The sequence below is a fragment of the Oncorhynchus masou genome, chromosome 6 (genome assembly GCF_036934945.1).
Source record: "Oncorhynchus masou masou isolate Uvic2021 chromosome 6, UVic_Omas_1.1, whole genome shotgun sequence".
NCBI classification, from domain to species: domain Eukaryota; kingdom Metazoa; phylum Chordata; class Actinopteri; order Salmoniformes; family Salmonidae; genus Oncorhynchus; species Oncorhynchus masou.
In genome coordinates this window covers 12597214-12669302 of record NC_088217.1, presented here as the reverse complement: position 1 = coordinate 12669302, position 72089 = coordinate 12597214, and the positions used below count along the sequence as shown (strand labels likewise).

At 42.3% G+C, this 72089-nt stretch overlaps 3 protein-coding genes across 5 annotated transcripts; 1 reads left to right on the top strand and 2 right to left on the bottom strand.

Moving 5' to 3' along the window:
* Positions 1-31344: 31344 nt before the first annotated feature.
* nat8l2 (N-acetyltransferase 8-like 2) lies at positions 31345-34077 on the top strand. 2 transcript variants are annotated; one of them, XM_064967559.1, is made up of 3 exons: positions 31345-31431; positions 31661-31746; positions 32845-34077. In XM_064967559.1, coding segments are annotated over exons 2-3 (690 nt in total). In that variant the 5' UTR covers positions 31345-31431; positions 31661-31745; the 3' UTR covers positions 33534-34077. The 2 variants fall into 2 exon arrangements, with proteins under 2 accessions (XP_064823631.1, XP_064823630.1); XM_064967558.1 differs by having other exon boundaries at positions 31363-31746.
* A 3320-nt stretch (positions 34078-37397) lies between these two features.
* On the bottom strand, positions 37398-42271 carry LOC135540996 (docking protein 5-like). The gene is made up of 7 exons (XM_064967145.1): positions 42119-42271; positions 41921-42028; positions 41372-41486; positions 41106-41225; positions 40562-40751; positions 39720-39837; positions 37398-38215 (listed from the first exon to the last, which is right to left on the bottom strand). Exons 1-7 carry the CDS (start codon positions 42182-42184, stop codon positions 38150-38152), a joined length of 783 nt encoding a protein of 260 aa, XP_064823217.1. The 5' UTR covers positions 42185-42271; the 3' UTR covers positions 37398-38149.
* Positions 42272-51915: 9644 nt separating this feature from the next.
* Positions 51916-65926, bottom strand: LOC135540994 (1,25-dihydroxyvitamin D(3) 24-hydroxylase, mitochondrial). 2 transcript variants are annotated; one of them, XM_064967144.1, is made up of 12 exons: positions 65666-65926; positions 65313-65503; positions 65122-65215; positions 64927-65020; positions 64565-64656; positions 62456-62567; positions 56683-56834; positions 55876-56042; positions 55231-55309; positions 54914-55111; positions 53267-53378; positions 51916-52970 (listed from the first exon to the last, which is right to left on the bottom strand). In XM_064967144.1, the coding sequence occupies exons 1-11, from the start codon at positions 65924-65926 to the stop codon at positions 53268-53270; spliced, it is 1551 nt and encodes a 516-aa protein (XP_064823216.1). In that variant the 3' UTR covers positions 51916-52970; position 53267. The 2 variants fall into 2 exon arrangements, with proteins under 2 accessions (XP_064823216.1, XP_064823215.1); XM_064967143.1 differs by lacking the exon at positions 65666-65926 and having other exon boundaries at positions 65313-65497.
* Between the last annotated feature and the right edge of the window lie 6163 nt (positions 65927-72089).

Below are 72089 nucleotides of genomic sequence, written 5' to 3'. Positions count from 1 at the left end.
ATGTCTGTAGCCATGAAACGCTTTGAAAGGCTGGTCATGGCTCACATCAACACCACCATCCCAGAAACCTTAGACCCACTTCAATTTGCAAACCGCCCAAACAGATCCACAGATGATGCCATCTCTATTGCACTCCACACTGCCATTTCCCACCTGGACTAAAGGAACACCTATGTGAGAATGCTGTTCATTGACTACAGCTCAGCTCAACACCATAGTGCCCTCAAAGTTCATCAATAAGTTAAAGACACTGGGACTAAAATACCTCCCTCTGCAAGTGGATCCTGGACTTCCTGACAGGCCGCCCCCCAGGTGGTAAGGGTAGGTAACAACACATTTGCCACGCTGATCCTCAACACAGGGGCCCTTCAGGGGTGCGTGCTCAGTCCCCTCCTGTACTCCCTGTTCACTTATGACTGCACGGCCAGGCACGACTCCATCATTAAATTTGCAGATACTAAACCTGACAACCGCCTGGAACCAGAGAGAGAGCACAGAGCTGAAACCTGACAACCGCCTGGAACCAGAGAGAGAGCACAGAGCTGAAACCGGACAACCGCCTGGAACCAGAGAGAGAGCACAGAGCTGAAACCGGACAACCACCTGGAACCAGAGAGAGCACAGAGCTGAAACCTGACAACCGCCTGGAACCAGAGAGAGAGCACAGAGCTGAAACGTGACAACCACCTGGAACCAGAGAGAGAGCACAGAGCTGAAACCGGACAACCGCCTGGAACCATAGAGAGAGCACAGAGCTGAAACCTGACAACCGACTGGAACCAGAGAGAGCACAGAGCTGAAACCTGACAACCGACTGGAACCAGAGAGAGCACAGAGCTGAAACCTGACAACCGCCTGGAACCAGAGAGAGAGCACAGAGCTGAAACCGGACAACCGCCTGGAACAGAGAGAGAGCACAGAGCTGAAACCTGACAACCGCCTGGAACCAGAGAGAGAGCACAGAGCTGAAACCTGACAACCACCTGGAACCAGAGAGAGCACAGAGCTGAAACCTGACAACCGCCTGGAACCAGAGAGAGAGCACAGAGCTGAAACCTGACAACCACCTGGAACCAGAGAGAGAGCACAGAGCTGAAACCGGACAACCGCCTGGAACCAGAGAGAGAGCACAGAGCTGAAACCTGACAACCGACTGGAACCAGAGAGAGCACAGAGCTGAAACCTGACAACCGACTGGAACCAGAGGGAGCACAGAGCTGAAACCTGACAACCGCCTGGAACCAGAGAGAGCACAGAGCTGAAACCTGACAACCGCCTGGAACCAGAGAGAGAGCACAGAGCTGAAACCTGACAACCGACTGGAACCAGAGAGAGCACAGAGCTGAAACCGGACAACCGCCTGGAACCAGAGAGAGAGCACAGAGCTGAAACCTGACAACCGACTGGAACCAGAGAGAGCACAGAGCTGAAACCTGACAACCGCCTGGAACCAGAGAGAGAGCACAGAGCTGAAACCTGACAACCGACTGGAACCAGAGAGAGCACAGAGCTGAAACCTGACAACCGCCTGGAACCAGAGAGAGCACAGAGCTGAAACCTGACAACCGCCTGGAACCAGAGAGAGCACAGAGCTGAAACCTGACAACCGCCTGGAACCAGAGAGAGCACAGAGCTGAAACCTGACAACCGCCTGGAACCAGAGAGAGAGCACAGAGCTGAAACCGGACAACCGCCTGGAACCAGAGAGAGCACAGAGCTGAAACCTGACAACCGCCTGGAACCAGAGAGAGCACAGAGCTGAAACCTGACAACCGCCTGGAACCAGAGAGAGCACAGAGCTGAAACCTGACAACCGCCTGGAACCAGAGAGAGAGCACAGAGCTGAAACCTGACAACCGCCTGGAACCAGAGAGAGCACAGAGCTGAAACCTGACAACCGCCTGGAACCAGAGAGAGCACAGAGCTGAAACCTGACAACCGCCTGGAACCAGAGAGAGAGCACAGAGCTGAAACCGGACAACCGCCTGGAACCAGAGAGAGAGCACAGAGCTGAAACCTGACAACCGCCTGGAACCAGAGAGAGCACAGAGCTGAAATCTGACAACCACCTGGAACCAGAGAGAGCACAGAGCTGGAATCTGACAACCGCCTGGAACCAGAGAGAGAGCACAGAGCTGAAACCTGACAACCGACTGGAACCAGAGAGAGCACAGAGCTGAAATCTGACAACCACCTGGAACCAGAGAGAGAGCACAGAGCTGAACCCGGACAACCGCCTGGAACCAGAGAGAGAGCACAGAGCTGAAACCGGACAACCGCCTGGAACCAGAGAGAGCACAGAGCTGAACCCGGACAACCGCCTGGAACCAGAGAGAGAGCACAGAGCTGAAACCGGACAACCGCCTGGAACCAGAGAGAGAGCACAGAGCTGAACCCGGACAACCGCCTGGAACCAGAGAGAGCACAGAGCTGAAACCGGACAACCACCTGGAACCAGAGAGAGCACAGAGCTGAAACCTGACAACCGCCTGGAACCAGAGAGAGCACAGAGCTGAAACCTGACAACCGACTGGAACCAGAGAGAGCACAGAGCTGAAACCTGACAACCGACTGGAACCAGAGAGAGCACAGAGCTGAAACCTGACAACCGCCTGGAACCAGAGAGAGAGCACAGAGCTGAAACCTGACAACCGACTGGAACCAGAGAGAGCACAGAGCTGAAACCTGACAACCGCCTGGAACTAGAGAGAGCACAGAGCTGAAACCTGACAACCGCCTGGAACCAGAGAGAGCACAGAGCTGAAACCTGACAACCGCCTGGAACCAGAGAGAGCACAGAGCTGAAACCTGACAACCGCCTGGAACCAGAGAGAGCACAGAGCTGAACCCGGACAACTGCCTGGAACCAGAGAGAGAGCACAGAGCTGAAACCTGACAACCGCCTGGAACCAGAGAGAGAGCACAGAGCTGAACCCGGACAACCGCCTGGAACCAGAGAGAGAGCACAGAGCTGAACCCGGACAACCGCCTGGAACCAGAGAGAGAGCACAGAGCTGAACCCGGACAACCGCCTGGAACCAGAGAGAGAGCACAGAGCTGAACCCGGACAACCGCCTGGAACCAGAGAGAGAGAGCACAGAGCTGAAACGGACAACCGCCTGGAACCAGAGAGAGAGCACAGAGCTGAACCCGGACAACCGCCTGGAACCAGAGAGAGAGCACAGAGCTGAAACGGACAACCGCCTGGAACCAGAGAGAGAGCACAGAGCTGAAACGGACAACCGCCTGGAACCAGAGAGAGAGCACAGAGCTGAACCCGGACAACCGCCTGGAACCAGAGAGAGAGCACAGAGCTGAACCCGGACAACCGCCTGGAACCAGAGAGAGAGAGCACAGAGCTGAAACGGACAACCGCCTGGAACCAGAGAGAGAGCACAGAGCTGAAACGGACAACCGCCTGGAACCAGAGAGAGCACAGAGCTGAAACGGACAACCGCCTGGAACCAGAGAGAGAGCACAGAGCTGAAACGGACAACCGCCTGGAACCAGAGAGAGAGCACAGAGCTGAACCCGGACAACCGCCTGGAACCAGAGAGAGAGCACAGAGCTGAACCCGGACAACCGCCTGGAACCAGAGAGAGAGAGCACAGAGCTGAAACGGACAACCGCCTGGAACCAGAGAGAGAGAGCACAGAGCTGAAACGGACAACCGCCTGGAACCAGAGAGAGCACAGAACCAAAATGATGTGCTATGATGCAGAGATTCTGCTGCAATGCATTCCACTTTCCAGATGGGGATGAATGATTACCAGCTTGAGTGAAACTGAATGATACCGTGAGAATGGCCTACTCCTTACTATGCTTCTCCTCTGTTCAGTATCCATGGAAGTGGCGGGCGGCCAAATACAGGATACATTTTTTTTTTTACATTTATTTAACTAGGCAAGTCAGTTAAGAACAAATTCTTATTTTCATTGATGGCCCAGGAACAGTGGGTTAAAACTGCCATGTTCAGGGGCAAAACAACAGATTTGTACCTTGTCAGCTCGGGGATTCGATCTTGCAACCTTTCGGGTTACTAGTCCAACGCTCTAACCACTAGGCTACCTGCCACCCCATATGCGTGGCAGTCAGGCGGCAGTGGCAATGCCCAAATGGACCGAGAACGCAACAGAGCCACGAATACACTATGCCGCATACCAGGGCGAACAGACTGTTCTGTTTGAATTCTCTGTTGGCCTTATCTTGTACACATATGGTTGGTTTTGTGTTGTATGATGCCCTGAAGTTCTTTATATAAAGAATCACGTTTGAAACAAAAACCTCGTCTCTGTCCTGGCTTGAGACTTTAAAACCAGTTTTTGCCATGCACCTGTACATTACATTATATTCTCCACACATCTATACCTGGACATAACATATTGCAGTTAGTATTTGTTGTAGTATGCCACGAGTAACCTGACTTAAAAAAAACACATTTTGGAGTCTTATGCAGAATGGAAGAATTGACCTGAAAGTAAAGAAGACAACTGACCTTTTGACATTGCGCCAGCTTTGTGGCATCTGTGGTAATTGTGATGGAGAATGTGTAAACCCAGGGCTGTGCACACAGATCATGTTCCTGCTGGAGGTGGAGGAAGTGGGCTGTGGAGGCGCCAGCCCTACAGGGAGGGACACACAAGCCATTTCTCCAAATCTTGCCACCTGCCACCCTCTACTCCATGGACTGAAATGGGGCACGTTGACAAACTGCAGGTGGTTTGATGCTTTTTGCTGATACTTTACCATGCTGGTTGGCTACCTCTGTTAACCTATGCAGTGTTAACGTTGGCTTAACATTTGAGTTAGTTAGGAAATGTAACGTTTAACTGAAAAAGGTCCTATGGGAGAGAGCTTCAATGATTAAAAGATAGATTTGATAAAGCATGTAAAGTATATGGTATACTGCAATATGCTTGATGGGAAACGTTTAAGCCAGTGGTGTATCCAGAGGGGAGGGAACTGTTTACAAACTAATAACCACCATTTCACCATCACGCTTCTATTCAAACTAATAACCACCATTTCACCATCACGCTTCTATTCAAACTAATAACCACCATTTCACTATCAAGCTTCTCTTCAAACTGGTAGTCTCTCTAGAAGGATCAGTAGACTCTCTCTAGAAGGATCAGTAGACTCTCTCTAGAAGGATCAGTAACCTCCCTCTAGAAGGATTAGTAGACTCTCTCTAGAAGGATCAGTAGACCCTCTCTAGAAGGATCAGTAGACTCTCTCTAGAAGGATCAGTAACCTCCCTCTAGAAGGATTAGTAGACTCTCTCTAGAAGGATCAGTAACCTCCCTCTAGAAGGATCAGTAGACTCTCTCTAGAAGGATCAGTAGACTCTCTCTAGAAGGATCAGTAACCTCCCTCTAGAAGGATTAGTAGACTCTCTCTAGAAGGATCAGTAGACTCTCTCTAGAAGGATCAGTAGACTCTCTCTAGAAGGATCAGTAACCTCCCTCTAGAAGGATTAGTAGACTCTCTCTAGAAGGATCAGTAGCCTCCCTCTAGAAGGATTAGTAGACTCTCTCTAGAAGGATCAGTAGCCTCCCTCTAGAAGGATCAGTAGCCACCCTCTAGAAGGATCAGTAACCTCCCTCTAGAAGGATTAGTAGACTCTCTCTAGAAGGATCAGTAGCCTCCCTCTAGAAGGATCAGTAGCCTCTCTCTAGAAAGATCAGTAGCCTCTCTCTAGAATGATCAGTAGTCTCCCTCTAGAAGGATCAGTAGACCCTCTCTAGAAGGACTAGTAGCCTCCCTCTAGAAGGACTAGTAGCCTCCCTCTAGAAGGACTAGTAGCCTCCCTCTAGAAGGACTAGTAGCCTCCCTCTAGAAGGACTAGTAGCCTCCCTCTAGAAGGACTAGTAGCCTCCCTCTAGAAGGACTCGTAGTATCCCTCTAGAAGGATTAGTAGTCTCCCTCTAGAAGGATCAGTAGCCTCTCTAGAAGGATTAGTAGCCTCCCTCTAGAAGGACTAGTAGTCTCCCTCTAGAATGATTAGTAGTCTCCCTCTAGAAGGACTAGTAGTCTCCCTCTAGAAGGATCAGTAGCCTCTCTAGAAGGACTAGTAGTCTCCCTCTAGAAGGATTAGTAGTCTCCCTCTAGAAGGATCAGTAGCCTCCCTCTAGAAGGATCAGTAGCCTCCCTCTAGAAGGATCAGTAGCCTCCCTCTAGAAGGACTTGTAGCCTCCCTCTAGAAGGACTTGTAGCCTCCCTCTAGAAGGACTAGTAGCCTCCCTCTAGAAGGATTAGTAGTCTCCCTCTAGAAGGACTAGTAGTCTCCCTCTAGAAGGATCAGTAGCCTCTCTAGAAGGATTAGTAGTCTCCCTCTAGAAGGATCAGTAGCCTCCCTCTAGAAGGACTAGTAGCCTCCCTCTAGAAGGATTAGTAGCCTCCCTCTAGAAGGACTAGTAGTCTCCCTCTAGAAGGATCAGTAGCCTCTCTAGAAGGATTAGTAGCCTCCCTCTAGAAGGACTAGTAGTCTCCCTCTAGAAGGATCAGTAGTCTCCCTCTAGAAGGACTAGTACTCTCCCTCTAGAAGGATCAGTAGCCTCTCTAGAAGGATTAGTAGCCTCCCTCTAGAAGGACTAGTAGCCTCCCTCTAGAAGGACTAGTAGTCTCCCTCTAGAAGGATCAGTAGCCTCTCTAGAAGGATTAGTAGCCTCCCTCTAGAAGGACTAGTAGCCTCCCTCTAGAAGGACTAGTAGCCTCCCTCTAGAAGGACTAGTAGTCTCCCTCTAGAAGGACTAGTAGTCTCCCTCTAGAAGGATTAGTAGCCTCCCTCTAGAAGGACTAGTAGTCTCCCTCTAGAAGGACTAGTAGTCTCCCTCTAGAAGGATTAGTAGCCTCCCTCTAGAAGGATTAGTAGTCTCCCTCTAGAATGATTAGTAGTCTCCCTCTAGAAGGATTAGTAGTCTCCCTCTAGAAGGATTAGTAGTCTCCCTCTAGAAGGATTAGTAGCCTCCCTCTAGAAGGATTAGTAGCCTCCCTCTAGAAGCATCAGTAGCCTCCCTCTAGAAGCATCAGTAGCCTCCTTTTAGAAGCATCAGTAGCCTCCCTCTAGAAGCATCAGTAGCCTCCCTCTAGAAGCATCAGTAGCCTCTCTAGAAGCATCAGTAGCCTCTCTCTAGAAGGATCAGTAACCTCTCTCTAGAAGCATCACGGTCAGTAGGTTGACAGGAGACAACAGCTCCATCTGATATTGGGGAAGTAGTGACCGAACGTAGACTTTTGCAGTTTGTGTGGGTGCGTGTGTGTGTGTGCGCGTGTGTCTGTGTGTGTGAGGGGGTGGGAGGTACCTTATTCCCCCACCAATAGGTCTGATACCGCATGATGAAACTAAATGTAACACATCGAGCAGGGAGCAGTGAAAACGCACAACAATCTCAGACCAGAAAAGGCAGAGCTCTTCCACAGAAGACAAGGGACAGCTCCACCACAGAAGATAAGGGAGAGCTCCACCACAGAAGATAAGGGAGAGCTCCACCACAGAAGATAAGGGAGAGCTCCACCACAGAAGATAAGGGACAGCTCCACCACAGAAGATAAGGGAGAGCTCCACCACAGAAGATAAGGGAGAGCTCCACCACAGAAGACTAGGGAGAGCTCCACCACAGAAGACAAGGGAGAGCTCCAACACAGAAGACAAGGGAGAGCTCCAACACAGAAGACAAGGGAGAGCTCCACCACAGAAGACTAGGGAGAGCTCCACCACAGAAGACAAGGGAGAGCTCCAACACAGAAGTAGTCTTCTTCACTGGGAAAGAATGGAGCGAAGAAAAGTGACAACATTATTCTCTCCCTCATGATAGGAATCGCTAAATTATGGATAAAAGTCGTGATGACTGTTGTTATTATTCAAATCGATTCCTGCTGCTGTTGTCCCACATTACCATTTGAGACGTCTTGCTGCAACAACAGAGAGGCTCCATGGCCCCAGTTTTGAGCGATTGTTTTCTTTTCATCTCAGTTTACCCTTGTCTGTCTTTTTACTTGCTTTTTGTGTGAAGTGGCATTGGTTTGTCAAGTGATTTCTCATGAGATAAGGCTCCCAATTCAGACTGGGAAGAAGGGGAAGGAGGGTGCAGGGAGTCACACATCACAGCCCAATTCAGTCTGCGAGTTCACCTCACTGAATCTCAGCCTGTCCCAAATGGAACCCTATTCCCTATTTAATGCACTACCAGGCCCATATATTGCTCTGGTCACAAGTAGTGCACCATATAGGGAATAGCCTGCCATTTGGGTCAAAGCCAAAATCATTTCTCCTCCAGTAGTGTGGAGAAACAGTGCCCAGACTCAAAGTGGTGATGACAGACAGGATCATAACCTCTGATACCTATTGGTGATGACAGACAGGATCATAACCTCTGATACCTATTGGTGATGACAGACAGGATCATAACCTCTGATACCTATTGGTGATGACAGACAGGATCATAACCTCTGATACCTATTGGTGATGACAGACAGGATCATAACCTCTGATACCTATTGGTGATGACAGACAGGATCATAACCTCTGATACCTATTGGTGATGACAGACAGGATCATAACCTCTGATACCTATTGGTGATGACAGATAGGATCATAACCTCTGATACCTATTGGTGATGACAGACAGGATCATAACCTCTGATACCTATTGGTGATGACAGACAGGATCATAACCTCTGATACCTATTGGTGATGACAAACAGGATCATAACCTCTGATACCTATTGGTGATGACAGACAGGATCATAACCTCTGATACCTATTGGTGATGACAAACAGGATCATAACCTCTGATACCTATTGGTGGTGATGACAGACAGGATCACAACCTCTGATACCTATTGGTGGTGATGACAGATAGGACGTACCACTATACTTGAATGTACAATGGTACATAGAGGGTACAAGGGTAATAATCTCCATTCCAATGGTTGTCTAAACTGACGTAGACATATAGCCCAGTCACTTCATCAAAACGTATCACTAACGTCTTATTTCAGCCTTATAATAGATGTATTATAATAGATCAGCAATCTAAAGGGAGAAACAGTTTTTTTTATATATATATATATATATATATATATATATATATATATATATATATATATATATATATATATATATATATATATATATATATATTGTAGCTCAGTCAAGTGCCACAATGTTCTCTCACCATCTGGCGTGTCTGTATTAAAACTACACAGAGGTCTTCTCTATGGCCTTCTTGTGAGTGGGATTTTGTCATCTTCTCTTTCCACCAATCCCCCGTTCCCCCTTTCTTTGTGAAGACATCGTTATATAACCAGGATACGAGGGTTTTACTAAATGATTGCATGGCTCCGTCCTGCTGTGTATATATATTTTCCGCTGCCACCTGAGACACACATGCACGTACATTCACAACCTCAAGCACATGCATGACACTCAAACCCACACTAATGCAAAGGGACATCACACAACCCCCCAACAACACACACGTGTAACCTGAACACATGTATGTCTGCATCTCCCTCCCTCCCTCACACACACACACACACACACACACACACACACACACACACACACACACACACACACACACACACACCTTCACGATTTACACACACACACAATGTGACCTTCACGATTTACTAATGAAGCAGAGCAATACTGCCCCTGCTGTTTTAACACAGAACCAGAGCATGTAATAATACTATTAATTTATTAAATATGTTTAAAGCACCAATCCTTATTTAAAACATTAAAAAAAGTTTGCTCCCCACCCCAGTTTCAGTAAAAAGTTGAGGGATGGGGCTGGAGAAATGCAACCACTCTCAAACTCATAGATTACGCTATGGATGCAAGGACTGACCATACAATTATAGTTTTAACCATGTTGAGGCAATACAGTGTTTGTTTACATTTACTTTGTTAAAAACATTGGAGTAAATGTGGAGTTTACTTACATGTGAAACTGCAAATCAAATTTTTTCAAGTCTATGATTTTCACATTTGAACTTGCAATTCCACATGTGAAAGTCATATCTGAAGGTGGAGTTTAAAAAATACATGAAACGACAAATGTGATTTTCACATCTGAATGTTTTGTGAAAATCCAATTGCACATGTGAAAGTTGTTCACGTGTGAAACTGCTTATCAGATTCTCACGTGAACATTTTTAACATGTGAAACTACAAATTTCACAAGTGAAACTGCAATTCACATGTGAGGTGAAAACAACATATTATTCTCTTCACATGTGAAAGGTGGTGTTAATATGTGAACTCTACATTTAATACGTATACCATGTGCCAATCTCTCCTGGTCTATACACTAATTTGAAGGTAAGGACGTGTGCTTGATTTAGGTGAACTATCCTTTTAGGTTAAGTTTCCACACTTTGTCTTTATTTTAGCTTGTTCTTCCTTGAGTTTTATTCCCTGCAAGGACCTTAAAACAGACTACAATTTGTGAGGTTGCTTCCTACTTCATTGTTCTACCCCTCTCTGGTGGTTTAATCCAGGAAATAGGGGGATTACTGAGCAGAGACTGTGGAATTTATTTATATTCAGTTACAGTGCATCCGGGAAAGTATCCAGACCCCTTCACTTTTTATACATTTTGTTACGTTACAGCCTTATTCAAAAATGTATGTGTGTTGTATGTTTTTTCCCCTTATCAATCCACACACAATACCCCTTAATTGACAAAGCGAAAGCAGGGCTTTAGAAATGTTTGCTAATTTATTACAAATAAAAACAGAAATACCTTATTTACATAAGTATTCAGACCCTTTGCTATGAGACTCGAAATTGAGCTCAGGTGCATCCAATTGATTGGACATGATTTGGAAAGGCACACACCTGTCTATATAAAGGTCCAACAGTTGACAGTGCATGTCAGAACAAAAAACAATGTTTTTCAGTGGCAGGGACTGGGAGACTATTCAGGATCGAGGGAAAGATTAACGGAAGAAAGTAAAGAGAGATCCTTGATGAAAACCTGCTCCAGAGCGCTCAGGACCTCAGATTAATGGCCCCGGAGGAGATGGCTGCTGTTTTATGGGCTCCTAACCAATTCTGCTATTGTCTGTGTTTTTCACGTTATTTGTAACTTATTTTGTACATAATGTTTCTGCCACCATCTCTTATGACCGAAAACAGCTTCTGGATGTCAGGACAGCAATTACTCACCTGTAATATCTTATGTTTCACCGAGTCGTGGCTGAACGACGACATGGATAACATACAGCTGGGTGGGTTTCAATGCATCAGCAAGATAGAACAGCTGCCTCCGGTAAGACAAGGGGTAGAGGTCTGTGTCTATTTGCAAATAACAGTTGGTTCACAAAATCAAATATTAAGGAAGTCTCAAAGTTTTGCTCGTCCGAGGTAGAGTTTCTCATGGTAAGCTGTAGACCACACTATTTACCAGGAGAGTTTATCTATATTTTTTGTAGCTGTCCATATACCACCACAAACCAATGCTGGCACTAAGACTGCACTCAACAAGCTGCATAAGGCCATAAGCAAACAAGAAAATGCTCATCCAGAGGCGGCTCTCCTAGGGGCCGGGGACTTTAATGCATTTTACCTCATTTCTACCCGCATGTCACATGTGCAACCAGAGGAAAAACATCTTTAGACCACCTTTACTCTACACACAGAGACGCCTATAAAGCTCTCTCCCTCGCCTACCATTTGGAAAATCTAAATAACCCTATCCTCCTGATTCCTGCTTACAAGCAAAAATTAAAGCAGGAACTATCAATGGTCAGATGATGCAGATGCAGATGCTAAGTTACAGGACTGTTTTCCTAGCACAGACTGGAATATGCTCTGTAATTCTTCCGATGGCATTGAGGAGTACTCTACATCAGTCAATGGCTTCATCAATAAGTGCATCGATGACATTGTCCCCAAAGTGATTGTACGTACATACCCGAAGCCATGGATTACAGGCAACATCCACACTGAGCTAAATGGTAGAGCTGCCGCTTATAAGAAATCCCGCTATGCCCTCTGACAAACCATCAAACAGGCAAAGCATCAATACAGGACAAAGATTGAATCGTATATGGACGAACAATGTCAGAGTGGAATAGACCACCTGGCAGTCCACCTGGCCGTGCTGCTGCTCCAGTTTCAACTGTTCTACCTTATTATTATTCGACCATGCTGGTCATTTATGAACATTTGAACATCTTGGCCATGTTCTGTTATAATCTCCATCCGGCACAGCCGGAAGAGGACTGGCCACCCCACATATGCTCTCACTAATTCTCTTTCTTTCTCTCTCTCGGAGGACCTGAGCCCTAGGACCATGCCCCAGGACTACCTGACATGATGACTCCTTGCTGTCCCCAGTCCACCTGGCCGTGCTGCTGCTCCAGTTTCAACTGTTCTACCTTCTTATTATTCGACCATGCTGGTCATTTATGAACATTTGAACATCTTGGCCATGTTCTGTTATAATCTCTACCCGGCACAGCCAGAAGAGGACTGGCCACCCCACATAGCCTGGTTCCTCTCTAGGTTTCTTCCTAGGTTTTGGCCTTTCTAGGGAGTTTTTCCTAACCACCGTGCTTCTACACCTGCATTGCTTGCTGTTTGGGGTTTTAGGCTGGGTTTCTGTACAGCACTTTGAGATATCAGCTGATGTACGAAGGTCTATATAAATAAATTTGATTTGATAGACTAAGATACAGTAGAATATAATATAGTATACGCATATGAGATGACTAATACATTTTTTAAACATTATTCAAGTGACTAGTGTTCCATTTATTAAAGTGGCCAGTGATTTCAAGTCTATGTATATAGGCAGCAGCCTCTATGTGTTAGTTATGGCTATTTAACAGTCTGATGGCCTTAAGATAGCTGTTTTCCAGTCTCTCGTTCCCAGCTTTGATGCACCTGTACTGACCTCGCCTTCTGGATGATAACAGGGTGAACAGGTAGTGGTGCAGGTGGTTGTGGTCCTTGATGATCTTTTTGGCCTTCCTGTGACATCGGGTGCTGTATGTGGTCTGGAAGGCAAGTAGTTTCCCTTGGTGATGCGTTGGGCAGACCGCACCACCCTCTGGAGAGCCCTGCGGTTGCGGGCGGTGCAGTTGCCGTACCAGACGGTGATACAGCCCAACAGGATGTTGCTCTCAATTCTGCATCTGTAAAATTTTGTGAGGGTTTTATGTGCCAAGCCAAATTTCTCAGCCTCCTGAGGTTGAAGAGGCGATATTCTTCACCACACAGTCAGTGTGGGTGGACCATTTCAGTTTGTCAGTGATGTGTACAAGGAACTTCAAGCTTTTCACCTTCTCCACTGTGATCCCATGGATGTGAATAGGGGAGTGATCCCTCTGCTGTTTCCTGTTTCCTGCTGTCCATGATCATGACACCACACTGCCAGAGCCCTCACTTCCGCCTTCTTGTCATTGATGGTAATCAAGCCTACTGCTGTTGTGTCCTCTGCAAACTGGATGATTGAGTTGGAGCTGTGCATGGCCATGCAGTCATGGGTGAACAGGGAGTACAGGAGGGGGCTGAGCATGCACCCTTGTGGGCCCCAGTGTTGTTTCCTACCTTCACCACCTGAGGGCGGCCCGTCAGGAAGTCCAGGACCCAGTTGCACAGGGCAGGGTTCAGACCCAGGGCCTCGAGCTAAATGATGAGCTTGAAGGGTACTATGGTGTTGAATGCTGAGCAATAGTCAATGAACAGCATTCTTACATAGGTATTTATCTTGTTCAAATGGGACAATGTGTGCAGTGCGATGGCGATTGCATTGTCTGTGGATCTATTTGGGCGGTAAGCAAATTGAAGTGGGTCTAGGGTGTCAGTTAATGTAGAGGTGATATGATCCTTAACTAGCCTCTCAAAGCACTTCATGATGACAGAAGTGAGTTATGGGGCGATAGTCATTTAGTTCAGTAACCTTTGCTTTCTTGGGTACAGGAACAATGGTGGACATCTTGAAGCAAGTGGGGACAGCAGACTGGGAGAGATTGAATATATCTGTAAACACACCAGCCAGCTGGTCTGTGCATGCTCTGAGGACACGACTAGATTTGCCATCTGGGCTGGCAGCATTGCGAAGGGTTAACACGCTTAAATGTCTTACTACCATCGCCTACGGAGAAGGAGAGCCCACAGTCCCTGGTAGCAGGCCTTGTCGGTGGCACTGTGTTGTCCTCAAAGCCGACAAAGAAAGTGTTTAGCTTGTCCGGAAGCAAGATGTCGGTGTCCGCGACGTGACTGGTTTTCCTTTTGTAGTCCGTAATTGTCTGTAGAACCTGCCACATACGTCTCGTGTCTGAGGCGTTGAATTGTGACTCCACTTTGTCTCTATACTGACATTTTACCTGTTTGATTGCCTTACAGAGGGAATAACTACACGGTTTGTATTCAAACATATTCCTAGTAACCTTACCAGGGTTAAATACGGTGGTTCGCTCTTTCAGTTTTATGCAAATGTTGCCATCTATCCACAGTTTCTGGTTAGGGTAGGTTTTAGTCACTGTGGGCACAACATCTCCTATACACTTCCTGATAAACTCAGTCACCGTATCAGTATATTCGTCAATGTTATTCTCGGAGGCTACCCGGATCATATCCCAGTCCGCGTGATCAAAACAATCTTGAAGCATGGATTCTGATTGGTCAGACCAGCGTTGAATAGTTCTTAGTCCTTAACTTTCTGTTTGAGTTTCTGGATATTGTTTGTGATCAGATTTGTCGAAGGGAGGGCAGGAGAGGGTCTTGTAGGCATTCCAGAAGTTGGAGTAGCAGTGGTCTAGTGTTTTAGCAGCACGAGTACTGCAGTCAAAAGGTTGATAGATCTTTGGTAGCGATTTCCCTCAAATTTGCTTTGTTAAAATCGCCAGCTACAATAACTGCGGCCTCAAGATATGTGGTTTCCAGTATGCATAAAGTCCAGTGAAGTTCTTTGAGGGCTGTCATGGTATCGGCTTGAGGGGGAATGTGACTATAACCGAAGAGAATTCTCTTTGGAGGTAATATGGTCGGCATGTGATTGTGAGGTATTCTAGGTCGGGTGAACAAAAGGACTTGAGTTCCTGTATATTATCACAATCACACCATGAGTAGTTAATCATGAAACATACACCCCCGATCTTCTTCTTACCAGAGAGATATTTATTCCTGTCTGCGCGATGAACTGAGAACCCAACTGGCTGTATGGACTCAGACAGTATATCCTGAGAGAGCCATGTTTCCGTGAAATGTATGTTACAATCCCTGATGTCTCTCTGCAGTGGTCCTTGCTTCAGGTCCTGAGTAGCTGTACCACTAGAGATTCTGGGTTTGAGGCAAGGCTCTGATGCAGCCGGCTGCGGCTGGGAGACCCATGGGACGGCGCACAATTGGCTCAGCGTCATCCAGGTTAGGGGAGGTTTGGCCGGCAGAGATGTCCTTGTCCCATTGCGCACTAGTGACTCATGTGGTGGGCCGGGCGCAGTACAGTAGTGGCCAAACACTTTGAAAATGACACAAATATTAATTTCCACAAGGTTTGCTGCTTCAGTGTCTAGATATTTTTGTCAGATGTTACTATGGAATAATGAAGTATAATTACAAAAATGTCATAAGTGTCAAAAGCTTTTTTTGACAATTACATGAAGTTGATGCAAAGAGTCAATATTTGCAGTGTTAACCCGTCTTTTTCAAGACCTCTGCAATCCACCCTGGCATGTTGTCAATTACCTTCTGGGCCACATCCTGACTGATGGCAGCCCATTCTTGCATAATCAATGCTTGGAGTTTGTCAGAATTTGTGGGTTTTTGTTTGTCCATCCACCTCTTGAGGATTGACCACAAGTTCCCAATGGGATTAAGGTCTGGGGAGTTTGTACAGCCCAGTACATCACTGGGGCCAAGCTTCCTGCCATATAGGACCTCTATACCAGGCGGTGTCAGAGGAAGGCCTTAAAAATGACTCCAGCCAAAGACTCCAGCCACCCTAGTCATGGACAGTCCTCTGTGCTACCGCACGGCAAGCGATACCGGAGCGCCAATTCAAGGTCCAAAAGGCTTCTTAACAACTTTTAACCCCAAGCCATAACTCCTGAACAGCTAATCAAATGGCTTCTCAGACTATTTGCATTGCCGCCCCACCACCATTTTTATGCTGCTGCTACTCTCTATTTATTATCTAAGTGTAACCGTATGGCTTCCGTCCCTCTCCTCGCCTCGAACCAGGGACCCTCTGCACACATCAACAACTGACACCCACGAAGCATCGTTACCAATCGCTCCACAAAAGCCACGGCCTTTGCAGAGCAAGGGGAACAACTACTTCAAGGTCTCAGAGCGAGTGACATTACCGATTGAAACGCAATTAGCGTGCATCCCGCTAGCTAGCCATTTCACATCGGTTACATAAGCATAGTCACTTTACCTCTACCTTCATGTACATTTGACCTCAATTACCTAGACTAACCTGTGCCCTCGCACATTGACTCTGTACCGGTAACCCCTGTATATAGCCTCGCTACAGTTAAAGAGCAACAATACAATTAAAACCTCTGAAGGATCCGACCCTTTTTCAATTCTAGCCTAAAAAGGCAATAATGTATTATTCCAGCCCAGGCACAATTTAGAAGTTGGCCACTAGATGGCAGCAGTGTGTGTGCAATGTTTTAGACTGATCCAATGAACCATTGCATATTTGTTCAAAATGTTGTATCAATACTTTCAAAATGTGCCTAATTGGTTTATTCAAACATTTAAGTTCATAATTGTGCACTCTTCTCAAACAGTAGTGTGGTATTATTTCACTGTAATAGCTACTGTACAATGGACAGTGCAGTTAGATTAACACAAATTTAAGCTTTCTGCCCATATCAGATATGTCTATGTCCTGGGAATTTTTTGTGTTTCTTAATACCTCATGCTAATCACATTAGCCTACGTTTGCCCAACAGTCCAACAGGGGGACGACACTGTTCCTGTAGAGGTGAATTATTTGTTATTTTTCTATTTTATTCTATTTCAAAAAATGTTTCCTTCAGTTTTTTTTAGTAAATACTTTGACACTTATTTTCTTAAAACTGCATTGTTGGTTAAGGGCTTGTAATTAAGCATTACACTGTAAGGTTGTATTCGGCGCATGTGACAAATACAATTTGATTTGATTTGACTTGACTGGGGAGAAGGTTCACCAGGACAACGGCCCTCAAAAACACAGTCAAGACAAAGCAGGAGTGGCTTCGGGGCAAGTCTATTAATGTTGAGTGGCCCAGCCAGAGCCTGGATTTTAACCCGATCAAACATCTCTGGAGAGACCTGAAAATGGTGGTGCAGCGACGCTCCCCATCCAACATTTTTATTTTTATATATTTATTTTTTTAATTTATTTAACTAGGCAAATCAGTTAAGAACAAATTATTATTTTCAATGACGGCCTAGGAACAGTGGGTTAACTGCCTGTTCAGGGGCAGAACGACAGATTTGTACCTTGTCACCTCAGGGATTTTGGTTACTAGTCCAACGCTCTAACCACTAGGCTACCCTGTCACCCCGATGACAGAGCTTGAGAGGATCTGCAGAGAACAATGGGAGAAATTCCCCAAATACAGGTGTTCCAAGCTTGTAGCGTCATACCTAAGAAGACTCAAAGCTGTATTCGCTGCCAAAGGTGCTTCAACAAAGTACTGAGTAAAGGGTCTGAATACCTATATAAATGTGATATTTCTGTATTTAAAAAAAATCATAATAATTTCCAAAAATCTCTAAAAACCTGTTTTTGCTTTGTTATTATGGAGTATATTTTGTGTAGATTGAGGTACTTTAAAAAAATATATTTTAGAATAAGCCTGTAACACAACAAAATGTATAAAAAGTGGAGGGGTCTGAATAGTTTCCGAATACATTGTTTATCAAATTTGAATCAATCTAATATGACGTTGATCTGAATAAGTATATTATGTACCCTCTGTATTGTAGCCGTGTCATATCATTGCCAATGTGTTGAGATGAAATCACTGGAAAGCCGCAGATAAACGACATAACCTGGTAGATAACAATGGTTAGCCGAAGAAATGTGATTTACAGCCACTCAGTCATTATTAAGGCTTCTGATTAGCATACAATTCCTATTCAGTTTTTATGGAGGCAACGTTCTGACAGATAATAAATGGAGGGAAAAAAATAGAGAATATTGCACTCCAGAGACATCAGTCCTTTAGGCCCAAGTCACTGCTAAGCTTACCTCAACATTGACTTACTAACGCATTCACAGGTGCACAACAATGCGACTGAGAGACTGAACATTTATTACTGTTGTCACTGAGCGATAGAGGGCTGAGCACGGCCGTTAGAAGGATATCAGCGTCTACAACCACACAGGAAGTGTATTATTCAGTCCAGTCTAATCAGCACCAGTCTGTTCCACAATGGAACAACAGTCCATTCTAATCAGCACCAGTCTGTTCCACAATGGAACAACAGTCCATTCTAATCAGCACCAGTCTGTTCCACAATGGAACAACAGTCCAGTCTAATCAGCACCAGTCTGTTCCACAATGGAACAACAGTCCAGTCTAATCAGCACCAGTCTGTTCCACAATGGAACAACAGTCCATTCTAATCAGCACCAGTCTGTTCCACAATGGAACAACAGTCCAGTCTAATCAGCACCAGTCTGTTCCACAATGGAACAACAGTCCAGTCTAATCAGCACCAGTCTGTTCCACAATGGAACAACAGTCCCTTCTAATCAGCACCAGTCTGTTCCACAATGGAACAACAGTCCATTCTAATCAGCACCAGTCTGTTCCACAATGGAACAACAGTCCAGTCTAATCAGCACCAGTCTGTTCCACAATGGAACAACAGTCCCTTCTAATCAGCACCAGTCTGTTCCACAATGGAACAACAGTCAATTCTAATCAGCACCAGTCTGTTCCACAATGGAACAACAGTCCATTCTAATCAGCACCAGTCTGTTCCACAATGGAACAACAGTCCAGTCTAATCAGCACCAGTCTGTTCCACAATGGAACAACAGTTCAGTCTAATCAGCACCAGTCTGTTCCACAATGGAACAACAGTCCCTTCTAATCAGCACCAGTCTGTTCCACAATGGGGATGGACAGTCCAGTCTAATCAGCACCAGTCTGTTCCACAATGGAACAACAGTCCAGTCTAATCAGCACCAGTCTGTTCCACAATGGAACAACAGTCCAGTCTAATCAGCACCAGTCTGTTCCACAATGGGGATGGACAGTCCAGTCTAATCAGCACCAGTCTGTTACACAATGGAACAACAGTCCAGTCTAATCAGCACCAGTCTGTCCCACAACGGGAGGGACAGTCCAGTACAAACAAAAACACAGATGACAGGTCACAATGGACAGGCAGGGCAGAATGGTGCACACACACACACACACACACACACACACACACACACACACGTTCATAAAAATAGAAAATACAGTGTACAGAAAAGACTCGTCATTTAGAGTAACCTTATACAGACACACATTTCTGAGCACCTTGCCTATCTGTCACTTTGTGCAGTCTCCGTGTCCCTTGTGATGTACACTGAGGTATCAGGGTGACCCCTGACCCCCATGACACAGTGGTGTTGTTTTTTTCTGAATCAAAAACAGGGCTTAGATGGTTGGAGTGGAAGTGGTCGTGGCAATGGGCTGCAGGGCTGAATTCAGCCTTCACCAAGGTCCGGGGAGGACTCACTGCAAATTGGGTATAATGCCTGGTACCTCAGCCCAAAAGAACCCTGAATTGCTCAATTTTGGGATTTTTTTCTTCTTCTGAAAACCTGACTGTCCAGATTTTATTTTGGTGCATTATCTTCTCTACAAACGTTCTGCCCCAAAATAATTGTGTAGTTATTTTGTTTGTTTGTTCTTTTCTACTGTATGGCCCAAGAATTTCCTATGCAGGAAAAACCCTGTGGTCAAGGCATTGTTCGAGACCAAAGAGTTGAGTCTAATGCAATGGAACAGTGGCTTTTATTACTGGGTGGGATCCATAACATGTCACTAACCTGCCACCTCCCACGCTAGTCTGAGGTCTACTGGCTAAAGTGTGCTAATTGTACTCACGCGCATTTGCACACACACATCAGGACAGTGAATACGCTGTTAATTCTGTTGTGTTCCAGGGCTAAGGCCCTGGTGTGTGTGTGTGTGTGTGTGGTGTCACCACACACACACACACACACACACACACACACACACACACACACACACACACACACACACACACACACACACACACACACACACACACACACACACACACCAGGGCCAAGATGAGGGATTAATTATGCATTGAGTTAAAAAAAGGGAATGGTCAAAACCCCAAAACAGCTCTGCATCTGCTCATACAGTACAAGTTAATGGATCAACTTTGGTCTCCTCTGTATACGGTGCATTCGGAAAGTATTCAGACCCCTTCACATTTCCCCACAGCATTTTTGTTACGTTACAGCCTTATTCCAAAATTGATTGAATTGTTTTTTTTTCCCCCTCATCATTCCACATAAAATACCCCATAATGACAAAACAAAAACAGTTTTTGAGAAATTTTTGCTCCTATTCTTCTCTGCAGATCCTCATAAGCTCTGCCAGGTCAGATGGGGAGCGTTGCTGCACAGCTATTTTCAGGTCTCTCCAGAGATGTTCGATCGGGTTCAAGGCCGTGCTCTGGCTGGGCCACTCAAGGACATTCAGAGACTTGTCCCGAAGCCACTCCTGTTTTGTCTTGGCTGTGTGCTTAGGGTCGTTGACTTGTTGGAAGGTGAACCTTCACCCCAGTCTGAGGTCCTGAGCGCTCTGAAACAGGCTTTCATCAAGGATCTCTCTGTACTTTGCTCTGTTCATCTTTCCCTCGATCCTAATTAGTCTCCCAGTCCCAGCCGCTGAAAAATCATCCCCACAGCATCATGCTGCACTACCATGTTTCACCTTAGGAATGGTGCCAGGTTTCCTCCAGATGTGAGACTTGGCATTCAGGCCAAAGAGTTCAATCTTGGTTTCATCAGACCAGAGAATCTTGTTTCTCATGGTCTGAGAGTCTTTAGGTGCCTTTTGGCCGACTCCAAGCGGGCTGTCATGTGGCTTTTACTGAGGATTGGCTTCTGGTGGTTCCAAACTTATTCCATTTAAGAATGATGGTGGCCACTGTGTTCTTGGGGACCTTCAATGCTGCAGAAATGTTTTGGTACCCTTACCCAGATTTGTGCCTCGACACAATCCTGTCTCTGAGCTCTACGGACAATTCCTTCGACCTCATAGCTTGGTTTTTGCTCTGACATGGACTGTCAACTGTGGGTCCTTATATAGACAGGTGTGTGCCTTTCCAAATCATGTCCAATCAATTTAATTTACCACAGGTGGACTCCAGTCAAGTTGTAGAAACATCTCAAGGATCATCAATGGAAACAGGATGCACCTGAGCTCCATTTGGAGTCTCATAGCAAAGAGTCTGAATACTTATCTAAATAAGATATTTTAATATATATACACACACACTGTACATAAATTTGCAAAACATAAAAAAAAAAAACTGTTTTCGCTTTGTCATTATGGGGTATTGTGTGTAGATTGCTGAGGAAATGTTTTATTTAATACATTTTAGAATAAGGCTGTAACGTAACAAAATGTGGACAAAGTGAAAGGGGTCTGAATACTTTCCAAAAGGCACTGGTAATACGAAGATATTAACAAAGATTCAACATCATTTTGGGTAAATTAGACCACACGGGTGAGCATGTTCCAAATCAAACAAGGTCAACCTAGAGGTGATTGACTATAGTATATTGCAACAGAATACTGCACTAGGATTGCTCTATGGGTTGTAGAATGGAGCGTATCAGGACAGTGAATACGCTGTCGATTCTGTTGTGTTCCAGGGCTATGTCAAAAATAACGTCATCAAGACGAACAGCTCCACAAGTTCACAAAAGTCCTTGCGGTCCAAGGTAAGGTTGACTGCAAGGCGATACACACCCCTTCCTAATCCAATGGAAAGATCCGCAACTCTGCAAGGTCAAGGACAATGGAGCTCCACCTGCGAGGAATCAAATCACATGGTGTGAGCTGTCCTTCTCACACACACACACACTTTGGATCGATAGAAACAGGATCACAGGGAGGGAATATATATATATATATATAGCACCACTAAGTCATAAAACTGAAAGTCTTCACTGTGCCTGGATGTCATAACAGCACTGAGCTAACACAGTGTCAATGACTTTCGCAGAATCAAACACCTGGCCATTTGGGATCCACAACTGTATGGTGGAATTTTTTTATTTGTACACTAGCATGCATACACCCACCCACCCACACACACACAGCAACATTAGCAACGTATCTACGTTAGCAACGTATCTACGACCGCAGCACAGCTGTGCTTAAAAAGTTAAAACCCACTCTCTCCCGTGTACAATTGCTTTATACTGAAATTCTTGGGTTCGCTCTGCAATGTTTTACAAGGAACTTCAAACTAACATTTCAGTCAACAGATACAGTCAACCAATTAAAACTTGCAATCAAACGATTTAAATGACGCAAAAGGCTGACACCTATTGAGACACCTCCACTTGACGAATGTTATTCATCCATTTTCTCATCTAAACAAATGTGTACTTTTCTACATTCAACATATTTGCTGTTATTCGCATCCATTAATTTAGCTGGAATGACGAGGTGTCTTTGTTCACACAAAAACCATGGTTCTCTTTACCTGTATCCAACAGTGTAAATGATTCATTCCTAAGCAAGGTAATACTATTGATCTGAGGTTGGACATCCAGGAAGTCTGAGTGGAACAGCCCCTGGAGCTCGCTCGGGGAGGTAATATTCTTACTGAAACGTTGAAAGACATTCAAATCATCATCAGATCAATGTAATATGAAAGAAAGCTTGTTTCTATACAGCATATAGCACTTGTTTTTTCCTCACTCACTGCAAAGCCATTTGTAATGTACTATGAGAATGAAAAAGGTGCGGTAGCCATGGAAACTGTTATCGTTGATCCAGAGACAAGAGCCTCCACAAGGCTGTGCAACTGCTGTGTCTCCTGGCGACTAAGGGAGTCCCTCTGTGAATAAGTTTCTCCTTTTCAGGGGAAAATGAGGAGATGGCAAGATTTGTTCCTACTTGTAATGCAGGCTCTGGCCAAGAGAGTGATTGATACACGCAACAGTATTTATTTTGCAAAGTGAAAACTGCTGAGAAGGCATTTTCCATACTAATTTCACAAAGTAGGGAATATAAGTATTGGCCCTTGGTGGCACCGGTGACATAGTGGAATAGGTAATGGACGACTTTCATTACTCACATCTCCAGACTTTAACTGTGGCAACCTGTCAGAAGTATCTGTCCCATATATAACCGTAGCGTTCCCATTCCTCCAATATCTTTAAGCGGCTGACAGCTTGGAGCAGGTCAGGTGCCAACGCAAAGGACAGGAGGCTTTAGTTGGTGTAATTTTTATTTTTTTAATGTTTTAATTTTACCTTTATTTAACCAGGCAAGTCAGTTAAGAACAAATTCTTATTTTCAATGATGGCCTAGGAACAGTGGGTTAACTGCCTGTTCAGGGGCAGAACAACAGATTTGTACCTTGTCAGCTCGGGGGTTTGAACTTGCAACCTTCCGGTCACTAGTCCAACGCTCTAACCACTAGGCTCCCCTGCCTGGAAAACAAGGGGATGGAAAACAAGGGGATGGATTTAATCAAATTTCAAATGGAAAGGGGGGATACCTAGTCAGTTGTACAACTGAATGCATTTCAACTGAAATGTGTCTTCCACATTTAACCCAACCCCTCTGACGCTGCCAATGTTATTACGTCACAGCTTTAAAATGTGCATTTGAAGATTAAACAAAATATATGAGACTTTGAGAGTCAGAAAATAGGCTAATGTGTTTGATTCGTTGGGACTACATGTACATTTCAGTCATTTAGCAGACACTCTTATGCAGAATGACTAGGGTTAAGTGCCTTGCTCATCGACAGGTTTTTCACCAAGTCAGCTCAAGGATTTGAACCAATGACCTTTCGGTTAAAGGCCCAAAGCGCTTAATCGCTAGACTACCTGCCACCCTTAAGCTTTAAACCTGGACAATTTTCTCTCCAACAAGAGGGGTGTGAACAGTTTGTGTCATGAACAGTGCTTGTGCCCATAGAAATAGACATGGGTGGCCGCGAGATGTTCCCCAATGCTGGAAGGGGGGCCTGAGTGAAAAAGTTTGGGAACCCCTTCTCTACATGTGTTAGGTAGACTTTCTCCTCAGATTATCATTGGTATGGTATTAAGACTTTACAATGACTTGGGAAGTCAACTTGTAACACATTTGTTAGTCTGTAAAGCTTATTTCCTGCAATTCTATACATTTTGCCATTTGTCCGTTGGACTACCAGATGGTGAAGCGTGAGTCCAATGGTGACGAGCTTTATACCAAACCAGCCGATGCTTGGCATTGCGCATGGTGATCTTAAGCTTGTGTGCGGCTGCTCGGCTATGGAAACCCATTTCAGGAAGCTCCTAGGGAACAGCTCTTGTTGCTTCCAGAGGAAATTTGGAACTCAGTAGTGAGTATTGCAACCAAGGACAGATGATTTTTACGCGCTACATGCTTCAGCACTTGACGGTCCAGTTCTGTGAGCTTCTGTGGCCTGCCACTTCACAGCTTATCCTTTGCTGCTCCTAGACGTTTCCAATTCACAATAACGGCACCTACAGTTGCCAGGGCAACTCAAGCAGGGCAGAAATTTTATGAAATGAATTGTTGGAAAGGTGGCATCCTAGTATGGTGCCATGTTGAAAGTCACTAAGCTCTTCAGTAAGGCCATTCTACTGCCAATGATTGCATGGCTGTGTGTACGATTTTATACACCTGTCAGCAACGGGTGTGGCAGAAATAGCCAAATCCACTAATTTGAAGGGGTGTCCACATACTTTTGTAAATACAGTACCAGTCATTCAAGGATCTTCTTTATTTTTACCATTTTCTACATCGTAGAATAATAGTGAAGACATAAAAACAATAAAATAACACATATGGCATCATGTAGCAAACAATCAAATCAAAATTATTTTGAGATTTGAGATTTTTCTATATTATGGCAAGAACAGCTCAAATAAGGAAAAAATAAATGACAGTCCATCATTACTTTAAGACATGAAGGCCAGTAAATACGGAATATTTCAAGAACTTTGAAAGTATCTTCAAGTGCAGTCGCAAAAACCACCAAGTGCTATGATGAAACTGGCTCTCATGAGGACCGCACAGGAAAGGAAGACCCAGAGTTACCTCTGCTGCAGAGAATAAGTTCATTAGAGTTACCTGCACCTCAGATTGCAGCCCAAATAAATGCTTCACAGAGACACATCTCAACATCAACTGTTCAGAGGAGACTGCGTGAATGAAATTGCTGTAAAGAAACCACCACTAAAGGACACCAATAAGAATAAGAGACTTGCTTGGGCCAAGAAACACAAGAAATGGACATTAGACCGGTGGAACTCTGTCGTTTGGTCTGATAAGCACAAATTTGAGATTTTTAGTTCCAACCACTGTTGGTGAACGGATGATCTACGCATGTGTGGTTCCCACCGTGAAGCATGGAGGAGGAGGTGTGATGGTGTGGGGGTGCTTTGCTGGTGACACTGTGATTTACTTACAATTCAAGGCACACCTAACCAGCATTCTGCAGCGATACGCCATCCCATGGGTTTGCGCTTAGTGGGACTATCATTTGTTTTTCAACAGGACAATGACCCAAAACACACCTCCAGGCTGTGTAAGGACCAAGAAGGAGAGTGATGGTGCTGCATCAGAAGGCCACAATCACCTGACCTCAACCCAATTGAGAGGGTTTGGGATGAGATGGACCGCAGAGTGAAGGAAAAGCAGCCAACAAGTGCTCAGCATATGTAGGAACTCCTTCAAGACAGTTGGAAAAGCATTCCTCATGAAGCTGGTTGAGAGAATGCAAAGAGTGCAAAGCTGTCATCAAGATAAAGGGTGGCTACTTTGAAGAGTCTCAAATAAAATATATTTAGATTTTTTTAACACTTTTTTGGTTACTACATTATTCCATGTGTTATTTCATAGTGATGTCTTCACTATTATTCTACAATGTAGAAAATAGTCAAAATAAAGAAAAAACCCTGGAATGAGTAGGTGTGTCCAAACCTTTGACTGGTACACACACAAACATACATATATATATATATATATAGACACAAATATTGGGAGAGGGGGGACTACCCGCCCCCCAGCCAACCCCTCAGGCGCGCCCCAGAGTTTGGGAACCACTGACGTAGAGTACCAAAAACCTTTCTAAAATGAATTGACTTCAGGGAAAAGGTATATGCCACACACACACACACACACACACACACACACACACACACACACACACACACACACACACAGGTGGATTTGATTGAATTCACCCTTGGGAAGTGATAAATGAGCAATGAAAATAGAATTAGCAGAACTGTCATCTGTATGCTAAATGTTTACACTGAATCAGCCTCTATGATAAACACTGTATGACCACTATTGACCTGTTCTGAATGTTTTATTATGAACTGAACATGATGTATTGCATTTCTTCTCAGTCTATAGAATATTGACTACATGCAGTAAGAGTGAACTGCTAGAATGATTAAGGAACAATGTGGCTAAATGTAATACCATCAACAGATCTTTAGAAACTAAGGGTTTATTCGTTTCAAGCTTTAGGGGGAGGGGTTTGTATGGTAATGGGATGTATTGAATTGCCATACACCTGTCCGGCATCCAGACAGTCTCAGTAAGATTAATGCACACTCATGGAGTCTCAGACAGTAGTGTATGCTTGTCTTGCTGCAAGGGTTAGCTGCTGTGACTCAACATGCAATGACACCATAGCTCCTAGACAAAAGCACAATATTCCAACTAATCACTAATGTGCAACAAACAATGTTCCATAATAACAGCGTGTAAATGATTGATGTGATTGGATTGGTTATTTGCTCGTTATAAAGCCACTTCATTATAAAAAAATAAAAAAATATATATGTTCTGTCTGTCATGTCCGTCATTTAAATTAAGTTAAAAATAAAAAAAACATAAAACATCTAGAAAATGGCATTTCGATTGACATTTTGCGCACTGCACCTGTGGCTAGATAGCAATTATTCCTATTAGGCTGTTTGGCAAATGGAAAATTGTTGACCTGCGGTCATTTAAAATTCATGTCACACACATCTGTTCACAGACACTATGGTGGCACCCAGCAACCATCCAGGCGTTAACATGATGCCCAGCATAGGATACTATACAGTAGAAGCGCGCATCCTACCTTGCACGACCACTACCTCCGTATTGAAAGACACCTCTTTGTTTGAAGAGCTCGGAGTGGGTTCATCTCCCTCGAACAGTTGGTTCACCTCGCCCTGGATGTCTGACACGTTACGGCCGCTGTCGCTCTTGGAAAAGGCGGTCACGGTAAACCTCTGGCTCATGGTGTCTCCGGTGGTACCTCACAACCGTGAAACAAGCGGCGAGTCTTCTGCCTTGGCGGCGCACCCGTGGAGGAATTCACCTAGGATGCAGATGGAGACGCAGATCGAAGCTCCTGACAGCTGTTGAGAAGGCTGTACACCGAACCAAGTGATTGTCCTCGGTATCATTGACGATATCTCTATCCGCAACAAGTTTCCCTCTCTCTTGTCTTTGGAAACTGCGGCGTTTTGTTCGTTGATATGAGATATTGAATGACGAGAATAAGCTATCACATCAACCAGTGTCTGGAAACGGTTGTGCACCTGGGTCCTAAAGCCGGTGTGATATAGGTAAATAGATAGTATAGATAGCCATACCTTTTACCATGAATGACAATGTTCCCCTTGTGCGTCTAACCATGTGTAAACAATGCCACTTTTATAGTTATCTCCCTTATTGCCTATAAGTCATTTAATTTATAATGTAAAGAAATGAGAGGTGGTAATGAAGTATCCAATTTCTTGATAGGCTATGCAGTGCTTGAAATAAGAATGTTCCTACACTGAACAAAAATATACATGTGAAGTGTTGGTCAAATATTTCATGAGCAGCAATAAAAGATCCCAGAAATGTTCAATACGCACCAAAAGCTTATTTCTCTCAAATGTTGTGCTAAAATGTGTAACTTCCCTGTTTGTGAGCATTTCGCCTTGTCAAGATAATCCATCCACCTGACAGGTGTTGCATATCAAGAAGCTGATTAAACAGCATGATCATTACACAGGTGCGTCTTGTGTTGGGTACAATAAAATGTGCAGTTTTGTCACACAACAATGTCTCAAGCTTTGAGAGAGCGTGCAATTGGCATATTGACTGCAGGAATGTCCACCAGAGCTGTTGCCAGAGGATGTAATGTTCATTTCTCTACCATAAGCCGCCTCCAACATTGTTTTAGAGAATTTGGAAGAGAAATTTTCCAACCGGCCTCATAAAAGCAGACCATGTGTAACCATGCCAGCCCACGACATCCACGTCCGACTTCTTCACCTGTGGGATCTTCTGAGACCAGCCACCCAGACAGCTGATGAAACTATGGGTTTGCACAACCAAAGCATTTCTGAACAAATTGTCATAAACCGGCTCAGGGAAGCTCATCTGTGTACTCGTCGTCCTCACCAGGGTCTTGACTTGACTGCAGTTCAGCGTCATAACCGACTTCAGTGGGAAAATGCTCACCTTCGATGGCCGCTGAAGAAGTGTGCTCTTCACGGATGAAGCCCGGTTTCAACTGTACAGGGCAGATGGCAGACAGCGTGTATGGCGTTGTGTGGGTGTGTGGTTTGCTGATAGCAACGTTGTGAACAGAGGGCCCCATGGTGGCGGTGGGGTTATGGTATGGGCAGGCATAAGCTACGGACAACGAACACAATTGCATTTTATCGATGGCAATTTGAATGCACAGAGATAACGTGGCGGGATCCTGAGGCCCATTGTCGTGCCATTCATCCACCGCCATCACCTCATGTTTCACCATGATGATGCATGACCCCATGTCACAAGGATCTGTACACAATTCCTGGAAGCTAAAAATATCCCATTTCTTCCATAGCCTGCGTACTCAGCTGACATGTCACCCATTGAGCACGTTTGGGATGCTCTGGATCAACATGTACAACGGCGTGTTCCAGTTCCCGCCAATATCCAGCAACTTCGTACAGACATAGAAGAGGAGAAGGACAACATTCTACAGGTCACAATCAGCAGCCTGATCAACTCTACAGGAAGGAGTTGTGTCACGCTGCATGAGGCAAATGGTGGTCACACCAGATACTGACAGGTTTTCTGATCCATACTCCTACCTTTTTTAAAGGCATGTGACCAACATATGCATATCTGTAATCCCAGATATGTTGTCACATGTGCTCCCTCTCCGTCCTCTAGGTCACCAGGCTGCTCTTTATAGCGCACACCTGTCACCATCGTTATCCGCATCTGCACGTCATCAGACTCACCTGGACTCCATCACCTCCTTGATTACCTGCCCTTTATATGTCACTCCCTTTGGTTCCTTCCCTATATATGTCGCTCCCTTTGGTTCCTTCCCTATATATGTCACTCCCTTTGGTTCCTTCCCTATATATGTCACTCCCTTTGGTTCCTTCCCTATATATGTCACTCCCTTTGGTTCCTTCCCTATATATGTCGCTCCCTTTGTTTCCTTCCCTATATATGTCACTCCCTTTGGTTCCTTCCCTATATATGTCACTCCCTTTGGTTCCTCCCTTTGGTTCCTTCCCTATATATGTCACTCCCTTTGGTTCCTTCCCTATATATGTCCCTTTGGTTCCTTCCCTTTGGTTCCTTCCCTATATATGTCACTCCCTTTGGTTCCTTCCCTATATATGTCACTCCCTTTGGTTCCTTCCCTATATTGTCACTCCCTTTGGTTCCTTCCCTATATATGTCGCTCCCTTTGGTTCCTTCCCTATATATGTGCTCCCTTTGGTTCCTTCCCTATATATGTCACTCCCTTTGGTTCCTTCCCTATATATGTCTCTCCCTTTGGTTCCTTCCCTATATATGTCACTCCCTTTGGTTCCTTCCCTATATATGTCACTCCCTTTAGTTCCTTCCTTATATATGTCACTCCCTTTGGTTCCTTCCCTATATATGTCACTCCCTTTGGTTCCTTCCCTATATATGTCACTCCCTTTAGTTCCTTCCTTATATATGTCACTCCCTTTGGTTCCTTCCCTATATATGTGGCTCCCTTTGGTTCCTTCCCTATATATGTGGCTCCCTTTGGTTCCTTCCCTATATATGTGGCTCCCTTTGGTTCCTTCCCCAGGCTTTATTGTTTCTGTGTCATGGCTGTGCGTTTGAGTTTCTTGGTTTGTATTATGTTACGTTTATTTATTAAAACACTCCCTGAACTTGCTTCCCGACTCTCAAAGCACTTGTTACTCATGTGAAATCCATAGATTAGGGGATAATGAATTCATTCAAATTGACTGATTTCCTTATATGACGTGTGACTCAGTAAAATCTCTGAAATTGTTGTTTATATTTTTGTTCAGTGTATTTTCATAAAATAGTAGTGGAGGAAAAAGTACTGACTTGTCATACTTGAGTAAAAGTTTCGATACCTTAATAGAAAATGACTCAAGTAAAAGTCACCCGGAAAAATCTACTTGAGTAGAAGTCTAAAAGTATTTGGTTTTAAATATACTTAAGTATTAAATGTAAATGTAATTGCTAAAATACACTTAAGTATCAAAAGTTAAAGTATGAATAACAAAACATTCCTTATATTAAGCAAACCAGACACCACAATTGTCTTGTTTTATTAAATGTACGGATAGCCAGAGGCACACTCCAACACTCAGACATCATTTACAAACAAAGCATGTGTGTTTAGTGAGTCTGCCAGATCAGAGGCATTGGGGATGACCAGGGATGTTCTTTTGATAAGTGTGTGAATTTAACCGTTTTCTGTCCTGCTAAGCATTCAAAATGTAACAAGTACTTTTGGGTGTCAGGGAAAATATATGGAGTAAAAAGTACATTATTTTATTTAGGAATGTACTTAAGTAAAAGTAGAAGTAATCAAAAATATAAATAATAAAGTAAAGTACAGATACCCCAAAAAACGATTTAAGTAGTACTTTAAAGTGGTTTTACTTAAGTACTCTACACCACTGCCTATTCATACCAGTATAATAGTAATAATAATTATGTAGTATTATTAATATATGCATGTATATTAAATAATTGTATTAATATTAGTATTGTTACGGTAGTTAAGTCTGCCTTCGACCTACTCATTACCACAACTATAGAATAATGACTTTACCACAATGGAATCACATGACTAAATTTGAGGGAACGCCATGGGTAGAGGAACGTTTGCGTTGAATGGTTGTTGGGACTCGCGTGGAGCCTACCTTTTATGCAAGTTATGTTTTTATTCTCAAAATCGTTATGTGTAACGTTAATGTAGCCTACTCTGGAATATTTTGTAGTATTTTATTTTAACCTGAATTTGAAGCAGATTGACTGGGTCAATTTGCAGTGTGGACTTTGCACGGACATAAACGAAGTTGTGTAAGGTTTCGTTATTGAAAAATTACTTTTTCCAGAGCCTACGCCTTTTTAACGTTACGTTGTATCCTTTCTGCAGTTGTTGAATATAGCCTATATTTAATCCGTAGTCACAAAGGCTGGAATTGGAACAGAAGGCTGGAAGTACACAGACAATCTCAAAAAGTAAGGGTGTTTTTTTGTGAGTGACGTTTCAGTTTTGAGCAGTGAGTTTCGTCAACTAGGCCTACATCAGATATGTTAATTATGATGACGACGTAGCCTCAAATTGAGACGTTCTTGCTCAGCCGATGCCAAGGATCTCAACTCCATAATTATTTAATCCACGGAGTTGAGCGCAGACTATAGAGTTTTCAAACGAATCGTTCGAGTCACTATGCAGTCAATACGTCACAATCCGTGTACCCATGTTTGTCCTCTGTTGTTGCCTGCTTTGTTTCCTGAAACCGATACCTTTTAATAAAACGTTAATAAAATACAACCACCGACTCTTTCCTTGTTGAGATTCAATTGGCACATGCGCATTCCCGAGTTGCCATTTTAGAGCAACAGCAATTAGTAACTGTTGGTGGTTGTATTTGAATAACGTTTTATTATAAGGTTTTATAACAAATATATGGATTTCTGCAAACAAGGAAAGGCACACAAGAACAGAAGACAAACATAGGTACATGGTAAAGGTTTAAGAATTTACATTTTGAAGAATCGACTGCATAGCAACTCGGGAAGGAGTCGGATGTTCATTCTAAAAACTCTAGTCTGCATTTAACTCCGTGGATGAAGTCATTGTGAAGTTGAGGTACTTGGCAAGATCAGCCCTGACCTACTAGTGGGTCGATATGACATTGGTATTACACGTTTGAAATGCATGTAGTGGCCTAGTGGATATGACATTGGTATTACATATGTGAACATGAAATTGTAATAACGAGCCTAACATGCAAAATATATTTGAATGATGGTGACTTTGTAGTCAATTACCCTATCAGCATTATACATTGAATGTTGTTTAGTAACAGTAAATACATTTAGAATAAGACACCAGATAGATATATAGGTTACACTGAGAACTGTTTTGTTTGGAGAAGTGAAGTCTACCCACAACTTTTGTTACTGTGTTTTTATTTCCATACATTTTCATTGAATTCATTCAATATAGTATAATACTAAAGTATAGTATGGTATAATACTGTGGAACATTCCACAGTTTGTAACTACACCTTATAAGGATGTCTAATCATATGAAATATTTCCTCCCAATAGTGCATTTGGTGGTCCGACGATACAGGCCCTCCGACAAGGATGCTGTGTTAACCCTGTTCTGTGATGGCATCTTGGAGCACATCAACCCTTCTTTCTACAACGCCATTAGCAACCCTGTCAATGTGGGCATCGCCCTGTTCCTTTCTATGGCTGGGTACATGCTGGGAGGTGGGTCTACTCTCTGGGCCTTGCTGTCGGCTGGAGCCTGGGTAGGTCTGGTCTACTACTGCTGCAGCCAACTGTACGCTAGCTTCGTCAGAGAGAGGCTGCGCACGGACATGCAGGACATTCCAGGATGCTACCTGAGCCACCCAGACAACTGCTTCTGGGTGGCTGAGACTGAGGTCAACGGCTGGGTTGAGATTTTAGGTATGGTGGCCGTTGTGGCCAAAAAGGTGGTGGGCGGAAGAGACGGGGAGATGAGCGGTGAACTATTCAGGATGATTGTATCGTCGAAGTGTCGTCGGACAGGACTCGGTTCCAGGATGACCCAGACCGTTATTGACTTTTGTAAAGAGCGAGGGTTCTCTAAGGTCGTCCTGGAAACCAGTTCCACCCAGACTTCTGCAGTGGCCCTGTATAAGAAACTGGGCTTCTCACACATCCTGTCACACACCAAGACGTACTCTCCTGAATGGATGACAGTTATATCCCGAGTCACCATTCTGAAGATGGAAAAAGTCTTATAGGCCTTCTCATGCTTTTGTATAGTAATTGTTAAGACGTGCAACGTTTTGGTTCTGAAGCACAGATTAGATGTCTTTGAGACAAGAATTAGATGCAATACCGTAGGCCTATATTAGTAACTAGATCGAATAAGCAAAGGTATAAATATAAAATGAAATGGTATAATGTAGCCTATTGAAATATGTTTGAAAAACATGTATTTTCCCCATTTGGGTTTCACACTTGTGAGTTGCGACCCCCGCAAAACATTCTCATGGAAGGGGGGTTGGGAAACTGCTCTCTCATTGCCACCACCAGCTAAAGCGTTATCTCCCTAATTGTCTTCCCTATGACCCATGGCTCTCCAAACTTGTTCCTGTAGGTTTTCACTCCAACCCCACTTATAACTAGCATGATTAGGGTTTATCAATCAGCTAATTATTAGAATCAGGTGCACTAGATTAGAGTTGGTGTGAAAATCTACAGGATGTAGGTAGTTCTCCAGGAACCGAATTGGAGAGCCCTACATTTATGTATATTTATATATATATATATATATGACCTATATATATATATATATATATGACCTATATGTACTCTATATACTATATGACCAATATATTCAAGGACATTCAGAGACTTATTTGTCCCCCTACACCAAACGCGATCACGACACGCAGGTTAAAATATCAAAACAAACTCTGAACCAATGACATTAATTTGGGGACAGGTCGAAAAGCATAAAAAATGTATGGCAATTTAGCTAGTATTGCTAATTTGTCCTATTTAGCTAGCTTGCTGTTGCTAGCTAATTTGTCCTGAGATATAAACATTGAGTTGTTATTTTACATAAAATGACCAACCGAATCGTTTCTAGTCATCTCTCCTCCTTCAGGCTTTATCATCTTTGAACTTATATGGTGATTGGCATCTAAACGTTCATAGTGTTACCATGACTACCGGCAAAACATTTAGTCTTTCAATCACCCACGTGGGTATAACCAATGAGGAGATGGCACGTGAGTACCTGCTTCTATAAACCAATGAGGAGATGGGAGAGGCAGGACATCCAGCGCGATCTGCGTCAGAAATAGAAAGGAGTTCTATTTTAGCCCTTGGCAAAGCAGACGCTCGTTGGCGTGCGCAAGCAGTGTGGATGCAATAATTGAATAACATGGATTTCTAAATTTCATTTTGCAACGCTCGCGCACGCGATGTGTCCGGTCTGGTCAGCATGTGAGAGTCTTTAGGTGCCTTTTGGCAAGCAGGCTGTCATGTGCCTTTTACTTAGGAGTGGATTCTGTCTGGCCACTCTACCATAAATGCCTGATTGGTAGAGTGCTGCAGAGTCCTTCTGGAAGGTTTTCCCATCTCGAGGAACTCTGAGTGACCATTGGGTTCTTGGTCACCTCCTTGACCAAGGCCCTTCTCCCCTGATTGCTCAGTTTGGCCAGGCGACCAGCTCTAGGAAGAGTCTTGGTGGTTCCAAACTTCTTCCATTTAATAATGATGGACGCCACTGTGTTCTTGGGGACCTTCAATGCTGCAAAATTGTTTTGGTACTCTTCCCCAGATCTGTGCCTCGACACAATCCTGTCTCAGAGGTCTACGGACAATTCCTTCGACCTCATGGCTTGGTTTTTGCTCTGACATGCACTGTTAGCTGTGGGACCTTATATAGACAGGTGTGTGCCTTTCCAAATCATGTCCAATCAATTGAATTTACCACAAGTGGACTCCAATCAAGTTGTAAAAACAGGATACACCTGAGTTCTATTTCGAGTCTCATAGCAAACGGTCTGAATACTTACGTAAATAAGGTATTTCTGTTTTATAGTTTTAATACATTTGCAAAAATTTCTATAAACCTGTTTTCACTTTGACATTATGGGGTATTGTGTGTAGATTGATGAGGAACGGAGCAAAGTACAGAGATCCTTGATGAAAACCTGTTACAGAGTGTTCAGGACCTTAGACTTGGGTGAAGGTTCACCTTCCAACAGAACAATGACCCAAAGCACACAACAAAGAGAAACACGGGAGTGGCTTCAGGACAAGTCTCTGAATGTCATTAAATGTTCTCCTCATCCAAAATGACAGAGCTTGAGAGGATCTGCAGAGAAGAATGGGAGAAACTTCCCAAATACAGGTGTGCCAAGCTTCTAGTGTCATACCTAAGAAGATTCAAGGCTGTAATCGCTGCCAACAGTGCTTCAACAAAGTACTTAGTAAATGTGATATTTAATTTATTGATTTTAAATACATTTTTATAAATTTGCCAACATTTCTAAAAACCTGTTTATGTGTAGATTGACGAGGGGAAAAATGTTTTAATCCATTCTAGAATAAGGCTGTAATGTAACACAATGTGGGAAAAGTAAAAGAGGTCTGAATGCTTTTCGAATGCACCGTTTACTCTCAGAACAGCCTCAATTCGTTGGGGCATGGACTCTACAAGGGTTCGAAAGCGTTCCACGGAGATGCTGGACCATGTTGACTCCAATGCTTCCCACACTTGTGTCAAGTTCAAATCAAATTTATTTATATAGCCCTGCGTACATCAGCTGATATCTCAAAGTGCTGTACAGAAACCCAGCCTAAAACCCCAAACAGCAAGTAATGCAGGTGTAGAAGTTGGCTGAATATCCTTTGGGTGGTGGACCATTCTTGACACATACAGGAAACTGTTGAGTTTGAAAAACCTATCAGCGTTGCAGTCCTTGACACAGTTAAACCGCTGTACCTGGCACCTTCTACCATACGAACACGCTTACATTTTTTGTCTTGCCCATTCACCCTCTGAATGGCACACATACTTGTACACAATCCATGCCTCAATTATCTCAAGGCTTAAAAATCCTCCTTAATTCCTGCAGTCAAATGACCTAGTGACTCATGGGTGGAATGTATTTTTCATAATTGAACATTATTTGAAGTGTTTCTATGTCAAACAATTTTGTTAAATTTCAGTCTTCTGTGATGTATATACAGTGTAATATTGTGCTGCAAACAGGAAATGGAATACATTTCAACTCTATATCTGACATGGTACAGGTGTATTTTGTTAAAGCCCGTAACCATGAGTGTGAGGTGCATACATTTCAACTCTATATCTGACATGGTACAGGTGTATTTTTTTAAAGCCCATAACCACGTGTGTGAGGTGTATACTTTGGTGTCAAGGTAGATTTGTTTAAGACTACCAATAATCACTGTTTGTGACCCTGGTTTAGCCCATTGCAGTAAAAAATGTACCTGTCTCCGGTCTAAGACACTGCATCTCAGTGCAAGAGGCGTCACTACATACTGGTTCACTACATACTGGTTCGATTCCAGGCTGTGATTAGGAGTCCCATAGGGTGGGCCTAGCGTCGTCCGGGGTTTTGCCGGGGTCATTGTTAATAACAATTTATTCTTAATCTTCTTGCCTAGTTAAATAAAGGTTCAATGTAAAACATTTAAATAGTATGTTGTCAGTCTTGTCCCGTGTGCCTGAAGCCAATGCCAGCCAGATCACAATCTTGGTTTTAATGTCATCATCATCATTCACCAAAGAAGCCTAATTGAATCATAAATCACACAAAATTTGTGTTTTCTTGCTGTTGTTGGCAAGACTAGTCGTTAATTGAAACATGAAGTTTGAAGTACCCACCATAAATTTAAGCTTGAATGTATTGTTTGTCTAATAGTGAGACAGATTTTTCTCTCTGTTCGGCACTAACAGATTCTGGTGTATTACGAAGACTCACGGAGGGGTACTCAGTTTTCTCTGCTCTATATATAGTAGGCATTCATCATTTGACGCATATGGGAAACAATGGGAACTAATGGCTAGTCATTATAATAATTTTTAATAACTAATTTATTAACATTAATAAATTCAACAGTAATGTACAGGTTAAAGGAAATAATAAACAAAATAAAGGAAACACCAAGTGTCTTATAGGGCGTGGGGCAACCACGAGTTGCAAGAACAGCTTCAATGCACCTTGGCATTGATTCTACAAGTGTACACCATTCTCCCACGAGAAATTTGGTGTTTTGTTTATGGTGGTGGAAAATGCTGTCGCACGTCTTGCAGAATCTCCCATAATTGTTCAATTGGGTTGAGATCTGGTAACTGAGACACACACACACTTTAAACCCCCTATGCTCCTCTGAGACCCCTCTTTCAAAGTCACCGAGATCTCTTTGTATAGCCATGGTACCTGAAATAATGGGCAACTGGGCATGTTTACACTTGATCCAAAGCATGATGGGATGTTAATTGCTTCATTAACTCAGGAACCACACCTGTGTGGAAGCACCTGCTTTCAATATACTTTGTATCCCTTAATTACTCAAGTGTTTACTTTATTTTGGCAGTTCCCTGAACTATTAAAATCAAAAAGTAATATTCACACAAACTATCAAAATGCAAAAAGCAGAATAAAATGGATAACTTTGATAGTTTTACCTAAAAATATACTGAAGGATTCCAGTACATAAATATGTAGTCCTTGGTGTTTACGTAGTTCCTTCATATCTGAGCATTGTTTCAAAAAACAACTATGACTATCAAACTGATATACAGTGAATATATTTAATCTGATTTCAAATGGGATCAAGGATTCTGACTGGACCGTCAGAATCAGCAGTATCAGCACAGAGACCAAGGTATTGTAGACTCTCTGGTTCTCCTCTCCGTGCCTGTCTTCATCTCATCCTAAATGAGTATGGAACACATTTTAAGGGTCATTCGATTGAAGGTGCATGGTCAAAAAAACAAGACAATGGAAGTGATAATGCACAGACTGCTGACACTTACTGTTTTAATACACATGGATATGTGGTAGACGGCAGAGTTCTATCTCATTTCACAGGCGTCTCAAGAGTATGAGTGCTAATCAAGAATCAGCCCCCCCTGTCCATAATCTGATTTAATTTAATCTGATTTACCAGTCAAAACTGATCCAAGGTTAGCACTCCTGTGCAGTATATACTCTGAGACACATTTTGAATAGGGGTCTAGACAGGGTTGTGCTACCACATTTGGAGCCCCAGGGCACCGACCTCCGATTTCTTTTTGTTTGTTGTTGTGGAAATCAGCTAAAGTACTGCATTTCACCACATTTTGCCATGGTGCAGAGAGAAAACTGTAGTTTTATAATGGTATTCTATACATTTTGCCATGGTGCAGAGGGAAAACTGTAGTTTTATAATGCTATTCTACACATTTTGTCATGGTGCAGAGAGAAAACTGGAGTTTTATAATGCTATTCTACACATTTTGACATGGTGCAGAGAGAAAACTGTAGTCTTATAATGCTATTCTACACATTTTGCCATGGTGCAGAGAGAAAACTGTAGTTTTATAATGCTATTCTACACATTTTTTGAAAACATGCTATTCTACACATTTTGACATGGTACAGAGAGAAAACTGTAGTCTTATAATGCTATTCTACACATTTTGCCATGGTGCAGAGAGAAAACTGTAGTTTTATAATGCTATTCTACACATTTTGCCATGGTGCAAAGAGAAAACTGCAGTTTTATAATGCTATTCTACACATTTTGCCATGGTGCAGAGAGAAAACTGTAGTTTTATAATGCTATTCTACACATTTTGACATGTTGCAGAGAGAAAACTGTAGTCTTATAATGCTATTCTACACATTTTGCCATGGTGCAGAGAGAAAACTAGTTTTATAATGCTATTCTACACATTTTGCCATGGTGCAGAGAGAAAACTGTAGTTTTATAATGCTATTCTACACATTTTGCCATGGTGCAGAGAGAAAACTGCAGTCTTATAATGCTATTCTACACGCTTTGTCATGAGGCTAAGTGAAAATGTTGCCGTTTTAAAGCTAATTTCCTGCAATTCTACACCTCCCAGGGTTGTGGGCCCCTTGGAGGTCGGGGCCTGAGTGCTTATGCAATAGTAGAGGAGATTTGTCTTGATTGTGTCATGCTTGACTACATTATTATGGGGAGATTACAGCAATTAAGCTGGGCAGTGTTGGTTACAGGCACAATAAGACTATGTGAATTAGACCTGGGTTCAAATACTATTTGAAATCATTGCAAATACTTCAGCTGTGCTTGATTGAGTTTGCAAACCCCGCCCACCTGGCACTCCAGGCAGATCTAAGCAAATGTTGAAAGTATTTTAAGACTTCAAATAGCATTTGAACCCAGGTGTGATGTGAAAGTGGTTAACGTACACAGCATAGCCAGTCCTCTTGCTCCACAGTGGCTAACACTGCCTCATTCACTCTATGATAGAGCTGTTCTCCCTCTGGTGTCTGAAAGGTGAAGAGTCCCTCTCCAGTGTCACACATCCTGGGGAAAATACAGTTTACCATTCATTCTGTGAATGGCCTATGAAAAATTAATTTGGTACAGACTCCCAATAGTTACTTACACTTTCAAAAAACGATCATAAATAAACATTAGCAAATATTTCTAAGCATTACAATCCACAAGAATTATAAAGCATATAATTGCTTATTCACTAAAGATATTATTTTGTGTAATCCAGCAATGTTTCATAATCTTAAATAACACTTTCACTTTCTCTTGAGGACCTCTGACTGGTCAATGGGCTGGATCGGTATCAACCATCTTACTTTCACCTATTAAGTCATTTCAGATCAGCTGTTTCAGAGCAGTGGTCACTGGTAATGGAGTAGAGCAGAGTGAAGTCCATTGGAGGTTTGGGCTTTTTCCAAATGATCTCTCCTTCTTCCTAAGTATGCACTAATCACTTCTCTTCAATGATTAGAAATTAAATGACTGGTATAGTAAATATATCTATTCCCAGTAGCCCATGTCCAAAGAGTCCCAGGACAGGGTATGAACCCTGCATCAATCCTACCCCTAGCAGTATACTGTACACACCTCTTGGTCTATGAGGTCACTTATGTATTTAGATGTATGATGTACGGCTCAACATAGAGTATCCAATAGGAAGACAGCTACAAACTATGTTGACTTGGTTATACAGTATATACATTACATTGGTTAATAAAATTCTTATGATGTGGTTTTATACCCAGATCCTCACCTCCCAGCTTCAAATGTGAACCAGTTTTGACCCCGACCGTAACGGCGAAGTGACCGCAGTGGCCAGGATGTGATTTTGAGACCAGGGTTCTGGGTGTCCCACAGCAAGAGAGTGTCACAAGTGATCTGTAGATTACATTCCCCACTGAAATCCATACACTGTGATGGCTTCATGAACACGTGGAACTGCTCTGGAAAAGAGAACAGAATACATTGATAAGCCAGAGACAAGGTGCGATATGTGATATTTATTTTGGTAGTTTAAACTAATTAAATTGAACAATGTTACTTACATTATGTAATTTATAGTTTCAAAATGTGGTTAAATATTTAGAGCTCCTATGAATGTGAGTGCTTTTTTTCTCTTTTCGAGCCCCGTCCCTCAGCTTTATGTCACGCCAAGTGTAGTCGGCTTGTTGTTTTTCAGATGAAAGATTGGGCCTTTAAAGCATGTTGCTCATATTTTTTGACCCATTTATTTAAAGCATTTGATCAGTATAGTAGCTTGTGTCATTGCTGGAGTATTATACGAACGTGGTCTATACCTCTGTGATCTCGATGTAGGCTCATGTTAAATAGGACTGGCTCCTCCAAGGGCAGGTCAGTAATTTTAGTCTCCAGACATTCCATTTGTAGCACATTGCACCATTCTTTGGCGTCCAACTCTGTTGAGAGTTGTTGAACGAAACGCTTTTAGAATGTGTTATACTTGTAAATCATTTCAATTTGTAGTTAGTTGTGTTGACAAAATAAATTAGTTCAATTCAGTTCAATTCAATACAACATTAAGTTGATGTTTCCCCAGACTCACCTGAATCACATGCAAAAACCTTTGGTGAGTCATCATTGAATGTCAGAACCACAGCGTGTTTCTTTTTATCCCGTGGGGGTCTGGTAACATTTCTTATTTTTGTGAGGTCTGTCACCTGAAAGAATATAGGACACATGACACAATATTGGCCCAGTTTGTTGCTCCCTAAAGTGGCCTTCAATAATAACACTTTCATTATATAACAACAACCCTTCAACCAACACAGTCTTTATCAGATTGTTGAAACTATAGAATTACCCATAGAACGTTTAATAGGATCTCTGTGGTTGAAACATAGTCATTTCATCTCTACAAAGCCACAAAGTTATATGTCAATTTAAGCTCACGGCAAACAAACAGTGAGCAAATCTTCTTTATACTTCTAAATATATATCTCTTCTCATTTTGTTATCGAGACCATGTGGTACATTTGAGTGTGCAATGACTCTCATTTTCACAAATCAACAAAATAACCACAACTCTCGATGTTATTGATAATCATGGGGGGGGGGGGGTACACCACTCCAGGATTTCAGTTTGATTGCTTACTTTCTGGTGACATTGGCAGTTAGCCGCCTGTTCATTTGAGAACCTCTCCAATCTCTTGGGTCCTTTACTGGAGTCTCTTCTTAGAACAAGCCAGAACCTCCGATAGATCTGGACAAAAGAGAGAATGATTGAGAAAAGAGTTCATCCACGTTGGGTCCAATGACTTGGTCTGAGGCTGGTTTGAAAACAGGCACTTACCCATAAATGCTTGCTGCGAAAATACACATATCCCTGTTTAACAATGTCATTAAAATACAAATCCATTGCTTGAACCCACCATCAGACAGTCGCTTGGGAGAAACTGGCACACAGAAGTCCCTTTGCTCTCTCTTTATCATGTGTCTCCTCCCGTCTCTGATTTGACAATACAACGCAGTGTAACGCAGGAGTAACGCTATAGCCCAATGCTCATGGGTCTATTATGGGACTGGTCTCCTTGTGATGTAGATAGTATGGGTGAGGCAGTTGGGGTGGGGGGGGCAGACGAGGGAGAGAGTGAGAGAGGGGGAGAGAGAGTGAGAGACAGTGAGTCTGAAGTTTATATTCGGTAGGGAAGGATCTCGTCCAAAGAACCAGGATTCTCACAGGACCTCTACTTAGTAGCCTGTCAACCTTGAGACTTAAATATAAACACAAATAAATATATCCTCGATCAAACCCTGTCTCTGCCTGTTTTCCTATTTAAGTGAATCGTGTTAGAAGCAACTCTTCCAACCGTTACTACGGTACACTCTAGCCTCCTTCATTTCAACTCTGGACCTAGAAGCCAGTTCCACTGCTGTTTATTATTATTATTATTATTATTATTATTATTATTATTTCCCCCTAACCCTACCACCCCTCCCTTAATTGGAGTAAACGGATGGACAACAACATCTAGGCTTCTACTTCCAGCTTATACATACTATATTCATATTACGGACACAGTATATTTTACATTAGTTATCTTTTGTTTGTTTTTAGTCCAATCCTTCAGCTACCCTCAACCCCTCCCATCTATCTCTGAAGACCATCTCGTTTTCTATTTGCCATATATTTTTCAACTGTGCTGTGATGTTTCACAAAAGTTCTGAACCTTTCTATTCTCATAGTTTCTACATTTCAACATTGTAATTTAAAGAAACATTTTTTTCTAAGAGTATTATATTATCGATCGATTAACTTTCAGATGACCCAACAGCGCTATTTGTAGAGTTAACTCCAGGTAAATCTTGCAATTCTTCAGCCATTCCTGAACGTGCGACCAAAAACAAGCTACATTTGGACAGTACCAAAACAAATTATCTAGTGATTCTGTCTCTTTATAGCAAAATCTGCAGAGCTGTGATGGTTGTATCCCCCATATATACAGTTGCAGTCAAAAGTTTGGACACACCTACTCACCTCCAAGCTGTTTAAGGGCTATTTGACAAAGAAGGAGAGTGATGGAGTGCTGCATCAGATGACCTGGCCTCCACAATCACCGACATCAACCCAATTGAGATGGTTTGGGATGAGTTGGACCACAGAGTGAAGGATTAACAGCCAACAAGTGCTCAGCATATGTGGGAACTCCTTCAAGGCTGTTGGAATAGCATTCCTCTTGAAGCTGGTTGAGAGAATGCCAAGAGTGTGCAAAGCTGTCATCAAGATAAAGGGTGGCTACTTTGAAGAATCTCAAATATAAAATATATTAAGATTTGTTTAACACTTTTTTTTTTACTACATGATTCCATATGTGTTATTTCATAGTTTTGATGTCTTCACTATTATTGTACAATGTAGAAAATAGTACAAATAAAGAAAAACCCTTGAATGAGTAGGTGTGTCAAAATTTTTGACTGGTACTATATATAAGAATTTTGCATAATCATTTAAATTGAAAAACTGTGTCCCCACTGCCTTTTTCCATTGTTCTCCTCCAGTCAGGGACCGATTTAGACCTGGGCCACCAATTCATTATCAGGTAGAACAGAAAAACATCATGTTCCAGACCTCATAGGGTAACAACCTATTCAGCCCTTTCCCGAACAGGATTACACCTAATGCAGACTTCGACTATGATCTAATATGTTATCCTTGTTTTGAACAGGATTACCCCTAATGCAGACTTCGACTATGATCTAATATGTTATCCTTGTTTTGAACAGGATTACCCCTAATGCAGACTTCGACTATGATCTAATATGTTATCCTTGTTTTGAACAGGATTACCCCTAATGCAGACTTCGACTATGATCTAATATGTTATCCTTGTTTTGAACAGGATTACCCAGACTTAATGATCTAATATGTTATCCTTGTTTTGACTAATGCAGACTATGATCTAATATGTTATCCTTGTTTTGAACAGGATTACCCCTAATGCAGACTTGCATGATCTAATATGTTATCCTTGTTTTGAACAGGACTAATGCAGATCTAATGATCTAATATGTTATCCTTGTTTTGAACAGGATTACCCCTAATGCAGACTTCAGGACTATGATCTAATATGTTATCCTTGTTTTGAACAGGATTACCCCTAATGCAGACTTCAGACTATGATCTAATATGTTATCCTTGTTTTGAACAGGATTACCCCTAATGCAGACTTCGACTATGATCTAATATGTTATCCTTGTTTTGAACAGGATTACACCTAATGCAGACTTCGACTATGATCTAATCCTTGTTTTATGTTATCCTTGTTTTGAACAGGATTACACCTAATGCAGACTTCGACTATGATCTAATATGTTATCCTTGTTTTGAACAGGATTACCCCTAATGCAGACTTCGACTATGATCTAATATGTTATCCTTGTTTTGAACAGGATTACCCTAATGCAGACTTCGACTATGATCTAATATGTTATCCTTGTTTTGAACAGGATTACCCCTAATGCAGACTTCGACTATGATCTAATATGTTATCCTTGTTTTGAACAGGATTACCCCTAATGCAGACTTCGACTATGATCTAATATGTTATCCTTGTTTTGAACAGGATTACCCCTAATGCAGACTTCGACTATGATCTAATATGTTATCCTTGTTTTGAACAGGATTACCCCTAATGCAGACTTCGACTATGATCTAATATGTTATCCTTGTTTTGAACAGGATTACCTTCGACTATGATCTAATAATGCAGACTTCGACTTATGATCTAATATGTTATCCTTGTTTTGAACAGGATTTAATGCAGACCGACTATGATCTAAATGTTATCCTTGTTTTGCAGACTAATGCAGACTATGATCTAATATGTTATCCTTGTTTTGAACAGGATTACCCCTAATGCAGACTTCGACTATGATCTAATATGTTATCCTTGTTTTGAACAGGATTACCCCTAATGCAGACTTCGACTATGATCTAATATGTTATCCTTGTTTTGAACAGGATTACCCCTAATGCAGACTTCGACTATGATCTAATATGTTATCCTTGTTTTACACACACAGTCATCCATACAATAGATATTTTCAGACCACATGTCATTCCAACTCGCCAATGAAATGAGAAAATAAACTCTGCACATTCCTTTACACATGCTTGAAATGAGTGAATGAGGACTATCAATGCAGTATTACTTATAGTTATTCTAAAAACAGCCCATTATACTCAGGCATATGTCTATGGGGCGTGAGGTTCACAAAGTCCTATTTAGTAAGGCAGGGTCATCAATTGCTAAGGCTAATTCAAGACCTGTGGCCTCTTGCTACCACTACTGCCAACGTCAGCTAACTGCGGGAAACATTTACACACATACCGATGACACGGGCAGTCGTGTGACGTGTATAAACAGCATTGATACCATGCACTCAACAACTCTTAAAATATAGACTTTTCAGTCTGACTTTAAACAAACTATAACTTATAAAGGCCTTATGAAGCTTCATAGTCCTTTATAAGGCCTACATAGATGCTTCACAAATCATTTATTAGGACAATGAACATACAAATCATTAAAATCCAGACAGGAAATATTTACACAAGAAGCAATCTAATATCACACAGTCAAAACTCTCCGTCGTTTAGTAAAGTTCACCATTCTGCGATTCTCTGTATATGAACCCAAGCTTAGCAAAGCCCGGATATATGATATTAAAACTTGAAACTAAGAACGGATAGTTTACATCTGTTAATCAATTATTTGTATGGCATCTACGTAGGCTTTATAAAGGGCTTATGAAGTTTTTATCTAGCTGAAATGTATGCACAATGATGATGGGAACACATCATAGGCTAAATTAATTAAAAAACTATTAGTATGTATTAGCAGCTAGTCATGAAGTCATAGGCTCTGACCAGCCTCTCTTCTAGCCTGCTTCCCATTAGGCTTTTTGAGTACGCCAGAATAGGAAAGGAGTCGTTGATGGTCTATTCTCCCAAAGGAGCAATGCGCCTAAACGTGTAAGCAGGAAAGTAAGAATAGGACATTTTGTAGTATGTGACATTTCTTAACTTTGAGTCAGGATGCCACACGCTCATTTCTGCTTTTCATCTAGTATGTATTTTTCAATATACCTAATTACCACTTTTTTTGCAAGGAAAACTATTTCACTTTTGTTGTACGCAATTATAGGTCATATTTCATAGAAATATGGAGACACTAGACAGCTACTTTACTAGAATGTTCTAAAAATAGTATGTAGTTTGGTTAATAGGGGGCGGCAGTGTAGCCTAGTGGTTAGAGCATTGGACTAGTAACCGAAAGGTTGCAAGTTCAAATCCCTGAGCTGACAAGGTACAAAATCTGTCGTTCTGCCCCTGAACAGGCAGTTAACCCACTGTTCCTAGGCCGTCATTGAAAATAAGAATTTGTTCTTAACTGTCTTGCCTAGTAAAATAAAGGTATTATAATATTATTAATAATAATAATATTTTAGTAAGCAGTAGGCTAGTAGTCATAGGATTATTTATCTGTACTTCCTCTTCCATTAGTTATTGTACCTGACTCAAAATTACAATGTATGTTGACTGATAAGGATCCAACTAGTTAATAAAGAGCTATGTTAAGATGATCGTACCATGGTGATCACACCTTATTCATGCCACCCTGCATCCCACTACTGGCTTGCCATTGAAGCTAAGCAGTGGTTGGACCTGATCAGTCCACGGATGGGAGACCAGGTGGTGTTGTTGGAGGGCCAGTAGGAGGCACTCTTTCCTCTGGTGTAAAAATAAACAATAATCCCAATGCCCCAGGTCAGTGACATTGCCTTGTGTATGGTGCTGTCTTTCAGGAGGAATCTTTTATTGTAAGACTAGGGGTGTTAACCCTGGTGTCCTGGGTAAATTCCCCATCTGTCCCACATGGCCACCTAATCATCCCCAGTTTCCAATTGGCTCATTCACCCCCCATCCCCTGTAATTATTCCCCAGGTTGTTGCTGTAAATTAGAAGGTGTTTTCAGTCAATTTACCTGAAAAAACAAGGGTTAATTTAATTATGCCTCTGATACACCAGTCCTCTGACTTTCACAGGACCGCATAGTGACCAGCCCAGGTTTCAAATAGTATCCTGCGTTGTGTTTGCCTGGAGTGTCAAATGTGCTGGGACGGTTCCGCTGTCCACTGAGCCAGGCAAGCTCAATTACTCTAGACTACATCACTTTCAACAGCTTATACTCTTATTATGCATAGCCTTATACTCTTATTATGCATAGCCTTGTACTCTTATTATGCATAGCCTTGTACTCTTATTATGCATAGCCTTGTACTCTTATTATGCATAGCCTTATACTCGTATTATGCATAGCCTTGTACTCGTATTATGCATAGCCTTGTACTCTTATTATGCATAGCCTTGTACTCTTATTATGCATAGCCTTGTACTCTTATTATGCATATTATGCATAGCCTTGTACTCTTATTATGCATAGCCTTGTACTCTTATTATGCATAGCCTTGTACTCTTATTATGCATAGCCTTGTACTCTTATTATGCATAGCCTTGTACTCTTATTATGCATAGCCTTGTACTCTTATTATGCATAGCCTTGTACTCTTATTATGCATAGCCTTGTACTCTTATTATGCATAGCCTTGCCTCTTATTATGCATAGCCTTGTACTCTTATTATGCATAGCCTTGTACTCTTATTATGCATAGCCTTGTACTCTTATTATGCATAGCCTTGTACTAGCCTTGTACTCTTATTATGCATAGCCTTGTACTCGTATTATGCATAGCCTTGTACTCTTATTATGCATAGCCTTGTACTTATTATGCATAGCCTTGTATTATGCATAGCCTTGTACTCTTATTATGCATAGCCTTGTACTCTTATTATGCATAGCCTTGTACTCTTATTATGCATAGCCTTGTACTCTTATTATGCATAGCCTTGTACTCTTATTATGCATAGCCTTGTACTCTTATTATGCATAGCATTGTACTCTTATTATGCATAGCCTTGTACTCTTATTATGCATAGCCTTGTACTCTTATTATGCATAGCCTTGTACTCTTATTATGCATAGCCTTGTACTCTTATTATGCATAGCCTTGTACTCTTATTATATAGCCTTGTACTCTTATTATGCATAGCCTTGTACTCTTATTATGCATAGCCTTGTACTCTTATTATGCATAGCCTTGTACTCTTATTATGCATAGCCTTGTACTCTTATTATGCATAGCCTTGTACTCTTATTATGCATAGCCTTGTACTCTTATTATGCATAGCCTTGTACTCTTATTATGCATAGCCTTGTACTCTTATTATGCATAGCCTTGTACTCTTATTATGCATATGTACTCTTATTATGCATAGCCTTGTACTCTTATTATGCATAGCCTTGTACTCTTATTATGCATAGCCTTATTATGTACTCTTATTATGCATAGCCTTGTACTCTTATTATGCATAGCCTTGTACTCTTATTATGCATAGCCTTGTACTCTTATTATGCATAGCCTTGTACTCTTATTATGCATAGCCTTGTACTCTTATTATGCATAGCCTACTCACAAAGCAACAAATTACATTTGTTTTGAGTTTAGCTCCACACGCATTTCAGGTGAATGACACTTGGCAGCGGTCCAAAGCAAAGACCATGTTGAGAAACCGAGGTTAAAGTTACTCTCACCTTTGTTATAACACTTGCCAATGTTTTTGTGTGCTTTACGTCAATGCTTTAAGTTCAAAACTTGTGAAATAGCAGAACATGAGGAAAATATTGAATCTGTGTCAATCAGGTGGTGACAGACAGTCCCTTTTGGGAAAACACATACCGTAAACATGCTGCATGTGTACACAGTGCGATATTTTTAATGGGGAATTTTTTATTTTTTTTGGCAATCTGGTTCTCTTAGACTGGGACTTTAGTCAAATATCATGATAGGTGAACACACTTTACTTAAGAGGCCACCAATAAGGTCACACATACAGTGTTGTGCAGTCATGCTTCAAATACAGTATCTCCATTATATGTAGTAAAAAAGACAAACAATACATTTTTCACTTGCGGTGTTATGAATCTCAAAAAGGCATGTTAACCCTCATAACATATTTTACATAAATATATTACCAACTGGAGACATTTTGAAACCTAGAAGAAGCTATTGGAAAAACTAACAATCCTAGCAAAATGTCCACTTAATTCTTATCAAAACATCATTAGACATGTACAATAATAAAAATTAAGAAAACAAAGCAGTTAATTTGCATATTCTGTTAAACGAAAATCTACATTTCCCCTTAAATAATGTTGCAGCTTTTTTTTCAAAGTTCAATCCACATTAGTACTAAAAAGCAGATGATATTCTAGTACCATTTTGTTTTTTTATAATATTTTTTGTAAATATAGATCTTGCCATATTTCTGTGGTAAAAACGACTGCCATTTAAAGGGGTGGTACACCAACATTTTAAATATACTGCAGTTTATTGAAAGAAAAGTGATAAATTAATTGATCCTGCTAGACAATTACCAAAAATATGGCTTTGTTTCTTATTTTTATTTACTTACCCTACAGCCAGCATTATCATTGCTGCGAGTCAAGTAATGGGGGTTGTATAGGTCTATTGCAGGATGCATCAAAAAGCCTGGGCAAATCCTGAAAGTCACGTCAAACCAAATGTTATAGCAACCCAAATACTATAATACGTTGCACATATAGAATATTGTAGGATATTATAGAAATTCTGGTATTTATATAACATTTCCTGTAGAATAACTATTTTTCAGGGGGAGATACACACTAATACAGCACAATGTGTACATTTACATTTACATTTAAGTAATTTGGCAGACGCTCTTATCGAGAGCGACTTGTACATTCAGAGGGTAGCTGGTTTACAGTTCTACCAACTATTCATATCCCTGACAGACTTTAATGAGGTAATTGTGATTATACCAAGGTCATGCCTAGTTATAACCAGTTATAACCATAGGAGAGTACACAAGGTGCTTCATTTCTGCAGGTCACTGATACAGGTCAAAATGACCCCAAAGGACATGCATTTTTTTAAAAGTCCATATTGATACAGAAACACTAAACAATGATATTGATTCATTAAGAACAAGTTGATTGACAAAGTCATGAAAAATTGGAAGTATTTCATAAATCACCTTTGGGCTACATATCATGCTTTTTTAACCCTCATACTACCTACCGACTGGAGTCATTTTGAGGCGTATTTCTGATCATTATATGATGCTACAACTATATTATAATGATAATACTATCACATTACTACATAAATATTCTTACTATTTCATTATTACTACATGTCTACTGCATCATTTTCTTTCCTGTATCACATTTATTGATTTACAGTAGCATGTCTTCTTGAATTTCCTGTTGTACTCTACTTTTAGCACCCATGTATACTGAAATAAAACGAAACTAAATTAAAACATTATTGTAGACTACAGATTCATAATATTTTCATAATGTCAACAGAAATAATGTAATAGGAAATGACATTATTCAGTCCAAATCAGTTTCTTCTTGTGATACAAGACATCGCGTGACATGACTTGAAGTATATGTTTTGAACAGTAGATGGCAGAAGTACACTATTTTAAATATCCAGCTGTGCATTTCAAATCAGTGTATTTCAAATCAGTGTATTTCAAATCAGTGTATTTCAAATCAAAGGACCATAATAGAGTACTTGCAGCTTTGGGCAATGAATAACAGGTAGACATTACAATGAATAACAGGTAGACTACAATGAATAACAGGTAGACATTACAATGAATAACAAGACATTACAATGAATAACAGGTAGACATTACAATGAATAACAGGTAGACATTACAATGAATAACAGGTAGACATTACAATGAATAACAGGTAGACATTACAATGAATAACAGGTAGACATTACAATGAAAAACAGGTAGACATTACAGGTAATAAAAGGTAGACATTTCACATTTTGTATTGGTGATCTTTCTGCATAAGCATTTGAAGTAAAGTGAAATTAAATATATTTGAATATGATTCAATATAGTCAATATTTTTCCACACTGCAAAAGTATCCGTAAAGGATCCCAATTGGTTTAAAACAGTTTAATATATTTTTCTTATCAATAAGACTGTAAAACAGAAGTTATATAATTGTGTGAGCCTGGTCTAGTGGTATCTGCTGACTTGCGATCACACATTGCATGGGTTTAAACCAAGGATGTATATAAACCCTGTATTGGCCATTGAGAGGCTTTGAAGCCACCGGTCGGCCATATTGGCACCCGCCAGTAGGAGAAGTCCTCCATAGGAATGAATGTGATTCTATAGTATTTCAATGAAATGTTTCAAGGACAAAATGACATGTATTTAACTATTTATTTTGTAGTGGGGACAGTAACGTTAGTAATGTTTAAAAAAAAGTATTACTTGAAGGTAAGTGTTTTCATACATATATTTTAATGTTTAGTTCACATACTATAATTTATAAGTATGCATTAAGATGTAATAGAATAAACGTGACAAAAAAAGAATGACGTAAAGTGAATTTCTATTGCTTCCAAACTATTCCTCACAGTGCTCCCTATCAGTCATCTAGAGTATAATATCAATGATGGTTTTAAACAATACCTGCGTTTTTATATGTGTATTCCTCTCTCTCTCCCCTCTTTAAAAGACGTTATGTCAATAAGGTACATGCAAATGCTATAGTATACTACCCGAAATACACTCAATTTCCAAAGCAGAAATTAACAATATTACCACTTTTCAGCAGATGATTTATTTCAGACCATTAATATCAGATTAGTAAAACCAAACATTTACAGTGAGATAAACTTACGAAATTATAATAAACCGCTCCTTGTAATAAAGACAACTGTACCACATAACTGAATGGCAGAGGGGGGCTGTGTATGCTGAGATATAATCTCCATGACATGTTTTGTTGTCAGACTACAGCTGTACTATGCTGTGTGGATAGTTGATATATCTGATGCTGGTGTTACTGAACAGCAGCCCTGAGCTGAGCACAAGAGCCAGTAAGATTACCATATGGTGCATTCCATGACATTTTCCACACACAAATATGATGATATACCAACGTCAGACATTATTAGGTCCTTAGTTTTTGTGTGTAGCTATGATACAGTTGTATTAATCTTAAATCATATTCTGCAAAGTAATTTCAAACATGAACATTTCTGCAACAAAAACAGAAAGTGGATTAAATATATAAAGAATTGTATGAATATATTCTAAGAACTACTAGTGTTCCATGTAGGCCTACATCATGTTGACACTATAATTGCACTTTATACACAATGAAAAATAAACACAAGTATATAATTTACCATAAGAACACAACTTATACAAAAGTCATAATTTCATGAATATATTTGACACAAGAACAGTTATGTAAGATTAGTGGGCAGTAAGTACAGCTGCTGTATCGTACAAGTGACAGTGATCAACAAGTAGACTGTCATATTTAATCGTTTAAATATATTTATATTAGTTTGAGGTATATTGGACAGGATTACAGAAATATGTATTTATATCTGAAATAGTTATTTGTTATTTACAGAGCAGCAATATGTGGAGTCTCTCGGGACGTTCAGGCCCACAACTCCTGTTGTGAAGTTCAAATGGGCTGTATTTGATCTGTTCAAGAAAAAAATAACATATGGAATCAAATTTAACATTTAAAAACATGCTGATATGTTTCCTGACTGTTTGCGAGTTTAATGTAACTTTTTTTGTGTTACATACATTTGAGATTTGTTATATATACACAGTACCAGTCAAACGTTTGGACACACTTACTCATTCAAGGGTTTTTCTTTATTTATATTGAATAACAGGTAGACATTTACAATGAACAACAAGACATTACAACGATTTAAGTTTTAGTATATGGATGATTTTGAGGTCTAGTCAAGAGCGAGGTTTATTCTCACCTCATCGTCTGATGAAAGCCACAGGGAGTTCACGGCTGGGAACCAGCAACCCGGAATGGATAGCATCAACTGGTTCACAATCTGTCGCCACAACTTCATAATCCCTGACCACCTTATAGAAAGAGGGGAAAAAAAGAGCAATCGTTAGATAAGGAAGGGCATGTAAAAACAACATCAGTATCAAATGAGGTAAGAGTCACATGGTGAAATAAAAATATTTTTCACATTTGAAACCCATTGTAGGACAACGTCTTCTTGGAACAATGTATATGCAGTGTGTTCAGAAATTATTCAGACCCATTGACTTTTTCCACATTTTGTTACATTTCAAACTTATTCTAAAATGGATTAAACTGTTTTTCCCCCCATCAATCTACACACAATACCCCATAATGACAAAGCAAAAACAGGTTTTTAGAAATTTTGCAAATTAGGTTAGATGGGGATCGTCGCTGCACAGCAGTTTTCAGGTCTCTCCAGCGATGTTCGATCGGGTTCACGTCTGCGCTCTGGCTGGGCCACACAAGGACATTCAGAGACCCGAAGCCACTCCTGTGTTGTCTTGGTTGTGTGCTTAGGGTCGTTGTCATGTTGAAAGGTGAACCTTCACCCCAGTCTAAGGTCCTGAGCGCTCTGCAAGAGGTTTTCATCAATGATCTCTCTGTACTTTGGCTCGTTCATCCGTCCCTCTATCCTGACTAGTGTCCCAGTCCCTGCCCCTGAAAAACATCTCCACGGCATGCTGCCACCACCATGCTTCACCTCAGGGACGGTGCCAGGTTTCCTCCAGACGTGATGCTTGGCATTCAGGCCAAAGAGTTCAATGGTTTTATCAGACCAGAGAATATTGTTTCTCATGGTCTGCATCCTTTAGGTGCCTTTTGGCATTCTCCAAGCAGGCTGTCATGTGCCTTTCACTGAGGAGTGGCTTCTGTCCGGCCAATCTACCATAAAGGCCTGATTGGTGGAGGGCTGCAAGGAAGGATGTTCCACAAACTCTGGAGCTCTGTCAGAGTGACCATCGGGTTCTTGGTCACCATGCTGACCAAGGCCCTTCTCCATCAATTGCTCAGTTTGGCCAGGTGGCCATCTCTAAGAAGAATGATGGAGGGCACTGTGGTACCTCTACACAATCCTGTCTCGCAGCTATACGGACAATTCCTTCGCCCTCAATGCTTGTGTTTTGCTCTGACATGCACTGTCAACTGTGGGACCCTAAATAGACAGGTGTGTGTGCCTTTCCAAATCTTGTCCAATCAATTTAATTGACCACAGGTGGACTCCAATCAAGTTGTAGAAAAATCTCAACAATTGTCAATGGAAACAGGATGGACCTGAGCTCAATTTCGAGTCTCATAGCAAAGGGTCTGAATAACCATTTGCGAAAATGTCTAAACATCTTGTTTTTGCTTTGTGATTATGGGGTATTGTGTGTAGATTGATGAGGAAAATGTTTTATTTACTCCATTTTTGAATAAGGCTGTAATGTAACAAAATGTGGAAAAAGTCAAGGGGTTGGAATGCTTTCCGAATGAACTGTAAATTTAAGCCTGATTCAAGAAGAGAGAGTAATATTCACGTGTTCAGCACTACCTGCAGTGATATTACAATTTTGCCGACTTAGCGGTCACAGGTGGTTGTTCTTACCCAACAGAGTGCCAACTGCAGCTGTAGCTCTGCCAGACGCCGCCCGATGCACATCCTCTTCCCAATGCCAAACGGCACATGGGCAAAGGGGTTGATGGGTCTGCTTTCTCTTAACCAACGCTCTGGCTTAAACAGGCTACTGTGCTCAAAGTACTCCTCATTGGCACCGAGAGCATGGCTGTTGATCATCAACACTGTCTGCAAATGAAAAACAAAAATCTTGATTGGACATCAATCAAATGTACATGCTAATTGATCCGAGACTAATCAACCGAACACGTGCTCTTAAATGAGGGAATTGGAAGTAATCCACGTACCCCCTTGGGAATGGAGTAATCCCCCAACACAGTGTCTTTGTCTAAGGTCCGACTCATGAAGGGAACTGACGGCGATAACCTGCAGGGGGATGCATACACATGTAAGCTCTTTCGGATCAGTTAAACATACTCAAACCATTTCAAATGGAAAGTTGAAAGGAAATATAACTAATCCCATGTCAAACGTTAGAAGCATTCTCCACGTGAGTTTATGCATTAAACTCTCAAAACACTTGTTACGTTTCAAACTCTTGTGACGTGAGATTTAGTGTTATTATCGGTGTTGTAGTACTAAGGTATTTAAGGACAACAACGTGACCTTACTGTTGTTGCTATAAGCTGTAGTGAATGGTCACCCAGTCATCATACCTAGTTATCTCACTATAAACTGCTTGCCTACAGTTTTTGAATTACAGAGGGCATGGGTGGTTTGACATTACGCAACTACTCCATTGATTTGGAGTTGAGAAAAATGTATGTGTGTACTCTGTCAGTATCTGCAACTGTATGGCTATTTCAGATTAAGATCTGAGGGGTACCGATAGCCTATAGCTAGCCTACTTCATCTGTTCTGCACTTGTGTTTGAGTATACAGTACAGTCTGTGGTGTTGTCGTTTTTGCGTCAGTGGAATGTCTTACTGTACCTCATGGACTCCTTGAGGCAGGCCTTGAGGTAGGGCATTCTCTGGAGGTGCTCAGCGCTGGGAGTCTGATTGGCAGGAAGAACTTCTCTAATTTCCTGGAGCAGCTTCCCCTGAGCGCATGGGTTACGGGAGAGGTTGAAAATAGCCCACAGCAAGCTGTTGGCAGTCTGGAAAAAACATCAACAAAGAGAGAGAGACAGAGAGACAGAAAGCAAGAGAGAGAGGCCGAGAGCAAGAGAGACAAACAACAGACAGAGAAAGAGAGAGAGAGAGAGGGATGGGAGAGATGTCAGACTCAAGAGAGATACTATGAACTGCATTCCATAGAGGGGTCCTACAGTTAATGGAGCTGAGGAATGTGAGGGGTTCCTCAGCATCATTTTGTTCCTTCTCTCACATGGAGGGAATACCACTTAAAATGTGGAATGCAAAAAGGTCAAAGTAATGAACGAAGTAAGGAGAAAAGTCAAAAATAAAGGATTGAGTATCATGTTTTCCCTGCTTATTGTTCTGAAAATAGAATAGTGAAATAGGCACTGGTGCAAGTGAATGATAAATCTGGCCCTATCCTTGTTTGAAGGATCGAGATTCAAAACCAAATCTCAAGACAGTTAGCCCGCTAAAGCTAATGCCTAGGCGTAAAGCAAGCCGTCAGGTCTCAAGCCACGTTATTCATCGCAGTTCACCTAAAAAACTGGAGGCCCTATCACACTTCAATGTTGTGACGCTAAATTATTAGCAAGAATACTCAACATGCGAGCGTGGTTCATCGAACCAGCTCTGTTACATTTGTCAATTGATCCTTACCGTCTCCACTCCTCCAATCTGGAGCTCTGTGATGGCGGCGTACAGCTCCTTCTTGGACAGGTGACTGTGGCGGTAGATGTCACACAGAAAGTCGTCACCGGGCCCCGTTGTCTCTGTGTGGCGCTTTATCTTCTTGTCTATGTAGACTTTGGCTAGAGACAACAGGAAGAGAATAATAGGAACTAATAAACTGATGGATATATAGAGTATAATGTAACAATTACTTCACATATTTTCATATTTTAAAGCTATTCTAAGGGTCAACTTCATTCACCAAAACATGGATTCCATTTGAGAAAAGCTGCAACCAGTCATAAAACAATGATAATTGTAAACATCTAAAAACATGAAGACTATAGTAAACATGCCCTAAAATGACCTGTAACGGTGTTCGTCGTCGGAAGAAGAGGAATCAATGGACCAAAGCGCAGCGCTGTAAATGTTCATGCTTGGTTTATTAAAACTGAACACTAACAAAAATAAACAAGATAATAACCGAAACAGTCCTGTGAGGTGAAAACACTAAACAGAAATTAACTACCCACAAAAACCCTATGGGAAAAAGCTACCTAAGTATGGTTCCCAATCGGAGACAACGATAGACAGCTGTCCCTGATTGAGAACCATACCCGGCCAAAACAAAGAAATACAAAAACATAGAAAAAGGAACATAGAATGCCCACCCAAATCACACCCTGACCAAACCAAAATAGAGACATAAAAAGCTCTACGGTCAGGGCATTCTTTCAAAAGCCAGCAAACACCTTTCATCTCCTGAAGTGCAACATACAATTGTTTAAGCATATGTAGCAGAACAGTGATTCAAATATGTTTTTCTGAATACCGATCTTAAGGGGGTTAGCCATCAGTGACAGAGTTGACAAGCCACTGAACGAGTTGACAATAGATACTCAAAACAGAAGTATTTTTGCCTTTAAAAATACAAGTTCAATACAAAACATTTGTAAAATATGGAAAATTATTAATTTGAAAATCCCTAAATTGAGTTGAGTTGACGTTAGACAACATTTTTAGAAGAGAGTTGTCACAACTTCTGCCGAAGTTGGTGCCTCTCCTTGTTCGGGCGACGTTCGGCGGCCGTCGTCATCGGCTTTCTGGCTGCCATGGATCTACGTTTCTTTTTCCATTTGTTTTGTCTTGATTGTACACACCTGGTTCCCATTACGTTCTAATTATTTTCCCTATTTAACCCTTTGGTTCCCATGATATTTTGTGCGTGATTGTTTCTTGTTTAGTGTTAGTCTTCTGTGTTATGGTGTGTTTTCCCTGCGTGGAATTTATGGTTGTTTATTTTTCGAGTAAAGTACATATATATATATATATATTTATTTATTTTTACCCCGTTTTCTCCCCAATTTCGTGGTATCCAGCTACTATCTTGTCTCATCGTTACAACTCCCGTACGGGCTCGGGAGAGACAAAGGTTGAAAGTCATGCGTCCTCCAATACACAACTGCTTCTTAACACAGCGCCATCCAACCCGGAAGCCAGCCGCACCAATGTGTAGGACGAAACACCGTGCACCTGGCAACCTTGGTTAGCGTGCACTGCGCCCGGCCCGCCACAGGAGTCGCTGGTGCGCGATGAGACAAGGATATCCCTACCGGCCAACCCCTCCCTAACCTGGACGATGCTAGGCCAATTGCGCGTTGCCCCACTGACCTCCCGGTCGCGGCCGGTTACGACAGAGCCTGGGCACGAACCCAGAGTCTCTGGTAGCACTGCGCCACCCGGGAGGCCCAAAGTACATTCTTTTACTCAGTTCTGTGTCCTGCGCCTGACTCCGTCCTCACCTCTGCACACTGACACCTGACAAGAGTAGATGTTTTACAGAGATAAAAAAAATCTTCATTCAAGTGATATACAAAATAGCAATTTAGTTCTTCCTCAGTTGCTTTATAACTTTATAACAAATGTATAACTTTATAACATATTTGAACTAAAATTCATATTCTATCAGGCAGATAGAGTTGGCAGTTTATTGTTGTGACCATGGCAATTTTGATATTGTTTGTTTAAATATATCAAAAGTAGAGAACTACATGTAATGAGGACATGAAGAAGGGGTCCTTATGATATAGCTGTCCCTGCTTATTCCTGATTCATTTAGGATTTTTGACAAATCTGACAGAGTTCACCAAATCTCTGGACACATTTTTTAGGAATTTTGATACAGTTTTGATAGAATTTTTTTTAATCACAGAAGGCTATTGCAAGAAACTACATTAGATAACTTTTCAGTTAATAACCATTATTGCCATTTATTTTTATTTTAAATACTTTTTGGAAGAGTATGACATTTTAAATCCTTTGCCTCCGGACAAGGGCATTTCAAGGCATAGAGCCAACATGGACATTAATAATATTGAAAGAATTTAGAAAATTCACAAACAAATATTTTCACTTATAAAATTTCAAGAATCCCTGAGCTAATTTCCTTCCCATTTTGCCATGAGACTGAGAGAAATTGTTGCAGTTTTAAAGCTAATTTACTGTAATTAAGAAACCATAGTATAGTTCATTATATAATTCATGGCTATCTGGGGGGCCCAACTTCCGGGAGGGGCGAAGCTCATTGGCCCCCTGCCTAGGGTGTTGTGCTACACCAGTGAGTGTGTGTGTGTGTCTGTGCGTGGGAGGGGGGGGCAAGCCACTACCAAGCAAGCAACACAAGATACGATCAGTAGCAAGTCCTGAGCCAACATTCCACACCTCCCTCCTCCCCTCCAGCCCTCTATCCCGCCATCCCTCCCACTATTACAAATATTTGGGAGACTTCTCCCTCTTAGGTCATCCGGTTTACTACCACTCTGGCTGTGTCATGTAAGAAGTGTAGAGCCAACTGCATTGATCACAGAGGCACCCTGCTCATATCTCTCTTTCTGCTACCACCTGACTGGAAATGTGCTCAAAACAGTTTGTGGGTCATATGTCATCTGGAGAAAGAGCTGCAAAACACGCGCTGTGGTGTAGGGATTGGGGGGGTTGCCTAGGGAGGGGTTTAAAGTGAATGTGGCGGGCTGAGAGGTTTCATCAGGGGGAGAGAGGACATGGAGAGTTCCTTTAGGGGGAGGGTGGCTGGACGTGAGAGCGAGGGTTGGAGGGTTGATATGGAGGTTGTGAGTTTAAGAAAGGGGGAAAAGAAGATGGGGTTGTTTTAGATGTGGTTTAGACATGGAGGAGAGGTTTCAGGGGGGACAGAGGGGATGTGAAGGGAGGTTTCATGGGGGGACAGAGGAGACATGGAGGGGAGGTTTCAGGGGGGACAGATGGGACATGGAGGGGAGGTTTTAGGTGGGACATGGAGGGAGGTTTCAGGGGGGACAGAGGGGCATGGAGGGGAGGTTTCAGGGGGACAGAAGGGACATGGAGGGGAGGTTTAAGGGGGACAGAAGAGACATGGAGGGGAGGTTTCAGGGGGACAGAGGGGACATGGAGGGGAGGTTTCAGGGGGACAGAAGGGACATGGAGGGGAGGTTTCAGGGGGGACAGAAGGGACATGGAGGGGAGGTTTCAGGGGGGACAGAGGGGACATGGGGGGGAGGTTTCAGGGGGGACAGAAGGGACGTGAAGGGGAGGTTTCAGGGGGGACAGTGGGAACATGGAGGGGAAGTTTTCAGGGGGGACAGAAGGGACAACTTCCGGGAGGGGCGAAGCTCATTGGCCCCCTGCCTAGGGTGTTGTGCTACACCAGTGAGTGTGTGTGTGTGTCTGTGTGTGTGTGTGCGTGGGAGGGGGGGGGGCAAGCCACTACCAAGCAAGCAACACAAGAAACGATCAGTGGCAAGTCCTGAGCCAACATTCCACACCTCCCTCCTCCCCTCCAGCCCTCTATCCCGCCATCCCTCCCACTATTACAAATATTTGGGAGACTTCTCCCTCTTAGGTCATCCGGTTTACTACCACTCTGGCTGTGTCATGTAAGAAGTGTAGAGCCAACTGCATTGATCACAGAGGCACCCTGCTCATATCTCTCTTTCTGCTATCACCTGACTGGAAATGTGCTCAAAACAGTTTGTGGGTCATACGTCATCTGGAGAAAGAGCTGCAAAACACGCGCTGTGGTGTAGGGATTGGGGGGGTTGCCTAGGGAGGGGTTTAAAGTGAATGTGGCGGGCTGAGAGGTTTCATCAGGGGGAGAGAGGACATGGAGAGTTCCTTTAGGGGGAGGGTGGCTGGACGTGAGAGCGAGGGTTGGAGGGTTGATATGGAGGTTGTGAGTTTAAGAAAGGGGGAAAAGAAGATGGGGTTGTTTTAGATGTGGTTTAGACATGGAGGAGAGGTTTCAGGGGGGACAGAGGGGATGTGAAGGGGAGGTTTCAGGGGGGACAGAGGAGACATGGAGGGGAGGTTTCAGGGGGGACAGAAGGGACATGGAGGGGAGGTTTTAGGTGGGACATGGAGGGGAGGTTTCAGGGGGGACAGAGGGGCATGGAGGGGAGGTTTCAGGGGGGACAGAAGGGACATGGAGGGGAGGAGGGGGACAGAAGAGACATGGAGGGGAGGTTTCAGGGGGACAGAGGGGACATGGGGGAGGTTTCAGGGGGGACAGAAGGGACATGGAGGGGAGGTTTCAGGGGGGACAGAAGGGACATGGAGGGGAGGTTTCAGGGGGGACAGAGGGGACATGGAGGGGAGGTTTCAGGGGGGACAGAAGGGACGTGAAGGGGAGGTTTCAGGGGGACAGTGGGAACATGGAGGGAAGTTTCAGGGGGACAGAAGGGACAACTTCCGGGAGAGCTCATTGGCCCCCTGCCTAGGGTGTTGTGCTACACCAGTGGTGTGTCTGTGTGGTGTGTGCGTGGGAGGGGGGGCAAGCCACTACCAAGCAAGCAACACAAGAAACGATCAGTGGCAAGTCCTGAGGGCCATCCCTCCCACTATTACAAATATTTGGGAGACTTCTCCCTCTTAGGTCATCCGGTTTACTACCACTCTGGCTGTGTCATGTAAGAAGTGTAGAGCCAACTGCATTGATCACAGAGGCACCCTGCTCATATCTCTTTCTGCTACCACCTGACTGGAAATGTGCTCAAAACAGTTTGTGGGTCATATGTCATCTGGAGAAAGAGCTGCAAAACACGCGCTGTGGTGTAGGGACTAGGGAGGGGTTTGGAATGTGGCGGGCTGAGAGGTTTCATCAGGGGAGAGAGGACATGGAGAGTTCCTTTAGGGGGAGGGACATGGAGGGGGAGGTTTCAGGGGGACAGAGGGGCATGGAGGGGAGGTTTCAGGGGGGACAGAAGGGACATGGAGGGAGGTGGAGAGGTTTGATATGGAGGTTGTGAGTTTAAGAAAGGGGGAAAAGAAGATGGAGTTGTTTTAGATGTGGTTTAGACATGGAGGAGAGGTTTCATGGGGGACAGAGGGGATGTGAAGGGGAGGTTTCATGGGGGGACAGAGGGACATGGAGGGGAGGTTTCAGGTGGGACATGGAGGTGGGATTTCAGGGGGGACAGAAGGGGCATGGAGGGGAGGGGGGACAGAAGGGACATGGAGGGGAGGTTTCAGGGGGGACAGAGGGGCATGGAGGGGAGGTTTCAGGGGGGACAGAAGGGACATGGAGGGGAGGTTTCAGGGGGGACAGAGGGAACATGGAGGGGAAGTTTTCAGGGGGGACAGAAGGGACATGGAGGGGAGGTTTCAGGGGGGACAGAGGGAACATGGAGGGGAGGTTACTTTAGAGGGATGGGGAGGGGAGTTGCAAGCGAGAGTCAGGGGATATTGAAAAGGTGTTAGAGGTTGTTTGTACCTATGCTGAATATACGGTCCCATGCCATAGTGTGGGCCTGCCACGTTTTGGTGTTCAGTTTTTTGTGGAGTTCCACTGGCGTGACCATCATTGTGCCAAATGTGCTCATCATCTACAGAGAGGGGGAGAGAGAGAGAGAGAGAGAGAGAGAGAGAGAGAGAGAGAGAGAGAGACTTTAAGTGTAACAATCAAATTAAGACATACAGTAAGAATGTATTTTTGCAAGTGACCATTCATTTCCAAGGTCTTCCTACAGTATTTCAATGACAATTTACTGCACATGACCATGGTTACTACAACAAAAAATTTTATGACCTTTTTTACGATGTTTTTGTCTCCTGCATGTGGTATTATTGATTTGCTCCAGTAATTTACAGCCAGCTCCCAGCCAAGAGATAGTCTATTGCACCATCAGTAACTGTCGCTGTGGTGATTATAGCCCACTCATTCAAGTGAACTCAATGACCTGCGCTCTTTCTATAGGCTCAGAGAGCGAGCGTGCAGCCTTGCTGTGTCACAAAAAGCCAGTGCTAAGAAGCTACTCCAAAAATATAGTTCACCAAGATACACATTACATCACACCAGAATAAGTTAAGCTACACTAAAGCTACCCTTTAGAAAAACAGAATTTAATTAACTAAAGTCACTTTGAACAAGTAGCCTCCGACCTGCTTATTGAAAATGATAACAAAAAATTATAACATGTAAATCTGAAGTGTCATAGAAGACAAATTGCAAGAACAGTTCACTAGAGTCAGATTGTTAAGAGAATGTAATTTAACTTGGTAATTTTTCCTATTAAAGACAAAAAATTTGAATTAAGCACACAAAAGTGTTTCAAGTGACTATTAGGCAGGTCTGAAATTATTGACTACTTCACATATGTTTTATTATATTTTTGCAAAAACAGTAGTCTGTAGTTCCAGTAGTTATCTACACCGCTACATGGTAAAACAGTAGTCTGTAGTTCCAGTAGTTATCTACACTGCTACATGGTAAAACAGTAGTGTGTAGTTCCAGTAGTTAAAACATGGTAAAAGTGTAGTCTGTAGTTCCAGTAGTTATCTACACCGCTACATGGTAAAACAGTAGTGTGTAGTTCCAGTACATGGTTAGTCTGTAGTTCCAGTAGTTATCTACACCGCTACATGGTAAAACAGTAGTCTGTAGTTCCAGTAGTTATCTACACCGCTACATGGTAAAACAGTAGTCTGTAGTTCCAGTAGTTATCTACACCGCTACATGGTAAAACAGTAGTCTGTAGTTCCAGTAGTTATCTACACCGCTACATGGTAAAACAGTAGTGTGTAGTTCCAGTAGTTATCTACACCGCTACATGGTAAAACAGTAGTGGTAAAACAGTAAAACAGTAGTGTGTAGTTCCAGTAGTTAGTGTGTAGTTCCAGTAGTTATCTACACCGCTACATGGTAAAACAGTAGTAGTGTAGTTCAGTAGTGTGTAGTTCCAGTAGTTATCTACACCGCTACATGGTAAAACAGTAGTCTGTAGTTCCAGTAGTTAGCTTCACCGCTACATGGTAAAACAGTAGTCTGTAGTTCCAGTAGTTATCTACACCGCTACATGGTAAAACAGTAGTGTGTAGTTCCAGTAGTTAGCTTCACCGCTACATGGTAAAACAGTAGTGTGTAGTTCTAGTAGTTAGCTTCACCGCTACATGGTAAAACAGTAGTGTGTAGTTCCAGTAGTTAGCTACACCGCTACATGGTAAAACAGTAGTCTGTAGTTCCAGTAGTTAGCTAAACCGCTACATGGTAAAACAGTAGTGTGTAGTTCCAGTAGTTATCTACACCGCTACATGGTAAAACAGTAGTCTGTAGTTCCAGTAGTTAGCTACACCGCTACATGATAAACAGTAGTCTGTAGATCCAGTAGTTAGCTACACTGCTACATGGCAAAGAAGTAGTTAACACAAGCAAAATTATAATGTAATTCAACTACCACCAAGCTACTGCAAATTCGAGTTAAACTATTAGTTGAACTACATGTAGTTCAGTACTTCCCAACACTCCAGAAAGATCACTAAGGTTATCAGTCTACCCTTCACTATGCAGATTGTAATTCGATGTGTAAAATCATTAACCACGTACTGTTTTTATGGACATGATAAAGGTCATAGCCTCCTCGTTGACTTTGTCATGCAGAAGTCCGAATCTTCTGTCATAGAGCACTAAGCAAATGGCTGTAAGTATAACGAGGATCAACAATCAGATCATAAACATTTGAAAACATGAATTGATTTATGAATGAATTAACTCTTGCTGAGAAACAAACAATTATACCGTGTATTCATTCTAATAAGAGGTTTACAATTTATTTTTTTTAAACAATAAAATTATATTTAGAATAATGTAATGTATTTAATACATCTGAATTATATATAAGCAACAATTGATATCTAACTACAAATATGTTCGTTATTTATAGCCTAATCATTCAATAGAGTACGTACTCTCCATTGACCATTTATTCAATTCGAAGTACAAGTCCTCAAATCGTCCATTGTCAGTCACTTGTCCAATTCTACTAACGAAATCCGACAACACCTACATTTTGGAGACAGAAATTACAGTAAATACCAGACATTCTTTGATCAAATTCACGTTGAATTGTACTGTTTTAACGCAGAGAAAATGATCTTACAAACCTGATTTATTTTTCCATCAAGTTTCGCGACTTCGGTGGGTTTCATCAATTTCTGCTGAAATGCGCTTCTCATCCTCTGCCAGTCTTTCCCTTCCCTAAAAATCATGCGGGAAAATATGGGCTATTTTTATCTGTATACTTCTGCTAAGCAAATAGCTTGATATCATATTAATATTGAAAAGTGCTACTTACAGAATAAGAAGTCCATATGCCTCGCCTCTGAAGTCTCGGTATGCTTTCCAGGGTTTAATCTCCAGACGCTGCGGGTAAACGCTCTCCTTTCTGTAGAGCGTTTCCAGCAAGCAAGGTGCGCCAATATGGACGGATTCAAAGGAGCCGAGTTTCATCCGGAAAATCTTGCCGAATTTCTTATGGTAATCAATCTAAAAGAAAGAAATATCATTCACAATACATTTAATTCACCCAAAAACAAACGTTATTATTTATTAAACTGTGTATATTTTCTCTCGAAAATTACATTTTATTTTCAATGCTTAATGTTATTAATCCTATAGCCTAATTATAATAATTGTTTTATCATTTACCAATGCATCATGTTGTCTTTGCAGCCCTCCTTTGCGGAGTAGTTCTATCAAACTGCCAAATATGGGCCAATTGGTGGGTCCAGGTATCGAATAAAGGCTCTGAGTTTGCGAGGGAAGACTTTGTCCACAAGGCGCAACCACCGCAGCATCCTTCGGGTCCAGGACGCACACTGAAGACGTTGGCTTGAAGTGCTGCAACCCAACCGTCTTCTTCTTTAACAATTCGACTATCTGTGGTACCTTTTGGATTTGTGCCCTCATTCTCAACCAGCGATAGGCTAATAGCGGATATGCACTGGGGCAATTGGCGCTCAACACGAATGAATCTATTTGCCTAAGTTGTTGGAAACTTGGAACTTCTCAGCCATCTCGTTTCTTGGAACTGTCACACCTTCCACAATATATATATACTCTGAGAGTGTTTATTCCAGACGAACCCATAACCAATCAGGGATCAGTCCTGCATGGTGTAGCCGTTGAGCCCACACCATTCAATTATGGATCAATGTTGTGACGATCGCATGACTCCAGATAGACCGAGGAAGTTCCCTTGCCCCCGCTTTATAAATAAACATATCGACATAAACTGAAGGTGAACGAAAGGCGAAGCGGTTCGCTTGAACCCTAGTGGAGTCCACCACGGGAGGCTGCGGAGGGGAGGACGGCTCATAATAATGGCCGGAAGGTAGCAAATGGAATCCCATCAAACACCTGGAAACCATGTATTTTCTGTATTTGATCAAATTCCACTCATCCTACTCCAGACATGAACACACGTCCGTTCTCCCCAATGAAGCTGACACCAATCTCCTGCGGACTGTCCAAAATTGGGAAAACCAGAGGCAATACTACTACTGTACCACAATTCTGTCATTTGCACAAATATTTACTTAATACCCACAGCTGATACTATTTGGCAAGGATGCACAATGTTTTTCCACAAGTGATAAAAAATACACTATATACACAAAGGTATGTGGACACCCCTTCAAATTAGTGGATTTGGCCATTTCAGCCACACCCGTTGCTGACATGTGTATAAAATTGAGCACACAGCCATGCAATCTCCATAGACAAACACCGGCAGTAGAATCCGTCATAGGATGCCACCTTTCCAACAAGTCAGTTTGTCAAATGTCTGCCCTGCTAGAGCTGCCTCGGGTCAACTGTAAGTGCTGTTATTGTGAAGTGGAAACTTCTAGGAGCAACAACGGCTCAGCTGTGAAGTGGTAGGCCACACAAGCTCACAGAATGGGACTGCCGAATTCTGAAAGACGTACGTAAAAATCGTCCGTCCTCGCTTGCAACACCCACTACCGAGTTCCAAACGGCCTCTGGAAGCAACGTCACTGTTAGTTGGGAGCGTCATGAAATGAGTTTACATGGCCGAGCAGCTGCACACAAGCCTAAGATCTCCATGTGCAATGCCAAGCTTCAGCTGGAGTGGTGTAAAGCTCGCCACCATTGGACTCTGGAGCAGTGGAAACTCGTTCTCTGGAGTGATGAATCACGCTTCACCATCTGGCAGTCCGACTGAGTCTGGCAGATGCCAGGAGAACGCTATCTGCTCCAATGCATAGTGCCAACTGTAATGTTTGGTGGAGGAGGAATAATGGTCTGGGGCTGTTTTTCATGGTTCGGGCTAGGCCTCTTAGTTCCAGTGAAGGGAAATGTTAACGCTACAGCATACAATGGCATTCTAGACGATTCTGTGCTTCCAAATTTGTGGCAACAGTTTGGGGAAGGCCCTTTCCTGTTTCAGCATGACAATGCCCCTGTGCAAAAAGCGAGGTCCATACAGAAATGGTTTGTCGAGATTGGTGTGAAAGAACTTGACTGGCCTGCATAGAGCCCTGACCTCAACCCCATGGAACACCTTTGGGATGAACTGGAATGTAGATTGTGAGCCAGGCCTAATCGACCAACATCAGTGCCCAACCTATTAATGCTCTTGTGGCTGAATGGAAACAAGTCCCTCCAGCAATGTTCCAACATCTAGTGGAATGCCTTCCCAAAATAGTGGAGGCTGTTATTGCAGCAAAGGTGGGACCAACTCCATATTAATGCCCATGATTTTAGAATGAGCTGTTCGACGAGCATTTTTGATCATGTAGTGTACATCTTATAGGTGTCCCTCGTGGTCAATTTCATTGGTTAGAATATGTTTTTGATAGTTTGATGTAATGGAGAATCCCCACTTCCATCAGTAGTATTAGAACAAATCAAACTACTTATAATTGTTATATTTCTATGGTTTTAAGCCCAGTAGCCTATAACAGAAAGGTATGGAAGGCTCTGTCATAATGGCATATCAATCAACCTTTTGACATGACTGCAATAAAAACTCGAGGAATGAGTTTACCCCCTTGTGGTTAGCTTCACACCCAACACGTCAGCAGTCACATTAGGAGGGCATGTCAGCGATGGCATGTTTTTGGATAACCTGCGATGAAGCCCGTGCATAACGTTGTTGCCCTGTAAAAGGGCTTACTCACAGAGATGCCATCGTAATAACCTTGAACCCTGAGCAATGTTTGTTGGAGGGTTTATGAGGGTCCTCAACACACTATCCTACAGAATTCACCAGGATGAGGCTCCGTAAACTCTTAGAATTAGTGATGACTTGAGGAACCCTGGAGGTCCTCAAGGAACCATTGCTATTCAATGGTTCATATTTGCACCTTTGGTTAGTTGAGGAACCTTTTAATGGTTCAATGTATTTATGGTTCCTGGAGGAACCCTGGAGTGGAATCATGTCCAAGTAGGGGTGTGGCGTTAAGATAGATATTTTTGGAGCCACCCATTAGAGTAAACGTCATTCCTGTCCATCTCTTCTGTTCTGTATTGTCATCACATGTCAAGTTTCATGATTTAATGTCACATGCACAAGAACAGTGAAATGCCCTTCTTGCAAACTCAAAAATCAACAATGCAATAATCTATAACAATGTATTACTAGAAAAAAACAACACGAGAAATAAGAATAAGAAATATGAAATACACAATTTGTAAGTCGCTCTGGATAAGAGCGTCTGCTAAATGACTTAAATGTAAATGTAAATGTAAATAAGCATGTTATATACAGGGTCAGTTCCAGTACCATATTAACAATGTGCAGGGATACTGGAGTTATGGAGGTAGATATGTATAGGGGTATGTTGACTATATACAGGGTCAGTTCCAATACCATATTAACAATGTGCAGGGATACTGGAGTGATGGAGGTAGATAGGGGTATGTTGACTATATACAGGGTCAGTGCCAGTACCATTTTAACAATGTGCAGGGATACTGGAGTGATGGAGGTAGATTGGGGTATGTTGACTATATACAGGGTCAGTTCCAGTACCATATTAACAATGTGCAGGGATACTGGAGTGATGGAGGTAGATAGGGGTATGTTGACTATATACAGGGTCAGTTCCAGTACCATATTAACAATGTGCAGGGATACTGGAGTGATGGAGGTAGATAGGGGTATGTTGACTATATACAGGGTCAGTTTCAGTACCATATTAACAATGTGCAGGGATACTGGAGTGATGGAGGTAGATATGTGTAGGGGTAAAGTGACTAGGCAACTGGATATAAGATAAACAGAGAAGCAGCAGCTCGTTTGTGAGTGGGTGTTTAGAGTCAATGTAAATGTTTGTGCATGCTATGTGTGCATGAGTGTGTGTGTGTGTGCATGAGTGTGTGTGTGTGTGTGTGTGTGTTGGAGTGAGTGAGTGAGTGAGTGTGTGTGAATGTGTAGGGCCCTGTGAATGTGTAGGGCCCTGTGAATGTGTAGGGCCTTGTGAGTGTGTAGGGCCCTGTGAGTGTGTAGGGCCCTGTGAATGTGTAGGGCCCTGTGAATGTGTAGGGCCCTGTGAGTGTGTAGGGCCCTGTGAGTGTGTAGGGTCCTGTGAGTGTGTAGGGCCCTGTGAATGTGTAGGGTCCTGTGAGTGTGAATAGCGACAGTGCATTTTTTAAAATAAAAGGTCAATAATGATACAAGTTTAACTTCGATAGTCTGTATAGCTATTTTGTTAGCTATTTATCAGTCGTATAGGAACTTGAAGCTGTCTACCTGCTCCACAGCTGCCCCGTCGATGTGGATTGGGGTGTGCTTACCCCTTAGTTTCCTGTAGTACACGGTCAGCTCTCTGGTCTTGCTGACGTTGAGGGAGAGGTTGTTGCTCCGGCACCACACTGCCAGGTCACTGTAGGTTGACTCATCATCAGGCCTACCATGATGATGGCGTTGGAGTCGTGCTTGGCCACGCAGTCATGGGTGAACAGGGAATACAGGAGGGGACTATGCACACATCCCTGTGGCCCCTGTTAAGGGACAGCGTGGCAGAGGTGATGTTGCCTACCCTCACCACCTGGGGTCATCCCGTCAGGAAGTCCAGGATCAAGTTGCAGAGGGAGGTGTTAAGACCGAGAGTTCTAAGCTTGGTGATGAGCTTGGAGGGGACAATGGTGTTGAACGCTGAGCTGTAGTCAAGGAACCGCATTCTCACATAGGTATTCCTCTTATCTAGGTGGGTGAGGGCAGTGTGGAGAGCAATTGAGATTGTATCATCTAGGATCTGTTGGAGCGGTATGCAAATTGGAGTGGGACTCTTGGGTGTCTGGGATGATGGAGTTAATATGTGCCTTGACCACCCTCTCAAAGCACTTCATGATTACAGAAGGTTGAACACTGAACGTTCGTTCTGTAGCTTCAATGAGGCTAACAGAGGTGCATGAGTTCCTCAAGAGCTTATGTAAATCCCAAAGTTGGAATAGTTAGCACTTTATTACTATATATAATCAGCAATGTTAAAAGCATTCATATTATTTTATTATATGTAATATGAATATAATATGATATGTAATATGTAATATGCATAAATATTCAAGGAAATAAAAATGTGCAGTGTCCAAAATGAACATGATGGATAGGAATGACGTACAGTGCATTGGGAAAGTATTCAGACCACTTGAAGTTACAGCCGTATTCTAAAATGGATTAAATACTCCCCCCCCATCAATCTACGCACAACAATACCCCATAATAACAAAGCAATAACCGTTTTTTGTCTATTTCTTTGAAAATGTATTTTTTTTAAACCCGGTAATATCACATTTATATAAGTATTCAGACCCTTTACTCCGTAATTTGTTGATGCACCGTTGGCAGCGATTACAGCCTCAAGTCTTCTTAGGTATTGACGCTACAAGCATGGCACACCTGTATTTGGTGAGTTTGTCCCAAATACCTTTCTCCCAAATACCTCTCTACCTTTAATGCTTCAGAGGTTTTTTGGTACAATTCCCCAGATCTGTGCCTCGACACAATCCTGTCTCGGAGCACTATGGACAATTCCCCTCGACTTCATGGTTTGGTTTTTGCTCTGACATGTACTGTTAACTGTGGCACCTTATATAGACAGGTGTGTGCCTTTCCAAACCATGTCCAATCAATTGGATTTACCAGAGGTGGACACCAATCAAGTTGTAGAAATACTTATCTTTGTCATTATAGGGTATAGTGTGTAGATTGATGAGGGAAACATTTCATTTAATACATTTTAGAATAAGACTGTAACGTAACAAAATGTGGAAAAAGTCATGGGGTCTGAATACTTTCCGAATGCACTGTACGCTAATGGGTGGCCAAAAATAACTATCTGAAAGCCATGCCTTCAATCTGATTGGCTGCCACCTCTACAATATATTATTAAAAAGGTTCAAAATCAAAACCCTCCCATTACAAAAAGCTTTTGGTTTGAACCTTTAGACAGGGGTTCTACTAAGCTAATATAGGGAATTGTCTTAAGATCGTCATACCATAGATCATTTAGCTATTTGATTTAGAATCGTAAGACCCATGTAGGTATACTATATATATACATATACATATATATTTGATAAGGTAACACGTTCATAAATGGCAAAACAGAAAAATATGAAAAAATAAATAAATCATTAAGAATACATTTTTGGAGCTATAGACCCTGGTTCGATCCCAGGCTGTCTCACTACCTTGAACGGGAGTCCCATACAATTGGCCCAGCGTCGACTGGGTTAGCGGAGGGTTTGGTCGTGGGGGCTTTACTTGGCTCATCTTGCTCTAGTGACTCCTTGTGGTTTGGTTTGGTTTGGCGGGTCATGTTTCGCAGGACGCATGACTTGACCTTCGCCTCTCCCGAGCCCGTTGGGGAGTTGCAGCGATGAGACAAGGTCATAGTTGGATCGCAATTGGATATCACGAAATTGGGGAGGAAAAAGGGGTAAAAATACAAAAGAAATATGTAATGAAAAAAAGATTACGGTTTTGAAGCGTCTGTCTTAGGATAGGATATATATATATACAGTGCCTTGCGAAAGTATTCGGCCCCCTTGAACTTTGCGACCTTTTGCCACATTTCAGGCTTCAAACATAAAGATATAAAAC

Excerpts from the sequence above, each read along its gene's own strand:
- LOC135540994 (XM_064967144.1), bottom strand. The coding sequence starts at position 65,926 with ATGAGGGCACAAATCCAAAAGGTACCACAGATAGTCGAATTGTTAAAG. Across the intron at positions 65,021-65,121 it reads TTGATGGAAAAATAAATCAG|GTGTTGTCGGATTTCGTTAG; the intron begins GTTTGTAAGATC and ends TCCAAAATGTAG. Across the intron at positions 56,043-56,682 it reads AGATTGGAGGAGTGGAGACG|ACTGCCAACAGCTTGCTGTG; the intron begins GTAAGGATCAAT and ends TGTTTTTTCCAG.
- LOC135540996 (XM_064967145.1), bottom strand. The coding sequence starts at position 42,184 with ATGGATTTGTATTTTAATGACATTGTTAAACAGGGATATGTGTATTTT. Across the intron at positions 40,752-41,105 it reads CCTACATCGAGATCACAGAG|AGCAGTTCCACGTGTTCATG; the intron begins GTATAGACCACG and ends TCTCTTTTCCAG. Across the intron at positions 39,838-40,561 it reads TTCACATTTGAAGCTGGGAG|GATGTGTGACACTGGAGAGG; the intron begins GTGAGGATCTGG and ends TATTTTCCCCAG.